This window comes from Scyliorhinus torazame, chromosome 7, assembly GCF_047496885.1.
Source record: "Scyliorhinus torazame isolate Kashiwa2021f chromosome 7, sScyTor2.1, whole genome shotgun sequence".
NCBI lineage: Eukaryota > Metazoa > Chordata > Chondrichthyes > Carcharhiniformes > Scyliorhinidae > Scyliorhinus > Scyliorhinus torazame.
Window position 1 is genome coordinate 34,182,281 of NC_092713.1, and position 60,948 is coordinate 34,243,228.

The 60,948-nt window shown below is 47.6% G+C and overlaps 1 protein-coding gene and 1 non-coding gene across 2 annotated transcripts; one reads left to right on the top strand and one right to left on the bottom strand.

Moving 5' to 3' along the window:
- The first annotated feature begins 17,873 nt into the window (after window positions 1–17,873).
- trnar-ucu (transfer RNA arginine (anticodon UCU)) lies at window positions 17,874–17,962 on the top strand. Its single transcript is given in 2 exon segments — window positions 17,874–17,910; window positions 17,927–17,962. It is a non-coding gene; the product is annotated as a tRNA-Arg (tRNA).
- A 10,908-nt stretch (window positions 17,963–28,870) lies between these two features.
- On the bottom strand, window positions 28,871–60,656 carry dnttip2 (deoxynucleotidyltransferase, terminal, interacting protein 2). Its single transcript, XM_072510528.1, has 7 exons — window positions 60,125–60,656; window positions 42,313–43,349; window positions 39,452–39,590; window positions 33,903–33,998; window positions 32,949–33,113; window positions 32,011–32,120; window positions 28,871–30,006 (listed from the first exon to the last, which is right to left on the bottom strand). Exons 1-7 carry the CDS (start codon window positions 60,269–60,271, stop codon window positions 29,913–29,915), a joined length of 1,788 nt encoding a protein of 595 aa, XP_072366629.1. The 5' UTR covers window positions 60,272–60,656; the 3' UTR covers window positions 28,871–29,912.
- Window positions 60,657–60,948: the final 292 nt, after the last annotated feature.

Consider the following 60,948-nt stretch of genomic DNA (forward strand, 5'->3'; position numbering starts at 1 on the left):
GTATGTACCAGGGGCAGCCTGTATGGACCAGGGGCAGCCTGTATGGACCAGGGGCAGCCTGTATGGACCAGGGGCAGCCTGTATGTACCAGGGGCAGCCTGTATGGACCAGGGGCAGCCTGTATGGACCAGGGGCAGCCTGTATGTACCAGGGGCAGCCTGTATGTACCAGGGACAGCCTGTATGTACCAGGGGCAGCCTGTATGTACCAGGGGCAGCCTGTATGGGCCAGGGGCAGCCTGTATGTACCAGGGGCAGCCTGTATGTACCAGGGGCAGCCTGTATGTACCAGGGACAGCCTGTATGTACCAGGGGCAGCCTGTATGTACCAGGGACAGCCTGTATGTACCAGGGGCAGCCTGTATGTACCAGGGGCAGCCTGTATGGACCAGGGGCAACCTGTATGTACCAGGGGCAGCCTGTATGTACCAGGGACAGCCTGTATGTACCAGGGGCAGCCTGTATGGACCAGGGGCAGCCTGTATGTACCAGGGGCAGCCTGTATGTACCAGGGGCAGCCTGTATGTACCAGAGGCAGCCTGTATGGACCAGGGACAGCCTGTATGTACCAGGGGCAGCCTGTATGTACCAGGGGCAGCCTGTATGTACCAGAGGCAGCCTGTATGGACCAGGGACAGCCTGTATGTACCAGGGGCAGCCTGTATGTACCAGGGGCAGCCTGTATGTACCAGGGACAGCCTGTATGTACCAGAGGCAGACTGTATGTACCAGGGGCAGCCTGTATGTACCAGGGGCAGCCTGTATGTACCAGGGACAGCCTGTATGTACCAGGGGCAGCCTGTATGTACCAGGGGCAGCCTGTATGTACCAGGGGCAGCCTGTATGGACCAGGGACAGCCTGTATGTACCAGGGGCAGCCTGTATGTACCAGGGGCAGCCTGTATGGACCAGGGGCAGCCTGTATGGACCAGGGGCAGCCTGTATGGACCAGGGGCAGCCTGTATGTACCAGGGGCAGCCTGTATGGACCAGGGACAGCCTGTATGTACCAGGGGCAGCCTGTATGTACCAGGGGCAGCCTGTATGGACCAGGGGCAGCCTGTATGTACCAGAGGCAGCCTGTATGTACCAGGGGCAGCCTGTATGGACCAGGGGCAGCCTGTATGGACCAGGGGCAGCCTGTATGTACCAGGGGCAGCCTGTATGGACCAGGGGCAGCCTGTATGTACCAGGGGCAGCCTGTATGTACCAGGGGCAGCCTGTATGGACCAGGGGCAACCTGTATGTACCAGGGACAGACTGTATGTACCAGGGGCAGCCTGTATGTACCAGGGGCAGCCTGTATGGACCAGGGGCAGCCTGTATGTACCAGGGGCAGCCTGTATGTACCAGGGGCAGCCTGTATGTACCAGGGGCAGACTGTATGGACCAGGGGCAGCCTCTATGTACCAGGGGCAGCCTGTATGTACCAGGGACAGCCTGTATGTACCAGGGACAGCCTGTATGTACCAGGGACAGCCTGTATGGACCAGGGGCAGCCTCTATGTACCAGGGGCAGCCTGTATGGACCAGGGGCAGCCTCTATGTACCAGGGACAGCCTGTATGTACCAGGGACAGCCTGTATGTACCAGGGGCAGCCTGTATGGACCAGGGGCAGCCTGTATGTACCAGGGGCAGCCTGTATGTACCAGGGGCAGCCTGTATGTACCAGGGGCAGCCTGTATGGACCAGGGGCAGCCTGTATGGACCAGGGGCAGCCTGTATGTACCAGGGGCAGCCTGTATGTACCAGGGGCAGCCTGTATGTACCAGGGGCAGCCTGTATGTACCAGGGGCAGCCTGTATGTACCAGGGGCAGCCTGTATGGACCAGGGGCAGCCTGTATGTATCAGGGACAGACTGTATGTACCAGGGGCAGCCTGTATGTACCAGGGGCAGCCTGTATGTACCAGGGGCAGCCTGTATGTACCAGGGGCAGCCTGTATGTACCAGGGACAGCCTGTATGTACCAGGGACAGCCTGTATGTACCAGGGACAGCCTGTATGTACCAGGGGCAGCCTGTATGGACCAGGGGCAGCCTGTATGGACCAGGGGCAGCCTGTATGGACCAGGGGCAGCCTGTATGTACCAGGGGCAGCCTGTATGGACCAGGGACAGCCTGTATGTACCAGGGGCAGCCTGTATGTACCAGGGGCAGCCTGTATGTACCGGGGGCAGCCTGTATGTACCAGGGGCAGCCTGTATGGACCAGGGGCAGCCTGTATGGACCAGGGACAGACTGTATGTACCAGGGGCAGCCTGTATGTACCAGGGGCAGCCTGTATGGACCAGGGGCAGCCTCTATGTACCAGGGGCAGCCTGTATGGACCAGGGGCAGCCTCTATGTACCAGGGGCAGCCTGTATGTACCAGGGGCAACCTGTATGTACCAGGGGCAGCCTGTATGTACCAGGGGCAGCCTGTATGTACCAGGGGCAGCCTGTATGGACCAGGGGCAGCCTGTATGTACCAGGGGCAGCCTGTATGGACCAGGGGCAGCCTGTATGGACCAGGGGCAGCCTGTATGTACCAGGGGCAGCCTGTATGTACCAGGGGCAGCCTGTATGTACCAGGGGCAGCCTGTATGGACCAGGGGCAGCCTGTATGTACCAGGGGCAGCCTGTATGGACCAGGGGCAGCCTGTATGGACCAGGGGCAGCCTGTATGTACCAGGGGCAGCCTGTATGTACCAGGGGCAGCCTGTATGGACCAGGGGCAGCCTGTATGTACCAGGGGCAGCCTGTATGTACCAGGGACAGCCTGTATGTACCAGGGGCAGCCTGTATGGACCAGGGGCAGCCTGTATGGACCAGGGGCAGCCTGTATGGACCAGGGGCAGCCTGTATGTACCAGGGACAGCCTGTATGTACCAGGGGCAGCCTGTATGGACCAGGGGCAGCCTGTATGGACCAGGGGCAGCCTCTATGTACCAGGGGCAGCACGGTGGCGCAGTGGTTAGGATTGCTGACAACGGCGCTGAGGACCCGGGTTCGAATCCTGGCCCTGGGTGACTGGCCGTGTGGAGTTTGCACATTCTCCCCGTGTCTAAGTGGGTTTCACCCCCACAACCCAAAGATATGCAGGTTAGGTGGATTGGCCACACTAAATTGCCCCTTTGTGGTGAATGTACTCACCAGAATAAGTTGTCTGTAGAGTACTGTAATATGATCCCTTTTCCATGTAGTGTACTGGAACCCTGGTGGGCTCCGCCCCCCCGGACGTTATATAGATGGTCGCCTGGGGGCGGCGATCAGTTGTTACAGCGATCTCAGGCAGGCAAGTTCTTGTGTAATAAAGCCTATGTTCTCTCGCGCTCATCGTCTAACAGTGGATTAATGGTACATCAATTTATTACATAAAGACATCACTATGGAAACCACTTTGAAGCCTGATAAATTGGAACTCGACGCACGAGCAGCAGAAGCTAAGGAAATCTTCTCCCACTAGCTCCGCTGTTTTGAGGCCTACCTCGACTCCTCTGCAACGCCTCCCTCCGACGCCCTCAAGCTGCGCCTCCTCCACGCCCGGGTGAGCCACCGAATCTCGGGTACGATTCAGGACGCAGCCACGTACGACGCGGCAGTTGCGATTCTAAAGAGACAGTTTGCGAAGCCCGTAAACAAAGTGTTCGCGCGGCACCTCCTCACTACCCACCGACAACGTGCCGGGGAATCGCTGGACGAGTATCTGGAGAGCCTGACCCTACTCGCCCGCAACTGCAACTGCAGGGATGTGAAGGCCGAGGAGCACATGAAGCTGGTGATCCGGGACACCTACGTGGCTGGGGTCCGGTCTAACTACGTCCGGCAGCGGCTGCTGGAAAACGGGGCCACTGATCTACAGGACACGGTAAAGCTAGCCTCCTCGTTAGAAGATGCCTACCAGAGCCTCAGCGCGTTCCCGGCAGACCGAGCGAACCCCTCGTGGGCATCACAGACACTGCCTTCACCAAACCCGACTACGTCCCAGGCCTGTGCCGCGCGGCTGCCCGTTCAGCCCAGGGGACCGCCTTGCTACTTCTGCAGTCAGGGCCAACACCCCCGGCAGCGTTGCCCAGCTCGCACCGCGACATGCAGCGACTGCGGCAAAAAGGGACATTTCGCCAGAGTCTGTCTGGCCCGATCCAAAGCCCCGAAGTTGAAAGCGTACCAGGCCCGATCCACGGACTCACAGGCCCGTGTGGCTGCGTGCCTGCCGGTACCTCCCCCCCTTCGTTATCCCATGTCCTAACATGACCTCGGCATTGTTATAAAGGCACTGCACAGCATCGTCACCCTGTTCGATTTCCCTGCATACGTCCACAGTGACCGGGGCACCTTGTTCATTAGCGATGAGCTGCGTCAGTACCTGCTCAGTCAGGGCATCGCCTCGAGCAGGACTACCAGCTACAACCCGCAGGGAAACGGGCAGGTGGAGAGGGAGAACGCGACGGTATGGAAGGCCGTCCTTCTTGCCCTTCGATCTAGAAGTCTCCCGATTCCCCGCTGGCAGGAGGTCCTCCCCAACGCGCTCCACTCCATTAGATCGCTCCTATGCAGAGCCACGAACGAGACCCCTCACGACCGTTTGTTTGTCTTCCCTAGGAAGTCCATCTCCGGGGCCTCGCTTCCATCCTGGCTGACAACTCCGGGACCTGTCCTTCTCCGGAGGCACATGAGGAGCCATAAGACCGCCCCCCTGTTCAAGAGGGTCCAGCTGCTGCACGCCAACCCCCATCACGCCTACGTCACACACCAAGACGGACGGCAAGATACGGTCTCCCTCCAGGACCTGGCCCCTGCTGGATCCCATGCCAACGCGCCACCCCCCCCCCCCCGCCTACCCCCCCAACCCTTTACCCCCCCCCCCCCCCAGGGCTCCTGTACTGTCCCGAGCCTACGCTGCCGCCATCCACCTCCCCCTTACCGCTACCCACCACCCCCCTGCCGCCATCCACCTCCCCCTGCCTACCCCCACTCCTCAACCATTGCTGACACGCCGGACCAAAGCTCCAGACGACACGCTCCCGGAATCAACGCCTACAGCGGCAGCATCCGCCGCACTGCCAGGGCTGAGGAGGTCCAATAGAACAGTCCGGCCTCCAGACAGACTGAACATTTGGTGACCCCACTTCACCCCCGCTGGACTTCATTTTTTTAACAGGGGGTGAATGTGGTGAATGCATTCACCAGAATAAGTTGTCTGTAGACTACTGTAATATGATCCCCTTTCCATGTAGTGTACTGGAACCCTGGTGGGCTCCGCCCCGACCGCCTGGGGGCGGCGCTCAGTTGTTACAGCGATCTCAGGCAGGCAAGTTCTTGTGCAATAAAGCCTATGTTCTCTCGCTCTCATCGTCTAGCAGTGGATTAATGGTACATCACCCTTAATTGGTAAAAATAATTGGGTACTCAAAATTTTTTTAAAAAACTGTTTGTACCAGACCTTCCCACTATAACTGCCTCCCACTGCAGAATCTGGCCCTCCTTGCCCACACCCTCCTAGACAGCCAGTCCACTCTCCGCTGCACACGTAGTGGCCACACTCTACCACCGTCTCCTGGTTCATATTACACACTACAGTCTCTCTTGGACCCCTGCAGATCCCAGTTTGAGCAGCGTTTGTTGAAATGCATTTGTGCTGTGTCACTGCACGCGTTATACTGTTTGTTCCATTCATTGATATTGTAAATACTGGAACAATGGCCGGAATTCTCCGGCCGTTGGGATTCTCTCTTCCTGCCGGCAGTGCACCCCGCGGGTTTCCCGGTGGCGTGGGGGAGCGGCGTGAGTATAGAATCCCACCGCCGGCAAACAGCACACCACCGAGAAACACATGGCTGGGGACCGTCATTTAGCGCGGCCAATCCACCTACCTGCACATCTTTGGGTTTGTGGGGGTGAGACCCACGCAGAGACAGGGAGAATGTGCAAACTCCACACGGACAGTGACCTGGGCCTGGGATTGAACCCGGGTCCCTGGCGAGGTGAGGCAGTAGTGCTAACCACTATGCCACCGTGCCGCCCCCTGCTGGTCAGCCTTCTCAGTAGCAAGGGAGCGGCTTATATGGTGTGAAGGGCAGAAGGAGCAACAACCACCAATGGGTGCAGCAGTAGCGCAACCACTCGCCACTCCACGGGACAGAGAGGATAGGCCCAATGCTCCAGGCCACACACGGTGATCCACCTGTCACAGGGTTTAGAGAGAATCAGCTTTCTGGGCATGACCCAGCAGCAATGCCTTAGGGTTGATGCTCAGACTTTCTTGGCAGCTCATTGGTGACATCTACAGGCTCAGGGAGTAAAATGCAGTAAGCGGAAGACAATTTACATAATACAAATTGATATTTCCCCAGCAAAATGAAAAGGATAGTTCTAATAATACAAGGTAAATTATGCACATAAACTCAAACCCAGCCACTTACAGCCGTAATTGACGGGGGATCTACATAGTCATTCTCATTCTGACCAGGAATATTGGTGTCACTATCATGAATTTCACCGATTTGACTGGCAAATCTAATTCTGTTAGCACCTCGAATCTGCACAGGCACCAACTGCCCTGCAGGTGTCACTAGATATCACTAGATGTAGGAACCCTGGCTGATTTTCTCCTTCGTAGAGCAGTGTCCAGAGCAGACTATCACATCCAACTAGGAACCCAAGCTGAGATTAGCCAATTCAGACCAGAAAGCATTCAATTACTCACAGACAATTGCTTAAATAACCAACGCAGAATAGAACATTCAGCCCAACTGGTCTGTGCGCCACATAAGCTTCCACTGCTTCGTCTGATTCTATCAGTCCCAAAGCACTTCACAAGAACATTATCAAACAAAACTGACCCTGAGCCAAATAGAGAGCTATTGGGCGGATGAGGAAAACCTCGATCAAAGAGGCAGGTTTTAAACAGCGTCTTAAAAAACGAGAAAGGGCCAGCGAGGTAGAGGGGTTTAGAGCGAGAATTCCAAAGCTTGGGTCCTATAACCCTTCGCCCCTGACTTACACTGGCTCCTCTCTGAATCCTCCAGAAAAGTCAGATTAGACTCGCAGTGTTAACTCGGTTTCTCTCTCCACAGATGCTGCCAGACCTGCTGGGTTTTCCTGCATTTTCTTTCCTTATTTCAGGCCTCCAGCATCAGCAGCGTTCTGATTTTCTTTAAAGCTCTTGTCTTTGTTTTCGAATCCCACCAGGGCCTCTCCCTCCCTATCTCTGTCACTTCCTCCAACCTTGAAACCCTCCGGGATATCCACCCTGATGCGGGGGGGTTTCACACCTATTCGACTATAGTGTCCCTCACTCCCCAACTGACCAGAATGTGGTGAGCCAGCGGGATTTGCTACCACAGACAGCAGTTAAGACCAAAACATTGTGGGCGGGATTTAATGGGGGGGGGGGGGGGGGGGGGGAAGGAGTCTCGTTATGGCGCATTTTGGGCAAGCAACACCCTGCTGCGCTACACATACCTCACATCCTGCACTACCGAGCTCAGCTCATCAGTGCAGGAAGAGATCGGGGTGACAATGTCAGGGTGCCCAGGTGGCAGCAGGAGTGCCAGGGTACAGCCCTGCCCAGAGCCCAATAAAGAACAAAGAAAAGTACAACACAGGAACAGGCTCTTTGGCCCTCCAAGCCTGCGCCGACCATGCTGCCCGTCTAAACTAAAATCTTCCACACTTCCGGGGTCCATATCCCGCTATTCCCATCCTATTCATGTATTTGTCAAGATGCCCCTTAAACGTCACTATTGTCCCTGCTTCCACCACCTCCTCCGGCAGCGAGTTCCAGGCACCCACTACCCTCTGTGTAAAAAACTTGCCTCGTACAGACAGTGAAGAGCCAAAGATTTCTGTCAAGGCCTCAGCAATTTCCTTTCTTGCCTCCTTCAGTATTCTGGGGTAGATCCCATCAGGCCCTGGGGACTTATCCACCTTAATATTTTTCAAGATGCCCAACACCTCGTCTTTTTGGATCTCAATGTGACCCAGGCTATCTACAACCCTTCTCCAGGCTCAACATCTACCAATTCCTTCTCTTTGGTGAATACTGATGCAAAGTATTAATTTAGTACCTCGCCCATTTCCTCTGGCTCCACACATAGATTCCCTCTGTCCTTCAGTGGGCCAACCCTTTCCCTGGCTACCCTCTTGCTTTTTATGTATGTGTAAAAAGCCTTGGGATTTTCCTTAACCCTATTTACCAATGACTTTTCGTGACCCCTTTTAGCCCTCCTGACTCCTTGCTTAAGTTCCTTCCTACTTTCCTTATATTCCACACAGGCTTCATCTGTTCCCAGCCTTCTAGCCCTGACAAATGCCTCCTTTTTCTTTTTGACGAGGCCTACAATATCTTTCTTTATCCAACGATCCCGAAATTTGCCATATTTATCTTTCTTCCTCACAGGAACATGCCTGTCCTGAATTCCTTTCAACTGACATTTGAAAGCCTCCCACATGTCAGATGTTGATTTGCCCTCAAACATCCGCCCCCAATCTAAGTTCTTCAGTTCCCGCCTAATATTGTTATAATTAGCCTTCCCCCAATTTAGCACATTCACACTAGGACCACTCTTATCCTTGTCCACCAGCACTTTAAAACTTACTGAATTGTGCTTTAAAAGCCAGAGATTTAGCCCAGTGAGCTAAACCAGCCCCTGGCTGGGCTCATTCCCCAATACCAGGTCCAGTACAGCCCCTTCCCTAGTTGGACCATCTACATACTGTTTTAAGAAGCCCTCCTGGATGCTCCTTACAAACTCTGCCCCATCCAAGCCCCTAACACTAAGTGAGTCCCAGTCAATATTGGGGAAGTTAAAGTCTCCCACCACAACAACCATGTTGCTTTTACTCCTTTCCAAAATCTATCTACCTATCTGCTCCTTTATCTCCCGCTGGCTGTTGGGAGGCCTGTAGTAAACCCCCAACATCGTGACTGCACCCTTCTTATTCCTGATCTCTACCCATATAGCCTCGCTGCCCTCTGAGGTGTCCTCCCGTCGTACAGCTGTGATATTCTCCCTAACCAGTAGCGCAACTCCGCCACCCCTTTTACATCCCTCTCTATCCCACCTGAAACATCTAAATCCGTGAACGTTTAGCTGCCAATCCTGTCCTTCCCTCAACCAGGGCTCTGTAATGGCAACAACATCATAGTTCCAAGTACTAATCTAAGCTCTAAGTTCATCCGCCTTACCTGTTATACTTCTTGCATTAAAACATATGCACTTCAGGCCACTAGTCCTGCTGTTTTCAGCAACATCTCCTTGTCTGCTCTTCCTCAGAGCCATAGTGGCGCTATTTCCTAGTTGTCGCTCAATATTTTCACCTTCTGACCTATTGCTCCAGTACCCACCCACCAGCCATACTAGTTTAAACCCTCCTGTGTGACACGAGCAAACCTTGTGGCCAGGATATTTATGCCTCTCCAGTTTAGATGCAACCCGTCCTTCTTACATAGGTCACACCGGCCCCGGAAGAGCTCCCAGTGGTCCAGATAACTGAAACCCACGCTCCTACACCAGCTGTTTAGCCACGTGTTTAGCTGCTCTACCTCTCTATTTCTAGCCTCACCGGCAGATGGCACAGGGAGTAATCCTGAGATTACAACCCTTGAGGTCCTGTCTTTTAACTTTCTGCCTAGCTCCCTGAACTCCTGCTGCAGGACCTCATCCCCCTTCCTGCCAATGCCGTTGGTACCAATATGTATCACGACCTCTGCCTATTTGCCCTCCCCCTTCAGGATGCCCGCTACCCGTTCTGAGACGTCTTGGACCCTGGCACCAGGGAGGCAACATAACATCCTGGAGTCTCTTTCACATCCACAGAAGCACCTATCTGTGCCCCTGACTATAGAGTCCCCTATGACTATTGCTCTTCTGCGCTTTGCCCCTCCCTGCTGAACATCAGAGCCAACCGTGGTGCCATTGCTCGGGCTGCTGCTGTTTTTCCCTGATAGGCTATTCCCCCTGACAGTATCCAAAGGGGTATACCTGTTCGAGAGGGGGACAACCACAGGTGATTCCTGCACTGACTGTCTGCCCTTTCTGGTGGTCACCCATCTCTCTGCCTGCACCTTGGGTGTGACCACATTTATATAACTGCTATCTATGAAGCTTTCCGCCACCTGCATGTTCCTAAGTGCATCCAACTGCTGCTCCAAACGAATCATGCGGTCTGTGAGGAGCCCCAGTTGGGTGCACTGTCTGCAGATGAAGCCATCCGGGACACTGGAAGCCTCCCGGACCTGCCACATCTCACAGTCAGAGCACTGCACCCCTCTAATTACAGTGCATTAATTAATTAGTAAATTAAATTAAAATAAAAATTAATAAAAGAAAGTTTCTGTTAACTATATGTTTCCTAGCACTAGATTTCTACTATAAATGTAAATGCTAAATACAGTACTCTCCGGTCGCTGGTTTCGATAGCCCTCTAAATTATGATTAAGTAATTAATTAATTATGTTTAATTAGTTGAACAATGTTTAATTTCTAAATTTAGTGCAGATTCCCTACCAGCCAATCAGGTCACAGCTTTCCTGTGACGGCACTTTTCAGGCCCCCCCCCCCCCCTGCCGGATCACTCAGAATAGCAGAATATCTATCACTTACCTGTCCCCAAGCTGTTCCCCGGCTCTCTCTCTCTCTCTCCCGAAAATGAAGGCCGCTGGAACCTGGGGGTAAGATTTTATATCAACTACCTTCCCAGGGTGCTGCCTGGTTTCTCTCTGCTTCCCTGAATGCACTCTGGATCTCTCCCTGCTGATTACCGGTTACAAAGCCAAACAAAGGAAACAGAACAAAAAGGGAACCAGCACCTCCTCCCACTCCGAATTACCACACTGCCCAAATTATCAAGTTCCAATTCCCACTCTGGCTGTGTCTCACTCACTCAAGCTGTGTCTCCTTCACCTGCGCAAAGCTTACCCAGGGTCACCGATGGCCTGGGAGACCCTCCCAAGTGCTGTTACACCTGGTCCATGATTGTGTGGACCAGTGCTAAACGGCAGCATGGCGGGGTTTCCCAGGCACGGGCGTTTGTTCCCAGGACTTAGGAGAACACGGCCTCATCGCGACACCGAATCGGGCGTGATTGGGCTATTCGCTTGCACCCTGTATATTTCAAGAAGGAGCTACATATAGCTCTTGAGGTTAAAGGCATCGTAGGATATGTGGGGAAAGCAGGAACAGGTTATTCAGTTGGATGATCAGCCATGATCATAATGAATGGCGGAGCAGGTTTAAAGGGTCGAATGACCTCCTCCGATTCCTATTTTTCATGTTTCTATGGTTATGGTATATGATATTGCATTCCAATTATTTTTGAGATTTAGTGTTACTTAATTCCATATTAGACAATAGTACCGTAAGGTCGCCATAACAACAAATAGCCACAATATTTATATAAGGTTTGAGGTATTCTTTTGCTTCAGTTATACAGGGTATTGGTGAGACTGCATCTTAAATACTGAGTGCAGTTTTGGTCTCTTTAGAACCATAGAAATGTTACAGTGCAGAAAGAGGCCATTCAGCCATCGTGTCTGCGCCCTATTTAAGGAAGGACGTAAATGTGTTGGAGACGGTTCAAAGGAGGTTTATTAAATTGCTGCCTGGAGTGAGCGTGGATGTGTTAGGCAGGCTGGGCTTGTTTCCACTGGACTTTAGAAGAGTGAGGGGGACTTGATTGAAGTCAACAAGATTCTGAATGGTCTCAACAAGGTGGATATGGAAAGGATATTTCCTCTTGGAGGTGAGTCCAGAACTAGGGGGCACTGTTTTAAAATTAGGGGTGCCCTTAAAAGTAAGCAGAGATGAGGAGAATTTTTTTTCTCTCAGAGGGTTTTGCGAATTTGGAACTCTCTGCCTGAGAAACATACATAGAAACTAGAGGCATGAGTAGGCCATTCGGCCCTTCGAACCTTCTCCGCCATTCATTATGATCATGGCTGATCATCAAGTTCAATACACTGATCCTGCCTTCTCCCCTTTTCCTTGATCCCTTTGGCCCCAAGAGCTATATCTAATTCCGTCTTGAAATTACACAACGTTCTGGCCTCAATTACGTTCTGTGGTAGTAAATTCCACAGATTCACCACTCTCTAGGTGAAGAAATTTCTCCTCACCTCAGTCCTAAAAGGTTTACCCCTTATCCTCAAACTATGACCCCTAGTTCTCGACACCCCCACAATCGGGAACATTCCATCTGAATCTACCCTGTCTAATCCTGTTAGAATTTTGTATGTTTCTATGAGATCCCCTCTCACTCTTCTAATCCTAACCGACTTAGTCTCTCCTCATATGACAGTCCTGCCATCCCAGGAATCAGCCTGGTAAACCTTTGCCACTCTCCCTCCGTAGCGAGAACATCCTTCCTCAGATAAGGACATCAAAACTGCAACAATACTCCAGGTGTGGCCTCACCAATGCCCTATACCAGTGCTCTTCAAAGTCGGGGTTGCGACCCGCGGGTGGGTCGTGAGCGGGTGTCGGGTGGAGCTGTTGTCCACGGCGCTCCCGATCGCGCAAATCCCCGCGCAGCAGCCGGCTTTTCATAATGCCGGATGCAAGCGGCCGTGAACATGTTAAAAAAAAAAATTCGGCCGCATTGCACATGTGCGCACGATGATCAGGCACGTATGCGCAGGGCGGCCGCTATTTTTTAAAACGGTTGCAGCTTTTTGTTTTACAAGTTCTGTTGTGGTTTTTATTCATTTATTTTATTCATTAAATTTTTATTTTTCTCATTTATTTTATTTTTAAAATTTTTTTTACAAGTTCAGGGGGGGTTTTATTCATTTTTTTCTCTTATTTTATTCTTTTTTTTTGCAAGTTCGGGGGGGTTTCATTAATTTTTTTCATTTAGTTTACTCATTTTTTAAAAACTAGTACGGGGAGGTTTTATTTGGTAAAATTTTACAGGAAAAAAATTCAGAACTTTGGACAGATGGAGACTCCATACTTTCCGACACCGGAAGGCTTCACCTTCCTCCAACAGGTCCCATTGGAGGAGCGTGTACGAGGGCCAAAGGGACCCACAACCATTTCCTCCATTTTTGTCAGCAGCAAACAAGGTAAGAGAAAATGGTGGGTTGTGAAGGTCGGCCGGCTGGGTCCCGAAGGTTGGCCGGTTGGTAAAAATGTGTCCCCGGAAAAAAAGTTTGAAGAACACTGCCCTATACAATTACAGTGAAACATCTCTATTCCTATATTCAAATCCTCTCGCTATGCAGGCCAAGATACCATTTGCCATTTTTACTGCCTGCTGTACCTGTGCACTTACTTCCAGCGACTGATGCTCGAGGACACCAATGTCTCGCTGAATGTCCACCTTGCTCAATTTACACCCATTCAAATAATAATCTGCCTTCCTATTTTTGCTCCCAAAGTGGATAACCTCACATCTATCCACATTATACTGCATATGCTCACTCACTCAGCCTGTCCAAATCCCGCTCAAGCATCTCTGCATCTGCCTCACAGCTCACCCTCCCACCCAACTTGGTATCATCTGCAAATCTGGAGATAATACAATTAGTTCCCTCGACCAAATCAGTAATATAAAAAGTGAACAGTTGGGGTCCTAGCACAGATCCCTGCCCACTAGTCACTGCCTGCCAATCAGAAAAAGACCCATTTATTCCAACTTTTTGCCTCCTGTTTGCTATCCAGCTTTCTATCCATAATAAGAAGGTGGTGAATGCAGGGTCACTGAATATTTTAAAGGCAGAAGTAGATAGATTCTCGTTGGGCAAGGGAATTAAAAGTTATCGGTGGTATTTGGGAATCTGGAACTCGACGCAAACAAATCGACCATTGAGTAGCAGAACCGGCTCAAGGGGCCGAATGGCCTACCTTTGCTCCTATTTTGTTTGTTCGTATAGTTAGTATTGTTGCTAGCTGCATAATGCTAAAACCATTGGTGTCAGTGTTGATGCAAACTCTGTGGTGCATCAGGCTGGTTGGTAGATATTTTCACAATCTATATTTATGGAATGCGCTGATGCACATATGTTTTGTTTTCTGCCTCTGCTCTGCGATGGCACATAGCCTGAAAAAACATGTTAAATGTCTCACCGCAAAATCTTCATGCGAGACCTGATGGAAGTGCAGAATAGAATGTCTCAAAGCTATTCAACACAAAATTGTTGGAATCCAAGATGCTGTTTATGTGTTTCCAGCAATGCCAGTTTCTGATCCTGCAATGTGACATGAAGCGCAAACTCTTATTTCACAAATAGATTTCAAAGTTTTAGTTATTATGCATATCTTACTCAGAATAAATGTTGTCAGCAAAACTGTGCAGTGCCTCTTTACTTCATCAATGATTAGTGTCAATGTTTACTTAACTGATTTTCATGCATATAGTTGTGAAAAGGCAATAACACGTAAAGAATTAAGCTGCAGAACTGGACGTAGAGTGCAAGAGAAAGGTGCAAGAAAAGGCAATTTGCGTACGACAGCGTTGACAAAGTTCTGAATGCAGGAAGCCTGTTTATCTGTTTAACGTGATAGTAGACACAGCCAAAGAATGTCTCTGTCAGAAAGATTTGAATAGTTACAAAACTTCAACTACTCATGGGGGTTTTTAAGTAACCTAAAAGATTTGCCAGGTAAATATGAACTGGCGGGTCCATGTCAAAGGTTGGAGCATAAAAGGCATCAAGAAAGCAATAATACTAATAGCTGTGACTTACTGGAGTAAAACAGAAATTGCAAATGCAATATTTCACGACGGTGTAAAGTCCCCAATGCACACAGTTAGGTTTAGCAACACTAACAGGTTTCAGGATGTTAATGCCAAATCTGCGGGTAGCATTAAGGATAATGTTTACAATGCCAATAACTGTGGTCATAGGTTAAGAAGCTCAAGCAAGCTGGGACTGATAAAAACATACTTAAGATCTTCTATGACACAAGAAAAACTACATTCTCTAGCAATTCTGTCAATAGGAAATGATCTGGTCAGGAATATAAAAACAAAAAGTGCTAATAAAAAAGTTACAGACCTAAAATTGAGGAAAATGTTTAATTAGGATAATGCAAAGGATTGATGTTGCGTTTGATTTAGCTTTGTTTTTTCTTTTCCTTTCTGGCTTTCTTTTACTTCTTTGTACAGGGCAATAACTTAAGTTCTCTTTTATTTTATAAATTTAGAGTACCCAATTCATTTTTTCCAATTAAGGGGCAATTTAGCGTGGCCAATCCACCTAGTTTGCACATTTTTGGGTTGTGGGGGCGAAACCCACACAAACACGGGGTCACACAGACAGTGACCCAGAGTCGGGATCGAACCTGGGACCTCGGCACCGTGAGGCTGAACTTAAGTTCTCTTTTTCCTTTCTATCTTATTATCGTGAAAACAATTCTTAAAGTTTCAGTTAGGCTAATGTATGTATTTGAATAGAATCATAGATACGGTGCTGAAGACCCAGGTTCGATCCCGGCCCCGGGTCACTGTCCTTGTGGAGTTTGCACATTCTCCCCGTGTCTGCGTGGGTTTCACCCCCACAACCCAAGGATGTGCAGGGTAGGTGGATTGGCCACGCTGAATTGCCCCTTAATTGAAAAAAAAAAATTAGGTACCCTAAATTTATACAAAAACGAATAGAATCATAGTGCAGAAGGAGCTCATTCGGCCAATCGAGTCTGCACTGACCCTTGGAAAGAGCACTCTAATTAAGCCCACCTAACCTTTTGGACATTAAGGGGCAATTTAGCATAGCCAATCCACCTAACCTGCACATCTTTGGACTGTGAGGGGAAACCGGAGCACCCAGAGGGAGCCCACGCACACACGAGTGGAAATTGCAAACTCCACACAATCACCCAAGGCAGGAATTGAAGCTGGGACCCTGGAACTGTGAGGAAGCAGTGCTAATCACTCTGCTCCTGTGCCACACATGTCTGTTGTGTTTGATTTTTTTCCCCATTTATCCCGTAATAAATTCTTTATTGCTATATATGATTTTTTTTTTGTCACTATGAAGTAACTATAGAATTGGCAAAAGGTCTTCAGGGTGCTGAAATTCAATTTGCCCGTGACATGATCAAACATTGAGCTGGCCCTGTGCTGCATGGCGGGGGTGCCACCTTTGGAGGAGATGTTAACCTGATGCCCTGTCTGCCCTCTCAAGTGAACCGAAGCAATCCCATGGCACTATTTGGAAGCATAGCAGTGGAGGTTTCCCAGGCGCTCAGGCTAATATTTATCCCTCACCCAACATTACTCCAAAACAGGTTATCTACTATTCTATGTATGTTTCTATTTGATATGGGCGGAAGGCGGGATTAGGGTATTGCACTTGATGATCAGCCATGATTATGATGAATGGCGGAGCAGGCTTGAAGGGCCGAATGGCCTCCTCCTGCTTCTATTGTCTGTGAATGTTTCTACCTTGCTATTACCTCATCACTATTTGTGGACGCCTTTTAAAAGCTCTGAAGAAGACTCATACAGACCCGAAACATTAACTCTGTTTCTCTCTCCACAGATTCTGTCAGACCTGCTGAGATTGTCCAGCATTTTCTGTTTTGGTCTCTTCAGATTTTGTTGGTTGTCACTGGATCAGAGACAGCAGGACTATTTATTGTTACAGTTGTGAAAAGGGACGTGAGAAGTTTGGGCCTTTTTCACTAGATCTAAGAACATAGAAGTGCAGAAGGAGGCCATTCGGCCCATTGAGTCTGCACCCACTCTCTGAAAGAGCACCCACTTTGGTCCACTCCCCCACCTAATCCCCGTAACCATGCGCATTGATCATAGCTAATCCACCTAACCTGCACAACTTTGGACTGGGAGGAAACTGGAGCACCCGGAGGAAACCCACGCAGACACAGGGAGAACGTGCAGACTCCGCCCAGACGGTGACCTGAGGCTGGAATCGAACCCGGGACCCTGGAGCTGTGAGACAGCAGTGCTAACCACTGTGCCACCAAAGATTAGATAATAATAATTGTTAATATTATTAATATGTATAATTATCTAATAATAACTGTTAATGTAATAACAATAAATTGTTAAATTAATACAAACAATAATAATAAAGATGAATTATTATCATCTCATTATTCCCGACAGAGAATTAAGAAGGATTATTTTGAGGTTAATTGAGGTGTTATTTTCACTGGCCAGGTGACCAGGGACAGCACAAAAAAGTTAGGACATCATAAAAGAATCAAAGAGGAGGTTAGAGAAAAACCTTTATGCTTTGGTCAGTTAGAATATAATTTGCTTTGCCACAAATCATTGCAGTCCATAAGATATTCTTAAAAGAGAGACAGCTGTGTATTAAAGTATGTGAGGGGGGAAAGTGGGGTCAGATTGCACCAGACAGATTTTCTTTAGTTTACGGGAGTCATTGGCTCAGAGTTTATTGCCCATTCCCAATTGCCCTTGAGAAAGGGGGTGGTACGGTGGGCACTACCGCCACATGGCACCGAGGACCCGGGTTCGATCCCGGCCCCGGGTCACTGTCCGTGTGGAGTTTGCGCATTCTCCCCGTGTCTGCGTGGGTTTCGCCCCCACAACCCAAAGATGTGCAGGATGGGTGGGTTAATTGCCACCCATCGCTAAATTGCCCCTTAATTGGAAAAATAAAATAAAAAGCAATGGAGACTTCACATGACATTGAGGAACATGTATTTTATTTCACTGAAAAAAGCAGTGATCCAAATGAATCTTCCAACCAGCGCTCACTCGCTCATAAACCTCCAGTTCGAGCCACAGATAGAAAGTAACTGCTAAAGCTGAACGAAACTACTCGGGGCGTCTGCTGGGGGCTGCAAAGCGGACAGGACGGTGACACCGCGAGAGGGTTACAGTGAATTGCAACATCACACCCGAGAGCAACTCTCCAGGAGTTCGGTGCCATGTACAGTTTCTGGGCAAATCCAACAGGTGGCTCCGTGGCGCAATGGATAGCGCATTGGACTTCTAGTTAGTGTTACAAGGCATTCAAAGGTTCCGGGTTCGAGTCCCGGCGGAGTCGATACTTTAATTTTACAACCGCAAGACCTAAATTCGAAACCTAAAAAACAACTTCGACTTTTGGACCATGGAGAGGAATGTGGTGGGTCCAACAAATTAAAATTCAAGCCAAAAACACAACAGTCCATTATCCAGCACCCCCGCGGTGATTTGCTATTGTTTCAGCTCGCAGAGCTGGTCCGGGACGGGGCGAGATCCCGGTTGCCCGGTGTAGACAGCTCGCCCCTTCCCTGCAACACACAGTGTGAGATGTTCTTTACCATCAGGCGCTACTGTGCACCGTGATATATTTTGTAATCCTTTGCCACGGTCCCATTTAAAAATTGAAGGTCGGGAAGGTCATGTAAAAAAAAGTGTGTTTAATCTGTATGCACCGCTGGTTAGAGATTCAATGCACCCTGGCTTTACTGCAACTGTAAATCAATCACCTAACTTTGCCCTTCGGGAGCAATAAATGATGAGCTGAGTCCGCGTTTTGATATGGAAACTGGATGAAACATTCCTTTTGAAGTTGAGACCCCAGAGTTAGTTATTAACTTAGAGCCGGTTCTAAATTAAGTTGCTGCAGTTGACCTGTAATGCTACATTAAAAACACACCAAAAGCCCTGGAGGCTGTCAGCATTTTGGTGTAACATCTCAAAGAGGACAAAGAAGAATACAGCACAGGAACAGGCCCTTCGGCCCTCCAAGCCTGTACCGGTCATGATACCACCCTTGGCCAAAACCCGCAGCACTTCCGAGTGCTGTATCCCTCCATACCCATCCTATGGGCAGCATGGTAGCATAGTGGTTAGCACAGTTGCTTCACAGCTCCAGGGTTCCAGGTTCGATTCCCGTCTTGGGTCACTGTCTGTGCGGAGTCTGCACGTTCTCGCGTGGGTTTCCTCCGGGGGCTCCGGTTTCCTCCCACAGTCCAAAGATGTACAGGTTAGGTGGATTGCCCATGTTAAATTGCCCTTAGTGTCCAAAACAAAGGTTGACTGGGGTTACGGGGATAAGTTGAGAAATGTGGGCTTAAGTGGGGTGCTCGTTCCAAGGGCTGGTGCAGACTCAAGGGGGCGAATGGCCTTCTTCTGCACTGTAAATTCTATGATTCTATCCATGTATTTGTCAAGATTCCTTTTGAACGCTTCCACAAGCTCCCAAGGCAACGCGTTCCAGGCACTCACCATCCTCTGTGTAAAAAAAACTGCCTCGCACATCTCCTCTAAACCTTGCCCACAGACCTTAAACCTATGCCCCTTGGTGACTGACCCCCTCCACCCTGGGAAAGAGTGCCTGCCCATCCACTCCATGCCCCTCATAATATTGTAGAGCTCTATCAGGTCACCCCTCAACCTCTGTCGTTCTAATGAAAACGGTCGGAGTCTATTCAGCCTCTCCACATAGCTAACACCCTCCATACCAGGCAACATCCTGGTAAATCTCTGCACCCTCTCCAAAGCCTCCACATCGATCTGGTAGGGTGGTGATCAGAATTATGCGCAATATTCCAAGTGTGGCCGTACCAAGGTTCTATACAACTGGAGCATTACTTTTTTTCCATAAATATTTTTATTCTCCTTTTTCACATTTTCAGCATATTTACAACAAATAATGAACAATATCAACAAATACAATGGCAATCCCCGAGCCAACAATCCCCTCACCCCACCCACCCTCAAACAGCTCCCAACATTTTGAATCAAAAACACCTCCCCCACAACCGCCCCCCCCCCCTCCCCCCCCCAACAATGTTGGATGTCATCCAATTCGTGAAAATGCATGATGAACAAGGCCCATGTGTTGTAGAACCCTTCCATCCTTTCCCTCAAGCCGAACTTTACTTTCTCGAATGTTAAGAACTCCAGCAGGTCCCCCCGCCATGCTCAGCTGAGCACAGGGCAGAGAAACTGACCTCCACCCCAACAGAATCCGCCTTTGGGCGATCAGCGAGGCGAAGGCTAAGACATCTGCCTCCGCACCCGCTTCCAACCCCAGCCGACCTGACATCCCGAATATGTCTTCTTGGGTACCTGATTCGAGTCTCACGTGCACCACCCTTGAGATTACCCTAAAGACCTCCCTCCAGATTCAGACAGGACCAAAACATATGAACGTGATTTGCGGGGGCCCCCCTCACCGTTCACAAACATCCTCTACCTCCCCAAAGAGTCGGCTCATCCTTGCTCTTACACCGCCTTCAACTGTATCAGCCCCAACCTCGCGCACAAAGGTGAAACATTCACCCTCCAGAGCACCTCACACCACAACCCCTCCTCCATGCCCTCCCCCAACTCTTCCCCCCACTGTGCCTTAATCCCATCCAGTGATATCTTACCTTCTCCCAGAATAACCCTATAAATGGCTGACACCACTTCTTTCTCCAATCCCCCTGCTGTCAATATCTCTTCCAACAGTGTGGGGGCCGGTGCAATCGGAAAGCTCCTCCTTCCTGGCAAAACTTTGGATCTGCATATATCTAAACATCTCCCCCTGCCCCAGCCCATATTTCTCCTCCAGCTCATCCAACTTTGCAAACCGGCCTCCCAGAAACAACTCCTTTAGAACATAGAACATACAGTGCGGAAGGAGGCCATTCGGCCCATCGGTCTGCACCAACCCACTTAAGCCCTTCCTTCCACTCTGTCCCCATGACCCAATAACCCCTCCTAACCTTTTTGGCCACTAAGGGCAATTTATCATGGCCAATCCACCTAACCTGCACTTCTTTGGACTGTGGGAGGAAACCGGAACACCCGGAGGAAACCCACGCACACACGGGGAGAACGTGCAGACTCCGCGCAGGCAGTGACCCAGTGGGGAAATCGAACCTGGGACCCTGGCGCTGTGAAGCCACAGTGCTATCCACTTGTGCTACGGTGCTGCCCGAACTCCCCTCTTCTCCCATCTCTGAAAATTCCCATCCCACCTTCAAATCTACGATTCCCTCGAATCGGCCTTTCCCTTGACCCCGCACACAACCTAAAGTGCTGGCGCAACTGCCTCCAGATCCTGAGCATTGCCACAACCACCCGACTCCCTGAGTATTTCTCTGGGGCTATTGGGAGCGGCGCTGTTGCCAACGCCCTCAACCCCAACCCCCTGCATAGACCTCCTCCATTCTAACCCACTGGGAGTACCTCCCTCTCACCCAGCCTTGCACCTTCTCACCATTCGCTGCCCAGAAATAATGCAGTAAATTCGGGAGACCCAACCCTCCTGACTGCCATTCTCTCTGCGATAGTACCTTCCTCATCTTGGCCACCTTCCCCCGCAAATAAACAAGTTAACCATCTTTTCTACTTCCTTATAAAACGCCTTTGATAAAACGATCGGCAGGCACTGAAAAATGAACAAAAACTGTGACAATACATTCATCCTAACTGCCTGTACCCGACCTGCCAGCGATAGAAGAAGACAATCCCATCTTACCAAATCCGCTCTCACCCTTCTCGCCAAACTAGTGATGTTGTACCCACGGAGCTCCCCCCAATCTGGTGCCACCTGCACCCCCAGGCATCTAAAGTGGGTTACTGCCCTGCTGAATGGTGCCATCCGCGAACTTACTAATCAGACCAGCTTCATTTTTGTCCAAATTATTTATGTAAATACAAACAACAGAGTCCCCATTCAGAAAAACACCTTTCTACTGCTAACCTTTGCCTTCTGTGACCGAGCCAGTTCTGTATCCATCTTGCCACCTCACCTCTGATCCCGTGAGACTTCACCTTTCGTACCAGTCTTCCATGAGGCACCTTGTCAAAGGCTTTACTGAAGTCCATGTAAACAACATCCACTGCCCTCCCCTCATCAATCATCTTGGTCACCTCCTCAAAAAACTCGATCATGTTAGTGAGGCACGACCTCTCCTTCAAAAAACCATGCTGACTATCACTAATGACCCCATTTATTTCCAAATGGGTATAAATCCTGTCCCTGGAATTCTCTCCAATAATTTACTTATAACCGACTTGAGGCTCACTGGCCTATACTTTCCTTGATTATCCTTGCTACCTTTCTTAAAGAGCGGTACCACATTAGTTATTCCCCAGTCCTCTGGGATCTCACCTGTAGCCAATGAGGGTACAAAGATGTCAGTTAAAGCCCAGCAATTTCCTCCCTTGCTTCCCTCAGTATTCTGGGGTAAATCCCATCCGGCCCAGGAGACTTAGCTACCTTAATGTATTTTAAAAGACCCACTATCTCCTCCTTTTCAATGTCAACATGACCCAGACTGCCCACATACCCTACCCAAGAATCATCTTCCATAAAGACATTTAAGTACTAGTTTATTTAGTTTAAAATAAATACTTAAATTGTTATTAGATTAAGTTACAATTAACTATATGGTCCCTGGCACTAGATTTTTACTGTAAAATTAAATGGGTGGGTCAGCACCATCGGGAGAGTGGGGAATTGTTACATACAATAAACGCCTTTGTGCACATCTAGTATGATGCCTCTGTCACTTTCTTCCGCAATGCAGGCGGACCTCTGTACCCTTGGCTCATCTTTCCAGGCATCTCCCCTCCCCATTATACTCACCCACCCTCCGGCCATGGACATGTCCTCGAGCTGTGTTCCATCCCCTTGGTGTTCGGATGTTGGCTGTTGCATGTGCAGTGTTGCCTCCCGCAGTGTTCAGGCAGTGTCCAGGCATCAAGGTGTGATAGGGATGCTGGGCAATGAGCTGCACATGCTACATAGCCCTCCCACCCACGGCAATCTGAAGTGCTCACTTTTAAAAAGTAAATTTAGAGTACCAAATTCTTTCTTGTCCAAGGGGCAATTAATCGTGACCAATTCACTCAGCCTACACATCTTTGGGTTGTGGGGGTGAGACCCAGGAAAACGTGGGGAGAATGTGCAAACTCCACATGGACAGTGACCTGGGGCCAAGATCGAAACCGGGTCCTCGGCGGTGTGAGGCAGCAGTGCTAACCACTGCACCACCTTGCTGTCCATTTGTGAAGTGCTCACTTAACTATGATTACTAATTCCTTATTAGCAATAGTCTTCAGCCGCATGGCTAGAGGCCTCGGCTGTTATGGAAGGTCGGTGGGGCAATAAGACCATAAGGCATAGGAGCGGAAGTAAGGCCATTCGGCCCATCAAGTCCACTCCACCATTCAATCATGGCTGATTTCAACTCCATTTACCCGCTCTCTCTCCATAGCCCTTAATTCCTCGAGAAATCAAGAATTTATCAACTTCTGTCTTAATGACACTCAACGTCCCGGCCTCCACCGCCCTCTGTGGCAATGAATTCCACAGACCCACCACTCTCTGGCTGAAGAAATTTCTCCTCATCTGTTCTAAAGTGACTCCCTTTTATTCTAAGGCTGTGCCCCCGGGTCCTAGTCTCCCCTGCTAATGGAAACAACTTCCCTACATCCACCCTATCTAAGCCATTCATTATCTTGTAAGTTTCTATTAGATCTCCCCTCAACCTCCTAAACTCCAATTAATACAATCCCAGGATCCTCAGACGTTCATCGTATGTTAGGCCTACCATTCCTGGGATCATCCGTGTGAATCTCTGCTGGACCCGCTCCAGTGCCAGTATGTCCTTCCTGAGGTGTGGGGCCCAAAATTGCTCACAGTGTTCTAAATGGGACCTAACTAATGCTTTATAAAGCTTCAGAAGTACATCCCTGCTTTTATATCCCAAGCCTCTTGAGATGAATGACAACATTGCATTTGCTCTCTTAATTACGGACTCAACCTGCAAGTTTACCTTTCGAGAATCCTGGACTAGGACTCCCAAGTCCCTTTGCACTTCCAGCATTATGAATTTTGTCACCGTTTAGAAAATAGTCCACGCCTCTATTCTTTTTTCCAAAGTGCAAGACCTCGCACTTGCCCACGTTGAATTTCATCAGCCATTTCTTGGACCACTCTCCTAAACTGTCTAAATCTTTCTGCAGCCTCCCCACCTCCTCCATACTACCTGCCCCACCACCTATCTTTGTATCATCGGCAAACTTAGCCAGAATGCCCTCAGTCCCGTCATCTAGATCGTTAATATATAAAGAGAACAGCTGTGGCCCCAACACTGAACCCTGCGGGACACCACTCGTCATTCCGAAAAAGAACCTTTTATCCCAACTCTCTGCCTTCTGTCTGACAGCCAATCGTCAATCCATGTTAGTACCTTGCCTCGAATACCATAGGCCCTTATTTTACTCAGCAGTCTCCCGTGAGGAACAAGGGTTGCCCCTGGAATGTGAACACACAATCCAGGTTAGCATGCTGGTTCCACATGCGGTTGCATCCCCCAGCGCTCCCACTCACATAGTGGCCCACCCCTGCGGAGGGTCCCCCACCCACCGAGCACAGAGGTCGCAAGCTCAGTGCCCCACGGGCTCTTTGCCTGTGAGCAAAGATGGCTACTCACCTCCTCGGCTCCGCACAGAAGCCCTTCAGCCAGGTTCATGTTTTTCCAAAGGAATAATAATCGGCGCCAGTGTGACCACTTGCTGGGAGGCCGCTGAATGACGGGGGGGCCGTTGGACAAGGGATGGCTCGCGTTAACTCTGAAAATAGAGCTTAAGTGGTGATAATTGGTTTCTCGCCATGTTACGGCTAGATCCCGATTTCGCCTACGGAAGCGGGCCGGTTGCATCACATACTGTTTGCCGCCAGGCGCAGTTCACATTTTCTGCCTCGCCTGCTATTCACCGGTCTCGTTTCGCTCAAGCAAGAGGGCAACGAGGCCAGAGAATCGTGTCCTATGATTCATCTGTTGCTCAGACCCTCATTCAGAGCCTTGTTTCCTGTAGGCCTGACACACTCCTGGCTGGTCTCTGTAGAAGGTGCCATCTCAGCTACTCCACTACTGGGCCGATATCTGGGGTTTGAGTATCTGTGTGTGTCTCTCTCCAGCTGGCACTGAAACTTCAGAGGCCAGGGGATGTCGCACTGGGACACTTCCACTGAAGAGAGCACTGATTCAAGCCTGCCGTTTATTCCTAACCGGCAGCCTGAGGCTTATATCACACAGATCTCCAGACCCCTACCAATACCCAGGTGATTCTCTCTCTTGCCGGTGGTGCAACACCCACCCGGTTCCTACTTCGCTAGAGTAGCTTTCCCAAGAGAGAGAATAGGACACTGCTGTTTATTTCCTAACCAGCAGTCTGTCCTGAGTGAATCGCTCAAGATGACCCTCGATTCTTGAACCCGGAATTAAGGTGAGGAGTATTTTAACAATGACTTGGTCAGAGATCGCTGGTGAAAGATTGAAGAATTTAAACGACTCCAATTATCATCAAATCAAGGTTTATTGCAAAACCCAGGTCAAAATCATCAACAGAAGAAAATACAATAAAATCTTATGCTCTAATACAAACTAAGTCTATTCAAAAGTAATATAACGGACACAACGAAATTTCTTATGATTACACAGTTTTTAGCAATAGCACAAGGCACAAAACAAGTTCCCTTCCCCAAAGCCTCAACCACTATTAAAGTCAAGGGAGTTTCGCAAGCTGCTGCAGGGTACTTACGGTCACAGGCTGCAGAGGTCAAGTCAGGGGTGCAGAGGTCGAGCCAAGAACGAAGAGCCCCCCAATCGAAAACACAGCCCCTTTTATATTGTTTTACCTGGCTTTGTCCTGTGGTCGGCCAGCCCCTTTTGCATTGAAAAAGGTAAGGTTTAAAGTTCCCGCTGGTCCCGCCCCCTTTGAGCCGGTCAGAGCTGTATGTTTCCGGGTATTCCTCGCAGGTCCGCTCCTTCCAGCTAGGCAGACCTGCGCGATTTGAATTTGGCGCTGGCTCCGCCCCCTCCTTCCAGTGAGTTTCTGCCGGTAGCTTCTGTCAAGATTGGAGTACCTCCCCCAGGTCCGCCTCCAACTTGGTTTTTTTCTACCGTCCGCGATTTGAATTTGGCGCTGGCTCCGCCCCCTCCTCCCAGTGAGTTTCTGCCGGTAGCTTCTGTCAAGATTGGAGTACCTCCCCCAGGTCCGCCTCCAACTTGGTTTTTCTCTACCGCTTATCTTCTAGGGGCTTTTCCAGCGCAATATACTGAACCCAGACAGTCTGTTTCCTAGGATAACGAGGTTAAGCTCTCTTGTGAAGAATTTCAGTGTCTTCCAGCTGCTCCGGAGATGGCTGCTATTCTCACCTCGCTATGTTGATGGGGTGTTAATTGGATTCTGCTCTGGTGGAGGCCAGGTCATTTACATTTGCATGGGGCTATGACCATCCCATTGTCCTGCTTGCAGGCAGGCCTCCTGTGTATTCCCGTGCCCCTTTGTCTGTGTTTTGATGTTATCTCGTTGTCTGGCTCCTTCTTCCTTGTAGCGCCTAGGGGGGGGGGGTTTGTAAATATTTATGTACTTATGTCCCTACTCAGCTCAGCGGACCAAGCCTGCTGGGAAAACTGGTTCCGTTCTCTTGGCTGAAAAGTCAGTTTACAGTCTCTGAGTTTTTATTCTTGGGCAGTTCCAAAAAGGCCGAATTGCCCGAAAACCTTACATCTCTCATATTTTACCCTGTGTAAACATCAGGAGCCGAGGCCCTAAACTCCAACACTTTCTGCCTCTCCACATGCCTTAGTCCTTTAAGGCACTAATTAAAACCAATTCCAAGCTTTTGACCATCTGACCTAATATTTCCATCGTCTCTTAACGCCATACTTTGTTTAATAATGCTCCTTGGGAAGTTTTATTTCCCCAGGATTATATAAAGGGCATTATATAAATGTAAGTTGTTATTGATGACACTTGGCAGCAGCATCCGTGTTGCTGAACATCCACCTGCGTGCACATTTTACATGGAACATTAGCTACATATTCCTCCAATTTAAAAACATTAGAGCATAAGAAATGGGAGTAGACTATTCGGCCCATCAAGCCTGTTCTTCCAGTCATAAGATCATGGCTCATTATGGTCTGACCTTAATCGTACTTTTCTTCCTGTCCCCCAAAACCCTAGAGTCCCTTGTCAATCAAAAATCTGTCTAACTCAGCCTTGACTTATATTCAATGAACCAACCACCACTCCCCGCTGGGGGGAGAGAATTCTGAACACTAACAATTCTCTGAGGATAGAAATCCCTCATCACCACCTTAAATGGAACACCCCTTATTTTGAAACTATGCCTCCTGGTTCTAAATTCCTCCACAAGTCTCTCAGCATCCACTCTTGTCAAGCCCCCTCAGTATCTTTTACGTTTCAATAAGATTACCTCTCCTTCCAATAAACTCTAATATAAGCTCAACCTGCCCTCATCCCAGGAGGCCCTATTAGATCTTCCCTGATCTGCCTTTGGTGCAATTACATCCCTCCGTAAATAAGTTGTTTATGGACAGAGATGTGAGAAAGCCGAAATGCCATCTCCTTTCCCTTGCTGTTTGTAATCAGCGTATTTCTGAAAAAGATGCAAGGTCAATTTAAATAGCTAGCAGCAAGCTTTGGTGAATTTAAATAAAAATGATTATTTATTCACATATTCACCCCAAATGCCAAACGCTATGGCACGCACTTGGAACTCACAAATTCAGTTAAAGAGAATAGTGCACTTTTACAAATCATAAACAAAAGGAGGTATCAAGGGGGTAGATGATACAAAGGCTGTGGGGTAACAGACGAGGAAACACTCTTACTAGGAGTGTTCAAAATTGAGATGGAGGAAGTGATGAATCGATTGTCAGTACTTAAAGTTAACTAGGTACTGGGACAAGATGATGTGCACCCAAGGATATAGAATGAAGTGAGAATGAAAAGTGCAGGGCGCTGGCCATAATTTACCAGTCTTTGTTAAACCCAAGGTGGTGCCAGAGAATTGAAAATGGTTCGCCCTTGTTCAAAGATTTTTGTAAGGTTAGCGCCTGCAATTAGACCAGTAAATGGCGGGAAAACTTCTAGAAAACAATTATTCAGCATAGAATTAATCGTCACATGGAAAAATGTGCATTGATTAAGAAATGCCAGCATGGATTTCTAAAGGAGAAATAGTGTTTAACTAACTTTCTGAAGTTTTTGTTTGAGGAGGTAACAGAAAGGGCCGATGGGGGTAATGCTGTTGATGTGCACATAGACTTTCCATTTGATACAGTGCCACACAACAGACTTGCCTCATGTTATACTCCATCTGCCAATTTGTGCTCACTCACTTCATCTATAAAGCAGAATAAAATGATCAACTTAAGCTAGTCATTTCTGCATTTTGTGAAGGACCAAATTACAAAATCCCACTATCGTGAACATCCTAATAACCGCAATTTTGCTGCTGGTCCCAGCAGACTTCATGAGATGGAATTATAATTTGAAATCTTTAATGGACATGCATTTTCTAAAAGACAGTAGTCTGTGACAAAAGAATGACTGCACGCTTAGGGATTCTTACTAAATTCCTTGATCTCGTACTGTCTAAGCATCTTTTACTGTATCTTTTTCAGCTTGCCTCAAAACTGGCTTTTCGTTGATAGAAGGTGGATACATCTGTCCAGAGAATGCTCTCTCCATTTCATAGATATATATCAGATTTGCAATTTCATATTCATAACAGTTTACAAAATGTCTTCAAACAATCTCTTTTTCTCCATAATCTGTACCAATTTACTCTGGTTGCTTTCAAAGTACTTTTCTCTCAAAAATGTATTTCTTCACCCTACTGGATAATTTTAATGTTAATAACTCAACTCAGGAGGTTAATTTTACCAGGTTTGGTTAAACAGCTGGTTTGTGATGCAGAGCAAGGTCAGCAGTGAGGTTTTAATTCCTGTACCGGCTGAGGTTATTCGGGAAGGCCCCGCCTTCTCAACCTTGCCCCTCGTCTGAGGTGTGGTGATCCTCTGATTAAATCACCACCAGTCAGCTCTCTGGGAACTTTATACCTTTTATTACAAATACACAACTTTGAATTAAGGGCAGACTGAAGACCACATGATGCTTTATTCCTCAAACAGTAGAGACTGCAGCTCGAGAAGTTTGACATTTTTATTTTGATTGTGTAACAACAGCACAAGTACAAGCATGAGAGGAAGAAAAAAATCTTTTAAAAAAATTAATGAGCAGAAAAATTAAGAGCATACTTGGTGAAATCTGCCAGGTACATTTTCTCTTCTAGTAGGCAAACTATCAATTAGTTAAACTAGACGTAATTCACATGGACAAATTCAAGTCTTTTCCATTATGACCTCAGAAACCATAAGTTCCATCTTTATATATTTCATAATATAATGAACAATTTCTCATTCAACCCAGGTTTAAAAAAATCATTCTTTCTCATCTCAAAAGCTGTAACTGCCTGTCACACAGAAAAAGTTATCAAGACTTCAGTATGTAAGTGTTATAAGAATGTTATTCTTGCAAATCTGCATTCAATACCTATTGAATACAGATGCATAGAGCATAGTCACTTTTACAACCTCATAAATAACTATACCATTCGGTTAAAAATAGAATTGTCTAAATAGACTGGTTCATTGAAGATGGAATATCTTCTATGGTACATATCTCAGCACAGCTGAACAGTACTTTTATCCTCTAAATTTTTCTAAGCCAAGTGAGCTCACTTGCATTTATGAATGGGAGGGAGGGGAGAGAGAGGGAGAGAGAGGGAGAGAGGGGGAGAGAGAGAGAGAGAGAGAGAGCGAGAGAGAGAGAGAAAGAAGTTGGTAGCACTTTCAGAATTTCTAAACACATCAGTTGTGAAAGATTTAAGGCTTTGGGTAAGGGATGATGTGAAGAACTACATTACACCACAAGTGGTAATGACCTGCAACTCGTTGCCGACAAGGGGGGGGTGGAAGCAGAGGTGATGAGTGATATCAATGGGACATTAAAAGAGCATTTGAGGGAAATAAATTTGCAGAGTTACGAGAATAGAACAGGGGATTGACTGGATTGCTCCACGGAGAGCAGGCATGGATTTGATGGGCCGAATGGTCTCTCGTGCCATGACGACTCTGCAACTTTAAGAGTATCCAGAATGAGGCGCTCAAGGGTTTTTCTGCAGAATTTACTTTGTAAATTTCCTCTTCTTGCGATTCTTTTTGCCGGCAGCAAAAGCTGCCCTTTCTGTCTCGATCTGCTGATATTTTCTCTTGTTATACCTGAATTTAAAAAAAACACAATTTGCAATCACCTTTACTTACAATACATTAGCTAAATTTATTACATTAGCTGTGTGTAAATCAGTCCCCCAGGTTACTTGAAGAGTTATTAAGACATTACTTCCAGCCTCCTCTTTAAAGTGATGCTTAAAACCTGATCAAAGTCAAACTCGCCCCGAATGCAGAATGGTTAGGGTGGGGAAAATACAAAATCACTCCTGCAAAACGGGGACACAACTGTGACTCGCTGGGAAACGTAGGCAGAATTTTTACTCTTGAGGAGAATGATCAGTATTGTGTTTTCCTTCAGAGGCTGACACAGCTGGCTAATACCCACGGGCTGCAAAAAAATGTTGTATTTTGTTAAGGCACCAGAGGGCTGCCTGAAACCGTGTCACACACCACAACCTGTAGATGTAGAAGAGGCAGAGTAAAGTTAAAAAAAAGGATAAACTGCTGCGTCTGAAAGTGGACGGACATCGGGTATTCTTCATTCCTCCTTCCAAAATTATTTTCAAAGTTTGATGATATTCCTCGCTAATCCAGTTGGACCTTTTGGATATCATGAACATGCTGAGTAAGGGATTGTCAATGGATTTTGCCAATATGAATTTCCAGAAGGCAGTTGATTAGGTTCCATGCCCAAAAGATCATTAGCAAAAATGACAGCGCACAGAACTTGAATTCACCTTGTGACGTGGGTTTGTACTTAGTTGGGAGGTAGGATACAGTGAGTAAAGGTAATGGAGAGTAAAGCTCTCCGATTGGTAGGTGCAACAAGTGTTGCCCCGCAGGGATCCGTACGGAGGCATCACATCTCACCCAGATATACTAAGGTGTGGATGACTGCAGCATTATATATCCAATCTCACTGATGACATTAACTTAGGGCGTATAGCAAATCCATGTGGGAGCAGGAATTTTCCTAATGAAAGATTAGGAGCTGTGGAGTAGCAGTTTGTGTCCCTGCGCACATATCGACAAAAGACTAGTCGAAACGTACAAAAGATATTTAAGAAGCATTCTCGAACGTTAGCCTTTATCTCATTGGGATTGGAATTTGAAAGTGAGTAAAATACTGCATTCTGATGAAAGGTCATCAGATGTCCAGTCTGTTTCTCTCCACAGATGGTGCCTGACCCATGAGTATCCCAGCATTTGCTGTTTTTATATCAGATTTCACAGGATACATGGCACAATAACAGGCCATTCAGTCCAATTGGCCATGCCAGTGTTTAAACTCCACTCATATAATATATATATATATATATATATATATATACATATAAAATCATATAATCCATATAACCACTATAGTGAAGGAGGCCATTCGGCCCATCAAATCTGTATTGACCCTCCGAAAGAGCACCGTACCTAGGCCCACTCCCCTGCCCTATCCCCATAACCCCACCTAACCTGCACATTCCTGGACACCAAGGGGCAATTTTGTATCATGGCCAATCCACCTAACCTGCACATTTCTGGACTGTGGGAGGAAACCCACACAGGCATCAGGAGAACGTGCAAACTCCAGAGTCACCCAAGGCCAGAATTGAACCCGGGCCCCTGGAGGCTCTGAGGCAGCAATGCTAACCACTAGGCCACCATGCTGCCCTCCACTGTGCCACCCTCAACTCCTCTCATCTTTCCTCATTTAAATCTATCATTGTAACCCTCTTCCCTTCTTCGTACGCTTGTCTAGTTTCCCTTTAGATGCTATTCGCTTCAACCATAGCCTGTGGTAGGGAGTCCCATATTCTTACCATTCTTTGGGTGAAAAAGTTTCTTCCGATTTCCCTACTGGAGTTCCCAGTGGCTATCTTATATTGATGTTTCCAGTTATACTCTAGTCCGCCAAAAGGAAACATTCGCTCTGTATCCACTCAATAAACTTCCAGAATTTTAAAGAACGTTATTAGGTCACGCCTCAGCCTTCTTTCTTTTATAAAAGCGGGGGCAGACTGAATGGCGTCTTCCTCCTCACACATAAACGAAAGGGCATACCTTCGGAAATCAGCATCTGCCAGAAGCTCCTCCACCATTGTCTGCTTTCTTTGTTTCTTCGGAATACGGGAGTGATAGAAGTCTGCTGCATTGTCCAGAATTTTACCAACCTACAAAGAAAGATGGAAAAGAATAACAACATACTGGGATAACCAGAAAAGATACATTTTAGAAGTTTCACTGCTGATGCAAATGTCTACCGAATGAATCAACAGCATCTAAGCACATTCGAGGCGCTCTATAATGTCATGTATCAATACACCAGATTTACTTTGTGGTATATATTACCTAAAATAGTTTCTTTTGATTTACCTAAATTTTATTCTCAGCCACAAAAGCAACGGGTTGAGGGATAATATGAGCGTTGCTCATATTGATGATTTAATGGAGGATTTGCTGGGTAAAACAGACTAATTTGCACACTGACGATCAAAACTAGGATTTGCTTGGTATCTACAGCTCAGTCTGTGGAGGTGCTTTTATCCCACACCAGCACAAAATACTTTAAACCACTATAATTTTCTACATTGTAGCTAATACTCTAAATAAAGCTTTCATTTCCTGCACAATCACTTGCTTCCTCAGTGTAATGCTTATACTGTTTGGGCTCTGCCGATATTCTTTGGCTCAATGCCCACCTTGCTCTTCCTCGCTTCATGCTTCCAGGTAGGCTCGGCATTGAATAAGAGATAATTTCTCTAAGACGACCTGTTTCTCTCCCTCTACTGAGTCCTCTCAAACTGCGAGCCTGCGTATCAATCAGTATTTAGTTAAGGGGTTTCCACCATGCCTGCCCAATATTTTATAAATCTGAGCAGTTTGATATACCTGCAAGACCAACTTTATTTATTGTCGCATATCACAACCTGGCTGCATAGGATAAAGCCAAAAGCACCAAACGAATCACATTGCATAGCAGTTTATCTGCTGATACATACCTGGAAATACTTAGGGAAGCCGACACGGTCATTCTTCTTATAGAAACGCTTGGGATCAATTGCAGCCCTCATTTTCAGAGCCTTCAGATCATTCTTTAACTCATCAGTTAGTTCAGGAGCCTTCATGTCGTACCACCCATCCCCTGTTGTCTTTGCACGTTCTTCCTAAATATACAAGAATTCAAAATAAAAGCAGGATATTAAAGGCATGAAGATCTACAGAGATTGTTTTAATTAGAGGTCTATTCCAGTTTGGAAACAGAATAATAATAATCTTTATTGTCACAAGTAGGCTTACATTAACACTGCAATGAAGTGACGGTGAAAAGCCCCTAGTCGCCACATTCCAGCGCCTGTTCGGGTACACAGAGGGAGAATTCAGAATGTCCAATTCACCTAACAGCACGTCTTTCGGGACTTGTGGGAGGAAACCGGAGCACCCGGAGGAAACCCACACAGACACAGGGAGAACGTGCTGACTCCGCACAGATGGTGACCGAAGTGGGAATCGAACCTGGGACCCTGGCGCTGTGGTGCAACAGTGCTAACCACTGTGCTATTGTGCTGCCCTAATAGAATAGAATCCCAATAGTGCAGAAGGAGGCCATTTGCCCATCGAGTCTACACCGACCCTCTGAGAGAGCTCCCCACCTAGGCCCACTCCCTTGCAACCCTGTAACCCCACCTACCCATTGGACACTAAGGGGCAATTTAGCATGGCCAATCTACCTAACCTGAACATCTTTGGACTGTGGGAGGAAACCGGAGCACCCGGAGGAAACCCACGCAGACACAGGGAGAAAGTGCAAATTCCACCCGAGGTCAGAATTGAACCCGGGTCCCTCGGCGCTGTGCGGTAGCAGTGCAAAATAGATTAACAGACTGATACAGAACGCACAAGCTACGGCTAAATGGAAATCACTGTAATGCTATGCTGATGGTCATCATACTTACCCTGCGCTTTTTCTTCAGTTGACGAATAGATTCTTTTAAAGGTGGAGCACTTTCCTGTTTTTCAAATTCTGGTGTCAGGACAGTATTTGCCAACAGCTAAGGAACAGAAACATCAAATTACAAAATTGTTCGTCCAGAAACTCCTATTATTTATTACATACCAAACACTAAAGGTATATCATTACCAGGCGTCAAATTACCGCTCCAACCAATTCCTGTTCGTGATCCCTACCACATATCTCAATGTCCAGTTCAGTCAGGTACAGAGCATTAAACAGAAAAGTAAACTCTCCTCCTATAGGGCAGGGAGATTCTTCAGTAATGTCCCACATTTTCTAGTACTTTATCCAAATGATCATTCATGACCCCAGGTAGAGAGTGTTGGTAAGGTCCCCGAGGCCACAGCCTCATACTGAAAGGATGATTCTTTAAAACTGAGATGAGGAGGAATTTCTTCAGCCAGAGGGTGGTGAATCTGTGGAACCCTTTACTGCAGAAGGCTGTGGAGGCTAAATAATTGAGTGTCTTTAAGACAGAGATGGATAGGTTCTTGGTTAATATGGGAATCAGGGGTTATGGGGAGAAGGCAGGAGAAAATATCAGCCATGATTGAATGGCGGAGCAGACTCGATGGGCCGCGTACCCTAATTCTGCTTCTATGTCTCATGGTCTTATGGTGGAGGGGAGTTGAGGGATGCAGTCAGCAAATGGGACTAATCCTGACTGCACCTTTCTAACTGAATGTGGAGATGCAGGTGTTGGACTGGGATGGGCACAGTAAGAAGTCTTACAACACCAGGTTATGGTCCAACAGGTCTATTTGGAATCTGTAGACATCACATGGTGATCGGGGCAAGTACTCAAGCTGATATGTATTAATGATACAAACCAATCTGTTGCAGTCCCAACGTGTCTCCAAGTTCATTTATTGTTAGAATGCCCGCCTTCCCCTCTATTATGTATAAAATGGCTGTGATGCTACCGCGGAAATTAATTCATTTCATTTAGCTGGTAACAAAACATCAAAGTAGGTCTAATTTTTGTCCTTGCTTTAAATGATGGTTTGGATTGGAAAAAAAAAATTCTTCTATTAAAAGGGTAAACTTAACTAATATATACTAAAGGCCACATTCTACTGTAAAGGTGCCAGTCAGGCGTCTTCACTGAGCATTTTTAAAAAATCGTTCATGGGACGTGGGCATTGTTGGCAAGGTCGGAATTGTCAGGAAGTTGGAATGAAATGAAAAGTAAAGAGCTGCAAAGGTAGCCATGTAGCTGCACTGAGGGCCTGAGAGATATAGATTAGACGAGTAGCAGGGTGGAACCCATACTTTGTTCAGCAAAGTGGAGTCTAGTGGCCTAGATCATAGCCACGCCCACTGCAAATAGAACTTTTTCCTGAGAGTCAAGCTGTTGTACTGAAAGTAGAAGAAGCTGTCTGTATTAGGCCCCAGAAATTCTACTCTAAACTAGAAGAAAGATTCCCAAAAAGATATTGGCTGGTCCTGTGTGGTACTTATTTGCTGGATTTGGCTCATGGTGTTAAAACCTATGGGACGTTGTTTTGGGGACAGTGTATTCTCAGAGTTTAGGAAAGTAATTCAAGTATACGGTCCATGTTACCATTATTGTAGTTGTCTTTACTGTTGACTTTCTTGTGTGTTTTAAAGTTTAGTAAATGTTTTGTTATTTGGATAATTTACAACAAAACTGAGCCGTCCTTTCCAGATTTCATCTCTTTTCTCACATTTTTTGCCAAATCGCAAAAATAAACTGTTAATAACTGACGTTTCAAGTTTGACTTCTGGGAGTTGGAATTCCCTCGCATCGAACATATCGGGGTCCATAATAGATTTCATTTCATAGAATTTACAGTGCTGAAGGAGGCCATTCGGCCCATCGAGTCTGCACCGGCTCTTGGAAAGAGCACCCTACCCAAGCCCACATCTCCACCCTATCCCCATAACCCAGTAACCCCACCCAACACTGAGGGCTATTTTGAACACTAGGGGCAATTTAGCATAGCCAATCTACCTAACCTGCACATCTTTGGACTGTGGGAGGAAACCGGAGTACCCGGAGGAAACCCACACACACACGGGGAGAATGTGCAGACTCCGCACAGACAGTGAACCAAGCCAGGAATCGAACCTGGGACCCTGGAGCTGTGAAGCAATTGTGCTAACCACCATGCTGCCGTGCTATAGTACTTATTGCCCATCAGTAATTGACCGTAGAAGATGGTGGAGAACTGCCTTCCTGACAACTGAATGGCTTGCTAGGCTATTTCAGAGGGCAGTTATGAGCAAACTATGTTGATGTGGGTCTCGTGCTAGATATAGCTTGGGTGAGGAGGGCAGATTTTCTTCCCTAAAGCACACAAGATTCACATTTATGGAACAGGAGTCAGCTACTTGGCTCATCAGGTCCATGCCAGCTGACCATGGAGCAATCCAGTCAGTATCATTTCCCCACTCTATCCACATATATCCAGGTATATCTTCCAGTGGCCATCCACTTTCTCTGAGATCACTGACCAATTCTGCTTCTATCACCCTCCCTGCAGTGAGTTGCACTTGCTGTGTAAAAATAAACTTTTCACATTCGTCCTGCATCTCTTGCCCAAAACCTTAACCCGGTGTCTCTTACTCTTTTACTAGCGGCAAGAGAGAATCAATATTTCTCCAAACCTGCCATAATCTTGCACACCTCATCAAATCTTCTCTCAAACTTATTTGTTTCAAAAACAACCCAGTTTCTCCAATCTAACCTTGGAGCTAAAATCACCCAAACCCTGGAACCATTCTGGTAAGTCACCTCTGCAACCACTCGAGGATCCTCACATTCTTCCTGAAGTGTGGTGACCAGAACTGGTTGTAATACTCCAGTTGTGGCCTAACCAGTGTTTTGTAAAGATTCGGCGTAACTTCCCTGCTTTTTAGAGCAATACGTCTATTTATTAAGCTGAAAATTTCACATGTCACACTCCCACAATACGTCCTGCTCCCTTCAAAAGATCTATACATATGCATGACTAGGTCTCTCTGTTCCTGCACACACTAAGTCTATATTGCCTCCTTTCTGCCAAAGTATATCACCTTAGCCCATGACATTAGTGAGCCTTTTGGGTTTTCACAGGAATCCAGTAGTTACACGGTAACTATTAGCAATACTAGTTTTTAATTCCAGATTTATTTGATTCACTGAATTTAAATTATCCGGCTGTTGTAGTGGAATTTAAACACTTCTTTTTGGATAATTAGTCCAGTAACATATCCATAATAAACTCAAATCACCCCTGAGCTGTGATAATTGAGCCTTCTTTATAGGAGGCAATTGTCACTAATACCCAAGACTACAACAAGGTCTAGGGGGATTTTCAGGTTTTGGGTAAGTAGTACATGGGCACCTGAGAGAAATAGACTTGCAGGACTGTGGGGGAATGCTATAGAGAACGGACATGGACTCGATGGGCCAAATGGCCTCTTTCTCTGCTGTTATGACACAGACGTCATACAACAATAAAAATGGCTGAAGGCAACATTCTCTCAAAGATGTGTGAGTGCATGGCTGCGCAATGGTCCAGAGTTTACTGCATCGGGAATAAATATGTTGCGCACAGCAGAGGTCCCTTTAAGGTGTGCTCGTGAGTGGCAATCTTAAAGAGACTGCAGAGTGCGACAAACAGGCCACGCACACAGTGAAGGAAAATTACAGGCAACACTGGCTTCAATCTTTCATTCCCACCTATAACTGACTTAAGCACATTACCAACCAGCCTCAGAGACAGTCTCAGAAAATGTTCCCTACCCACATGAAACCCACCATCCTTAAAATGCCCAACCTTGACTGATCGATCCCCTGTAACTACAGATCTATTCTGCTTCCACGAGGAACCATAAATAAGATAGTTATCAATAAACAGACAAGGAAATTCAGGGGAACTGAAAGCGGTTAGAATGTAGACCTCTACCACAAGGTAGAGAACCGTGCTGATGTTAAATGAGAGGGTATCCCAAAGCCCAGAAGGGTAACTTGGAACACCGGTTCTTAGTGGTGTATATTTTCAATTTGGTATACTGTGAGAAAAGGTATATAAACTAGTTGTTTTGTGATCAATTAATAAAGAATACTTACTAACTTAAAAGAAAACACAGGACAAGGAGGACTATAATACACTATAACAGTACAATTAACTACACTGATGGCTGTACACACACAGTATCTCATGCGTTACCCATGTTCCCGACTACTTATGTTTCCTGAACTCTGAGATGCCCCTTTTAAACATCCAATATTTTATAACTCTTATGAGCTAAATCCAGCAGGTAGTTACCACGCACAAGTTATTTCTTCACATTTGGGAAAACCGTCTTCAGTTTCAGCGAAGAAATAATCTTCTCTGTTCGAGTTTTGGATTTTAAATAATAGTCTTTTAGCAATAACTACAGGAGAGACAGTTTTCTGCAGCTGGGCGTGGCTGTGATGGTAGCGGCTTCTACTGTGTCCCTTTCTCCAGTTGTCATATAGATATATAATTCTTTCCCTTTGATGTTACCCACCCTGTGGACCTGGCTTTTAGCGTGTAAGTGCCAATTCACTTATCTCTCCACTCTGAAGTCACCGTGCAAGTGTGGTGCTATGTGTCTCCAACACCATTGTCGTCCCCGTGCACCCCCCTCCCCGAGTCACATCGGTAAACACTTATTTTTCCCCCACTGGTATGCTAATTCACATATCAAAACATTCCTTCGGACAGCTGCACTTATCAATCTGCTTTTATCCCCTTTGTTTATTTTATTCCAATTTCATTTTTCATCTTAATTTTCCTCAATTGTTAACAAGAGAGGGGCCATTTGGCCCTTTGAGTCCATGTCAGCTCTTTGTACAGCAATCTAATCAGTAGCATTCCCCTGCGGTCCTGCAAGTTTATTGCTCTCAAGCGCCCATGTACCTCTTCCCCCATACCTGAAAATCCTCTAGACCTTGCACTATAGCATAGGCACATTTATGGGGAAGCTATTTAAATGCACAAGGGGGAAATAAATAGATTAAGCTGATACGGTGACATGAAGCAGGGTGTGACGAGACTCATGTGGTGCATAAACATGGACTAGTTAAGCAAAACGGCCTATTTCTGTGCTGGACACATCTCCAGGTTCTAGATGTCTTGTTGCCCCAGACTCTGCACCCACCTTTCCCTGCTTAAGTGCCTTTACCCTGACATCCATACATGTAAAAAAAAAAGCATTTCAACCAATACATTTATACCCAACAAATAAGCTTCCTGAGCAATAATCTTAAATCATCACTTCAGTAACAGAGCTGTAACCATCAGTACTTCATAATTGTGTTGCACAGCCCAAAACGTTGACTGCAGACACAAACCTGGGTCGGAAAAAGTATCCAAAACTGCACTGGTCGTTCAGTTTGGCACACGAAAATAAAATAAAAACCAAATGCCTGGCCTGGTAGTACTGCACAGACAACAATGGGTCGGCAGTAAAGCAAGAATGGGAAACAGGTCAGAATGTACCCAAGAGTCTTACCTCATCATTTTCCTTTTTCTCTTTCAACTTTTTAAAGGCTTTTGAATTGGGACCCTGTTTGTTAGGGTCAAAGCTTATGTACAGACCACCTAGTTCCTTCAGATTTAGCCCTGAATCAATACTGCTTGACAATTTGATTCTGGAACACAAAAAAAAAAATCCATTAATCTGCTAAATAATCCACGATAAATTGAATTGTGATCTTTAAAACAGTGTCAGGTTTCAGACATTAGTGTTATATAGCGTGGGTCAATATTGAAGAATAGACCATGCTTTCAGAATTCCAGTTGCACTTTCCTCTTACATTGAAAAGGTAGTAACACTGAAAAGTAGTTAACAATTATTCTCCTCTCTCCTCAGCAATTTTCTACCTGCTCCAAGTCAACTTGATGATTCTTCCCACTGAGTCAAGCCCACTGCACATCTCTGAAAAAAGCTAGTGGCCTATGGTATTTATAGAATCATAGAATTTACAGTGCAGAGGAGGACATTTGGCCATCGAGTCTGAACCGGCCCTTGGAAAGAGCACCCTACTTAAGCACACACCTCCACCCTATCCCCGTAACCCCACATTGTTTGGAGGGGTAGGTGGATGATATCACAGCCAACCTTTATTCTGGCAGCACAGTAGTTAGCACTGCTGCCTCAGGGCGCCGAGGACCGGATTCAATCCTGGCCCTGGGCCACCGGTCGTGTGGAGTTTGCACATTCGCCCAGTGTAGGTTTCACCCCCACAACGTGCAGGGTAGGTGAATTGGCCGCAGTAAAACTGCCCCTCAATTGAAAAAAAAAAAAAAAATGAATTGGGCACTCTATATTTTTTTTAATTTAAATAAAAACTTTTATTTTATCCTCAGCCTATGTCCATTCAAGTGCTGAATAGGGAAGGGAAGCAGGAACTCCGCCTGACTTCTACATACTACCTGGCTACTTGTAGCATTCTTGCTGCCATTCTGAAAGATGCCAGCTAGACGTCATCCTCCCCGTGTGCGCGTGGGTTTCCTCCGGGTGCTCCGGTTTCCGCCCATGGTCCAAAGATGTGCAGGTTAGGTGGATTGGCCATGCTAAATTGCCCTTAGTGTCCAAAATTGCCCTTAGTGTTGGCTGGGGTTACTGGGTTATGGGGATAGGGTGGAGGTGTTGACCTTGGGTAGAGTGCTCTTTCCAAGGGCCGGTGTAGACTCGATGGGCCAAATGGCCTCCTCCTGCACTGTAAATTCTATGATGTCAGGATGCTTTCTTTTAAAAAACAAAACAAATTTTGTTTAGTTTCAACAAATCGATCCATTGAGGCCTTTATGTTCAGGCTTAGGCCATGTTGAACACAAAGGTGGCATTCAGTGTTTAAATGCAATTTTACATTCAGTACACTTCTTGACACCAAGTAACTTCTAGATTTCTCCCAATGTTATTCCCTCTGGTTGTTTTAAGGTAGATGTAAATGAAACACTTATTACACAACAGTGCCATGGAATTAACAGGAAAAGGGTTATGTAGGCACCATAGCAAGAGGATGGGCAAGTGGTACAAACCTCTGTGGCATGGAGGGGTGTCACTTGCACACTCACTTTGCCTTTATTCTTTCATTGGATGTGGGCATCTTTGGCAAAGCCAGCAATTGTTGCCCATCCCTAATTGCGCTTGAGAAGGTGGCGGTGAGCATGCAGCCCATGTGGTGTAGATACAGCCACAAAGTGCTGCTGGGAAGGGAACAGCAATATAGTTCCAAATTAGGATGGTGTGTGGCTTAGAGGAAACATGCAGGTGTGGGGTTCCCATGTGTCTGCTGCCCTTGTCCTTCTAGAGGTACCAATCAAACAAGCTGCTTTGTCCTGGATGGTGTCAAGCTTCTCGAGTATTGCTGGAGCTGCACTCATCCAGGCAAGTGGAGAGTATTCCATTACACTCCTAACTTGTGCCTTGTAGATGGTGGACAAGCTTTGGGGAGTCGGGAGGTGAGTTAGTCGCCTCAGAATCATCAGCTTCTGACCTGTTCCTATAGCCACAGTAGTCCAGATCAGTTTCTGGCCAATGATGACCCCCACCCAGGATGCTGATGGCGGGGGATTCAGTAATGGTAATGCCATTGAATGCCATGGGGAGGTGAATAGATGCTCTGTTGTTGGAGATGGCCATTGCCTGGCTTGAATGTTACCTCTATCAGTCCAAGCCTGAAACGTTGTCCAGGTCTTGCTGCATATAGGCACGGACTGTTTCAGAGTCTGAACGTTTGTCGATGGCACTGAACATTGGGCAGTCCTTAGTCCCACTTCTAACCTTATGATGGAAGGAAGGTCACTGATTAAGCAACTGAAGATGGCTGGGCCTAGGACACCATCATGAGCAACTCCTGTAGTGATGTCCTGCCCCTTGAGATGATTGACCTCAAACAACCACAACCATATTCCTTTGTGTCAGGTATGACTCCAACAAGCGGAGTCTTTTCCCCTTATTCCCACTGACTCCAGTTTTCCTGAGGTCCCTTGATACCAAACTCAGTCAAATTCTGCCTTCATTTCAAGGGCCGTGACTCTTGCCTCACCTCTGGAGTTCAGCTGTTTTGTTCTTGTTTAGACAAAGTGTGGAGATGCTGGCGTTGGACTGGGGTGGGCACAGTAAGAAGTCTTACAACACCAGGTTAAAGTCCAACAGGTTTGTTTGGAATCACTAGCTTTCGTGACTCACCTGATGAAGGAGCTGCGCTCTGAAAGCTAGTGATTCCAAACATAGCCTCACAGATCTTTGCTTTTGTTCTTTTTCCCTGTCTCTGTATTTGCTTAAAAACTGCTACATCTATTAGCACTTGTCACTTTGAAAAAGACGTAATATACAAATGACAGAAAAGCTATTGCTTGACTTACAAACTAGACTTGGTTTTCAAAATATCATCGTCATCGTCTTCATCGATAAAATCATCATCGCCCTCTTTCTCCGACTCCTCGTCTTGGTCACCACTTTCTTCTCCACTTTCGCCGTCCTCCTCCTGTTCCTCCCCACTTTCCTCCTTTTCACTCAAGTCTAAGTAATACTTTCTATCGTGATCTACTCCGGGTTGCTTGTCAATCACGAATAGCTCGCTACCCTTTGCTGTGGCAGGAGGAATGGCAGACGGTTCAGGTGAAACACTAGGTCCAGATATAACATCAACGTTGGATTCTTCCGACAACACCTCACTGTCTTCAGCCCCTACAGCGCCTCTGTCTTCATCGCTGCTAAGCTGCAAGGTGATAGTGGTTAGAGTCACACTTTGGGTTTCATGATCTGTGTCGCTCCCTTCTTCTGTTTCAATCAGATGAGCTTCATGAGTTTCTGTTTCGTTTGGCTTTTCCGTTTCTGTATTGATTTCGACAATGTTGCTTTCCAAATATTGGTCACTTCTTCCCAATCTATCATTCGGTTCTATTAGCTGTTCTGGGCAGGGCTGTACTTCGATTTCATGATCCAAATCGCTCCCTTCATCTACTTCAACTATTTCAATCAGATTAGCTTCATGAGTTTCTGTTTCGTTTGGCTTTTCCATTTCTGCATTGCTTTCTACAACTTCGCTCTCCGAACATTGGTCATTTCTTTGTAATCGATTCCTCAGTTCTGTTGCCTGTTCTGGACAGGGCTGCGATTCAGTTTCAAGAGTTTCTGTTTCGTTTGGCTTTTCCTTTTCTGTTTCTGCATTGCTTTCTATGACGTCGCTCTCCGAACATTGGTCATTTCTTTCTAACCGATCGCTCAGTTCTGCTGCCTGTTTTGGACAGGGCTGCGATTCAGCCCGAATCAACTGTTGCTCTTCAACAATTTGTTGTTCCTCAGGTTGAGATTCAGTAATGCTTTCTGACTGGCTCTCAACTCTGCTGCTCCTAGTCTTTTTTTGACTAACTGGTGTCTGTAACCTGGATTTTGCCTCCTAAATAAAAAAAAAAGACAATGTGTTTTTGATTTTTTTTTATATAGTGAAGCCATAAAAAAGCACCATTAAAAAAAGAATAAAGGTGGGGAGATATTGAAACACGAACAGGAATCTCAGGGGGACTGTCATCTTCACCGTCTGCACCATCCCATCTAATGACAACGGGGACGTGTCCCATCTCAGAAAATCGTCCGAAAACACCACGCTCACTCACGGAGAATTGTTTGGGTTGAAGACTGAGATAATTGCTCCTGACCTGAAACTGTTTTGAGATTGTAAGGGCCAGATTATTTATCCGGAAACTGACAGAGCTTTACTTATGAGAAGCTGAGAGCAGAAACTAACTAAAGGGTCATTCCTCTCTGAATGAAATGAACAAGGAATAATTTGCAGGACTGATAGAATATCAGGTCGTGCAGATCAGGAATTAATGTCTTCACACATTGAACCAACAGGGGTAGGGCAAACAATAATAAGGGGAAAACACAAAAAAATGGGAGGATAATGAAAAGTGTAGATCAAGAGGGAGGTGGGGTAATGTCCACATATCCCCCAATGCCGCAGGACAGGTAGACAAGATGATTAAAAAGCCATAAGCGATACTTGTTTTTATTAGCCAAGACATGGACAATAAGAGCAGGAAAGATTATGCTGGAACTGTATGAGACATTAGGTTTTAAGCAAGAAGGATGGGATTGGACTACAAGATTATGAGGGGCATGGATAGGGTGGCGCTCTTTCCCAGGGTGGAGGGGTCAGTCACCAGAGAGTATAGGTTTCAGGTCCGTGGGGCAACGTTTAGAGGAGATGTGCGAGGCAGGGTTTTTAAAAATATATACATTTTATTGAGATAGTCTTTTGGTATTATAACAACAACACAATAAACAATGTACATGAAACTATAAACATAGTGCAAAAGCCATCTCCCTCCCTTACAGATCTCACCTTTCTTAAACCCCTACTCTAAGCTAAACTAACCCCCCCCCCCCCTTCTGCTGACGATTAATTTCCCGCAAAGAAGTCGACGAATGGTTGCCACCTCCGGGTGAACCCTAACAGTGACCCTCTCAAGGCAAACTTGATTTTCTCCAAACAGAGAAAGCTAGCCATGTCCGATAGCCAGGTCTCCGACTTCGGGGGCTTTGAGTCCCTCCAAGCTAATAGTATCCGTCTCTGGGCTACCAGGGAAGCAGGTCTGCCTCTTTCTCCTCCTGGATTCCCGGGTCTTCCGACACCCCAAAAATCGCCACCTCTGGACTCAGTGCCACCCTTGTTTTTAACACTGTGGACATGACATCTGCAAACCCCTAAGCTTCGGACATGCCCAGAACATGTAGACATGGTTCGCTGGTCCTCCCGCACATTTTGCACACCTGTCTTCCACCCCAAAGAATCTGCTCATCCGGGCCACTGTCACGTGAGCCCGGTGAACGACCTTGAATTGTATCAGGCTGAGCCTGGCACATGTTGCGGACCTGTTGATTCTACTCAACGCATCCGCCCACAGACCATCCTCTACTACTCTGTCCTGAATCCCCCTTAGCGGTAGGAGCGGGAAGGTTGACACCGGTTTACGTAGGAAGTCCCGCATCTGCAGATACCTGAATTTGTTTCCCCTCGCCAACCCAAACTTCTCCTCCAGCGGCCTCATAGTCGGAAAGCTCCCCTCTATAAACATATCCCCCATGCTCTCAATCCCTGCTCTCCGCCATATGCGAAACCCCCCATCCATACTTCCCGGGGCAAACCGGTGATTATTACAGATTGGGGACCAGACCGATGCTCCCTCTGCTCCCACATGTCTCCTCCATTGCCCCCAGACTTTCAGGGCCGCCACCATCGTGGGGCTGGTGGAGTACTGTGCTGGCGGGAATGTCAGAGGCGCAGTTACCAATGCCCCCAAACTGGTGCCCTTGCATGAAGCCGCCTCCATACGCTCCCATGCCGCCCCCTCCCCCACCACCTACTTCCTGATCATGGCTATATTCGCCACCCAGTAATAGTTACTAAAGTTTGGCAGCGCCAGCCGTCCTCTCCCCGACTCCGCTCAAGCATTACTTTCCTTACCCGCGGGGTCTTGCCCGCCCAAACAAAGCCAGAGATCATTTTGTTGACCCATTAAAAAAAGAATAAAGGTGGGGAGATATTGAAACACGAACAGGAATCTCGGGGGTCTGTCATCTTCACCGTCTGCACCCTCCCATCTAATGACAACGGGGACGTGTCCCATCTCCGAAAATCGTCCTTCATTTGGTCTACTAGCCGGGCCAGATTTAATTTATGTGGCTGGTCCCATTCCCGCGCCACTTGAATGCCTAGGTACTCAAAGCTTCCCCCTACTAATATAAACGGCAGCTCCCCCAATCGCCTCTCCTGTCCCCTCGCTTGGACCGCAAAAATCTCACTTTTCCCCCATATTTAGCTTATACCCTGAAAACCGGCCAAATTCCCCAAGAATCCTCATGATTTCTTCCATCCTCTCTAATGGGTCCGATACATACAGAAGCAAATCACTGAAAGCCTTATTCACCCCTGCTGAATCTCCAACCAGGTTCCCACTCCGTCATTTACTTTCCATATCTCCCTGGCTGTCTCCCTCTTTCTAAGCTGCTGTGCAAGCATTCTGCTGGCCTTCTCTCCACACTCATAGATCACCCCCCGCGCCTTTCTCAGCTGCTCCACCACCCTCAAAGAACAAAGAAATGTACAGCACAGGAACAGGCCCTTCGGCCCTCCAAGCCTGTGCCGACCATGCTGCCCGACTAAACTACAATCTTCTACACTTCCTGGGTCCGTATCCCTCTATTCCCATCCTATTCATGTATTTGTCAAGATGCCCCTTAAATGTCACTATCGTCCCTGCTTCCACCACCTCCTCCGGTAGCGAGTTCCAGGCACCCACTGCCCTCTGCGTAAAAAACTTGCCTCGTACATCTACTCTAAATCTTGCCCATCTCACCTTAAACCTATGCCCCCTAGTAATTGACCCCTCTACCCCGGGGAAAAGCCTCTGACTATCCACTCTGTCTATGCCCCTCATAATTTTGTAGACCACTATCAGGTCGCCCCTCAACCTCCTTCGTTCCAGTGAGAACAAACCAAGTTTATTCAACCGCTCCTAATAGCTAATGCCCTCCAGACCAGGCAACATTCTGGTAAATCTCTTCTGCACCCTCTCTAAAGCCTCCACATCCTTCTGGTAGTGTGGCGACCAGAATTGAACACTATACTCCAAGTGTGGCCTAACTAAGGTTCTATACAGCTGCAACATGACTTGCCAATTCTTATACTCAATGCCCCGGTCAATGAAGGCAAGCATGCCATATGCCTTCTTGACTACCTTCTCCACCTGTGTTGCCCCTTTCAGTGACCTGTGGACCTGTACTCCTAGATCTCTTTGACTTTCAATACTCTTGAGGGTTCTACCATTCACTGTATATTCCCTACCTGCATTAGACCTTCCAAAATGCATGACCTCACATTTGTCCGGATTAAACTCCATCTGCCATCTCTCCGCCCAAGTCTCCAAACAATCTAAATCCTGCTGTATCCTCTTGACAGTCCTCATCGCTATCCGCAATTCCACCAACCTTTGTGTCGTCTGCAAACTTACTAATCAGACCAGTTACATTTTCCTCCAAATCATTTATATATACTACACCACTGGTCACAGCCCTCCAATTAGAAAAGCATCCTTCCATTGCTACTCTCTGCCTTCCATGACCTAGCCAGTTCTGTATCCACCTTGCCAGCTCACCCCTGATCCCGTGTGACTTCACCTTTTGTACTAGTCTACCATGAGGGACCTTGTCAAAGGCCTTACTGAAGTCCATATAGACAACATCCACTGCCCTACCTGCATCAATCATCTTAGTGACCTCCTCGAAAAACTCTATCAAGTTAGTGAGACACGACCTCCCCTTCACAAAACCATGCTGCCTCTCACTAATACGTCCATTTGCTTCCAAATGGAAGTAGATCCTGTCTCGAAGAATTCTCTCCAGTAATTTCCCTACCACTGAAGTAAGGCTCACCGGCCTGTAGTTCCCTGGATTATCCTTGCTACCCTTCTTAAACAGAGGAACAACATTGGCTATTCTCCAGTCCTCCGGGACATCACCTGAAGACAGTGAGGATCCAAAGATTTCTGTCAAGGCCTCAGCAATTTCCTCTCCAGCCTCCTTCAGTATTCTGGGGTAGATCCCATCAGGCCCTGGGGACTTATCTACCGTAATATTTTTTAAGACACCCAACACCTCGTCTTTTTGGATCTCAATGTGACCCAGGCTATCTACACACCCTTCTCCAGACTCAACATCTACCAATTCCTTCTCCTTGGTGAATACTGCACTGTAAATTCTATGAATACTGATGCAAAGTATTCATTTAGTACCTCGTCCATTTCCTCTGGCTCCACACATAGATTCCCTCCCCTGTCCTTCAGTGGGCCAACCCTTTCCCTGGCTTCCCTCTTGCTTTTTATGTACATGTAAAAAGCCTTGGGATTTTCCTTAACCCTATTTGCCAATGACTTTTCGTGACCCCTTCTAGCCCTCCTGACTCCTTGCTTAAGTTCCTTCCTACTTTCCTTATATTCCACGCAGGCTTCGTCTGTTCCCAGCCTTTTAGCACTGACAAATGCCTCCTTTTTCTTTTTGACGAGGCTTACAATATCTCTCGTTATCCAAGGTTCCCGAAAATTGCCGTATTTATCCTTCTTCCTCACAGGAACATGCCGGTCCTGAATTCCTTTCAACTGCCACTTGAAAGCCTCCCACATGTCAGATGTTGATTTGCCCTCAAACATCCGCCCCCAATCTATGTTCTTCAGTTCCCGCCTAATATTGTTATAATTAGCCTTCCCCCAATTTAGCACATTCATCCTAGGACCACTCTTATCCTTGTCCACCAGCACTTTAAAACTTACTGAATTGTGGTCACTGTTCCCGAAATGCTCCCCTACTGAAACATCTACCACTTGGCCGCGCTCATTCCCCAATAACAGGTCCAGTACCGCCCCTTCCCTAGTTGGACTGTCCACATATTGTTTTAAGAAGCCCTCCTGGATGCTCCTTACAAACTCTGCCCCGTCTAAGCCCCTGGCACTAAGTGAGTCCCAGTCAATATTGGGGAAGTTGAAGTCTCCCATCACCACAACCCTGTTGTTTTTACTCTTTTCCAAAATCTGTCTACCTCCCTGTGGTTAACAAGCTGAACTCGCCTGTAGCCTCCACCGTTCCCTTAAAAGCTCTGCCTCTGGGGTCTCCACATATCTCCTATCATTCTGTAGTAGCTCCTTAACCAGTCGGTCCGTCTCTGCCCTGTCCACCTTCTCCCTATAGGCCCGTATCGAGATCAGCTCCCTTCTGACCACCGCCTTCAATGCTTCCCGTGGGTCGTGCCTCACAAACCTTATTGAGTTCTTTGAGAAGATGACCAAACAGGTGGATGAGGGTAAAGCAGTTGATGTGGTGTATATGGATTTCAGTAAAGCGTTTGATAAGGTTCCCCACGGTAGGCTACTGCAGAAAATACGAAAGCATGGGATTCAGGGAGATTTAGCAGTTTGGATCAGAAATTGGCTAGCTGGAAGAAGACAAAGGGTGGTGGTTGATGGGAAGTGTTCAGACTGGAGTTCAGTTACTAGTGGTGTACCACAAGGATCTGTTTTGGGGCCACTGCTGTTTGTCATTTTTATAAATGACCTGGAAGAGGGTAGACCTGGTAGAAGGATGGGTGAGTAAATTTGCAGATGACACTAAAGTCGGTGGAGTTGTGGACAGTGCGGAAGGATGTTACAAGTTACAGAAGGACACAGATAAGCTGCAGCGCTGGGCTGAGAGGTGGCAAATGGAGTTTAATGCAGAAAAGTGTGAGGTGATTCATTTTCGAAGGAATAACAGGAAGACAGAGTACTGGGCTAATGGTAAGATTCTTGGCAGTGTGGAATAGCAGAGAGATCTCGGTGTCCATGTACATAGATCCCTGAAAGTTGCCACTCGGGTTGAGAGGCTTGTTAAGAAGGCGTACGGTGTGTTAGCTTTTATTGGTAGAGGGATTGAGTTTCGGAGCCATGAGGTCATGTTGCAGCTGTACAAAACTCTGGTGCGGCCGCATTTGGAGTATTGCGTGCAATTCTGGTCACCGCATTATAGGAGGATGTGGAAGCATTGGAAAGGGTGCAGAGGAGATTTACCAGAATGTTGCCTGGTATGGAGGGAAGATCTTATGAGAAAAGGCTGAGGGACTTGAGGCTGTTTTCGTTAGAGAGAAGAAGGTTAAGAGGTGACTTAATTGAGGCATACAAGATGATCAGAGGATTGGATAGGGTGGACAGTGAGAGCCTTTTTCCTCGGATGGTGCTGTCTAGCACGAGGGGACATACCTTTAAATTGAGGGGAGATAGATATAAGACAGACGGCAGAGGTAGGTTCTTTACTCAGAGTAGTAAGGGTGTGGAATGCCCTGCCTGCAACAGTAGTGGACTCACCAACACTAAGGGTATTCAAACGGTCATTGGATAGACATATGGATGATAAGGGAATAGTGTAAATGGGCTTTAGAGTGGTTTCACAGGTCGGCGCAACATCGAGGGCTGAAGGGCCTGTACTGCGCTGTAATGTTCTATGTTCCCAGACCACCGCTGCTGAAATCTCCCCCGTGTCGTTGACCTGCAGGTACTTCTGAATACATTTCCTCAGCCGCTCGCACACCCCTTCGTCAGCCCAAAGTCCCACATCTAGCCTCCAGTGCGGGCGCTGGTTACTGTCTTTACTAACCTGCAGGTCAACCCAGTGCGGGGCATGGTCTGAGATTGTGATCGCCGAATACCCAGTGTCCACCACCCCTGCCCAAAATGAAGAAACGATCCGGGAATACACTTTATGCACGTGTGAGTAGAAGGAGAACTCCTTCATCCTCGGCTGCCCAAATCTCCATGGATCCCCCCCACCCCGCCTCAAACACCACCCGCTTATTGATCAGGATCGCGACCCCTCTAGTCTTTGAATCCAGTCCCGAGTGAAAGACCTGACTGACCCAGCCTTTCCTCAATCTAATCTGGTCAGTTACTCTAAGGTGCGTCTCCTGCACCATTACCACATCCGCCTTCAGTCCCCTAAGATACGCGAACACACGTGCCCTCTTGACCGGCCCATATAACCCTCGAACATTCCAGGTGATCAGCTTAGTTGGGGGGCTCATTGGCCCCCCCCCCCCCCCCACTTTTCCGATCAACCATCCCATTTTTTGGCCCGCCTCCAGCCCATGCCCTGCGCCTCCATTGGCCCACCCCCAGGCAGCCTCCACCCCCAACCTCCTCTCTGTCCCTTGGCCCAAGTCCCTCCCTCGTCAGCAGAACATTTCCCCCCCCCTAATAACAACACTCTGTAATCCAACCCCTTTACTAAACCAAACATATGCCCCCCCCCCCCCCCCGCGCTTCTGTGAGCTAGCTCACCCAGCTAGCTTGGTGGCCCCCATCCCTGGTGCCGGATAGTCTCCCACCTATTGTTCCCTCCCCACCCTCCGCCCCGCTCATACAAACATACTCCAACATAAAACAAACCCCACACAATTGCCCAACAGAAAAACACCAAAATCTAAACAAGCACACCTCCACCCCCCAACAGTGCAAATGAAAACCGTAACTCACTCAACTCTGCCACTGGTCCCAACTCAAACAGCTTCCCCAAAACAAAAAACGAGAAACTTTTTTTTAAAGAACAGAGAAACAAAAAGAAAAACACAAATGTTGCAGCAAAGTTCAAAAGTTCTCAGTCCACCACCAGTCCTTTCCTTTTCACGAAGTCCAGCGCGTCCTCAGGTGACTCGAAATAAAAGTGCTGTTCCTCGTGCGTGACCCAGAGACGGGCCGGATACAACAGTCCGAACTTCACCTTTTTCTTAAAAAGGATCGACCTAATCTGATTGAAGCCTGCTCTTCTCCTGGCCACCTCCACATTCAGGTCTTGGTAGAACCACAGGATACTATTCTCCCACTTACAGCTCCATGTCTGCTTGGTCCACTGTAGAATGCACTCCTTATCCAAGTATCTGTGGAATCTCACCACCATTGCCCTCAGGGGGTCTCCCGTTCGCGGCTTCCTCGCGAGTGCTCTGTGAGCCCTGTCCAACTCCAAGGGTCGGGAGAATGCCCCATCCCCCAGCAGCTTCTCAAACATATCTGCGATGTATGCCCCAGCGTCCGCTCCTTCGGACCCCTCCGGGAGCCCAACGATTCTCAAGTTCTGCCGGCAGGACCTATTCTCTAGGTCCTCCACCTTCTCCAGGAGCTTCTTCTGCTGGTCTCTCAGCATCCCCACCTCCAACTCCACCGCAGTTTGATGTTCCTCCTGCTCAGCCAGCACCTTCTCCACCTTCTGGATCACCCGATTTTGGGCGTCCAATCTAAGCTCCAGCCGCTCAATCGGCTCTTTTATCGGGTCCAAGCAGTCCCGTTTCTGCTTAGCAAAGCCTTCCTGAATAACTTGCATCAGCTGCTCCATTGACCGCTGGGTCGACAAACCAGAGGTCCGTTCCTCCGCCATGCTGTCTCCCGCTGCAGCTTCAGCCCAAGGCTTCTCTGTCTTTCTGTTTCTGCCTTTACGAGCACTTCTAGTCCTTCTCTCCATGCACCGATGTGGGAATTCAGTACACAATTGCCTCTGTCTTCAGTTTTAGAGGCAGGTTTTTTTTTTTTTTTTACAGAGGGTGGTGAGTGCCTGGAACGCTCTGCCTGGGGAGGTTGTGGAAGCAGTTACATTAACGGTGTTCAAAAGGCATCTTGACAAACACATGGATAGGATGGGTATAGAGGGATACGGCACAAGGAATTGCTGAAGGTTTTGGCCACGGTTGGTATCATGACCAGTACAACTGAGCGGGTACTGTGAATTGTGCCTTGGTACAGTGAATAATACAAGGTTCGTGCCCTGAAGATTTTATTTATGCGGAAAAAGATTGGATGGGCTGGGATTGTTTTCTCTGGAATACAGGAGGTTATGGGGAAGTTTAATTGGTGGTCTAGATAGGGTGGATGGGAAGGACCCGTTTACATAGCAGACAGGTCAAGAACCAGAGGGCAGATTTGCAGAAGGAAGGATGGGCGGATGGGGTAGGGGGTTAATTTTCACTCAGAGGGTGGTGAGAGTCGGAAACACATGACCTGAAAGCGTGGCAGAGGTGGAAACGCTCATTGCACTGAAAAATACTTGGATATGCACTTGAAGTGTCATAATGTATAAGATTACAGACCATGAGTTGCAATGTGAAATTAGCCTGGATAACTAGTGACTAGCGGATATCAAGTGTTTAATGGTCACCTTAGAAGGCGTACGGTGTGTTAGCTTTTACTGGTAGAGGGATTGAGTTTCGGAGCCATGAGGTCATGTTGCAGCTGTACAAAACTCTGGAGCCGCCGCATTTGGAGTGTTGCGTGCAATTCTGGTCGCCGCATTATAGGAAGGACGTGGAAGCATTGGAAAGGGTGCAGAGGAGATTTACCAGAATGTTGCCTGGTATGGAAGGAAGATCTTATGAGGAAAGGCTGAGGGACTTGAGGCTGTTTTCGTTAGAGAGAAGAAGGTTAAGAGGTGACTTAATTGAGGCATACAAGATGATCAGAGGATTGGATAGGGTGGTCAGTGAGAGCCTTTTTCCTCGGATGGTGATGTCTAGCACGAGGGGACATACCTTTAAATTGAGGGGAGATAGATAGAAGACAGACGTCAGGGGTAGGTTCTTTACTCAGAGAGTAGTAAGGGCGTGGAATGCCCTGTGCAACAGTAGTGGACTCGCCAACACTAAGGGCATTCAAATAGTCATTGGATAGACATATGGACGATAAGGGAATAGTGTAGATGGGCTTTAGAGTGGTTTCACAGGTCGGCGTAACATCGAGGGCCGAAGGGCCTGTACTTCGCTGTAATGTTCTATGTGTTGTAAATTTTCTAGGTTTCAAATCAGTAAAGACCAGGTAACTCATTTTTTATGGCTACTGAAAACTCCGAAGAGACAATGGATCAGTGTCTTCACTCATTAAAGAAGGAAACTCATTAATAAAAGTGTAGTTCATGTTCAATTTAGAATATTGGCTCTGTGGAGCAGTTTTGTGTATGGTGCGATTGTTAACCTTGTAATGTTTTGCACCTGTGGGTTGACAGTTGGATATTCAGATTCTGCAACAATTATTGCAGCATTAGGTGCTGAGTGTAACATTTTTTGATCTGCCCAATACCAGACACCTGGAGTATCAGGGAGGGAGGGAGGCAGTGAGGGTTCACAGCAAGCACCTGTTACCTTAACAAAAAAAAAAAGATGAGGGCTAACAAACCCAGAGCTCCCTGAACGTCAAAAGGGCTTAAGGGGAGGCAGTGCACAGTGGAATTGTCGCTGGACTAGTAATCTGGGGACCTGGGTTCAAATTTAAACTCAATTTTAAAAAAGCAAGTCTAATGATGACGATGAAAAACCATTAGCAATTGTCGTAAAAACCCATCTGGTTCACTAATGTCCTTTAGGGAAGGAAACCTGTCACCCTAGCCTGGTCTGGTGTGCATGTTACTCCAGAGCTGCAGCAATGTGGTTGACTCGTAAATGCCCTCTGAAATGGCCTAGCAAGCCACTCAGTTTTATTCAACCACTACGAAGAAAACACAGAAATGAAACCGTACGGACCACCCGACATCGACCTAGGTACCGGAAACGACAATGGCAAACCCAGCCCTGCCGACCCTGCAAGGTTCTCCTTATTAACATCTGGGGAATTGTGCCAGAAGTTGGAAGAACTGTCTCTCAGACTAGTCAAGCAACAGTCATACTCACGGAACCATACATTTCAGACAATGTCCCCGACATCACTATCACCATCCTGGGTACGTCCTGTCTCACCGACAGGGCACTCAGCAGAGATGACGCAGTGGTTTACAGTTGGGAAGGAGTTGCCCTGGGAGTCTTCAACATCGACTCCTGACCCCATGAAGTCTCATGGCACCAGGTCAAAACGCAGGCAAGGAAACCCCTTGTTGATTACCACCATACTCTCCCCCTTCGGCTGATGAGTAGGTACTCTTCCATATTGAACACCACTTGGAGGAAGCACTGAGGGTAGCAAGGGTACAGAATGTACTCTGGCTGTTTTTTTATGGCTACTGAAAACCCAATATCAATCTCCAAGAGAGCACGAGTATGGTTCTTAATGCATATTTTGTATGCTTTTTTTCACAAAAGGGATGATACAGATCTTGGAAACCAGGTTGATTAAATGAAGTAATAAGAGGTTTAATATCTTTGAAACTGATCAAACCCCCCCGGACAAAATGAATTAAAGCCTGTTGAGGGAAGCGATAAAAGAAATAGAAGTAGTTCTGACCTTCATTTTCCAAACCTTCCTGGCTACAGGTGTGGTGCCATTGGGTATTTAAAAAAGGGATAACGGGTAGACCAAATAACCACAGTGGGAAATTTTTGGGAAAAGTTCTGAGGGACAGGATAAATCTCCATTTGGGACGACACAGATTAATCAACAACAGTCAACATGGATTTAAAGGAAAGTAAAGTCTGGCTAACATGTTTGAATTTTGTGAGGGGCTAACAAGCATGGATGATTCAGGTAGCGCATTTGATGTCTATATGGAATTTAGCAAGACTTTTGATAAGGTTCAACTTGGCAGGCTGGTCGTGAAAGTAAAAGCCCAAGGCAAAGTAGCCCAAGTTGGATCCAAAGTTAGTTCAGAAGTAAAGGGTAACAGTCAATAGGTGTTTTTGTGACTAGAAGACCATTTCCACTGAGGTTCAGAACTAGGTCCCTTGCTTCTTGTGATATATATCAATGATGTGGGATTGAATGTCGGGATATAATGAAGAAGTTCAGAGATTACACAAAAATTGCCCCCGTGGTTGAAAATGAAAAATAAAACTGTGGGCAGCAGGAAGATATCAAAGAACCATCAGGTGGACATTACAGTGGAAAATGGAGTATAAACCAGATAGGTGGGCGACACTGCTATCTCAGTTTCAGGGACTGGGTTCAAATAAGGCCTTAGCTGACTGTGTGGAGTTTGCACTTTCTCCTCCCGCCTGCGTGGGTTTCCTCCGGGTGCTCCGGTTTCCTCCCACAGCCCAAAGATGTACAAGTTAGGTGGATTGGCCATGCTAAATTGTCCCTTAGTGTCCAAAAGGTTAGGTGGGATGACTGGGATAGGGTGGAGACGTGGGCTTAATTAGGGAGCTCTTTCCAAGGGCCGGTGCAGACTCAATGGGCCGAATGGCCACCTTCTGCACTGTAAGGATTCGAAGTGTGAGATTGGGGAAGACGAACAAGACAAAGGAATACTCCTTGAATTGTAATGGGCGGCACGATAGCACAGTGGTTGGTAATGTTGCTTCACAGCGCCAGGGTCCCAGGTTTGATTCCCGGCTTGGGTCACTGTCCGTGTGGACTCTGCATTATCGCCCTGTGTCTGCGTGGGTTTCCTCCGGGTGCTCCGGTTTCCTCCCACAAGTCCCGAAAGACATGGCTGTTAGCTAATTTGGACATTTTGAATTCTCCCTCTGTGAACCCGAACAGGCGCCGGAATGTGGCGACTAGGGACTTTTCACAGTAACTTCATTGTAGTGTTAATGTAAGCCTACTTGTAACAATATAGATTATTATTAATAGTTTGATATGGAGAACATAGAACATACAGTGCAGGAGGCCATTTGGCCCATCGAGTCTGTACCGACCCCATAAGCCCTCACTTCCATCCTATCCCCCTAACCCAATAGCTCCTCCTAACCTTTTTGGACACTAAGAGCAATTTAGCATGGCCAATCCCCTAACCTGCATGTCTTTGGACTGTGGAAGGAAACCGGAGCACCCGGAGAAAACCCACGCAGACACGGGGAGAATCTGCAGACTCTGCACAGACAGTGACCCAGTAGGGAATCGACCCTGGGACCCTGGCGCTGTGTAGCCAGTGCTAACCACTATGCTACCCACGGTAGAAGTCCAGAGGAACGGGGGATCTTGCACTTGCATGCCGACTGGTCCCTGAAAGTGTTTTTACAGATATATAAGTTGGCACACAGGATATTTGTCTTCGTTAGCCAAGGCAGAGAGTAGGAGAATTGAGGTAATGCTAGACCATATGAAACACTGGTTAGGCCACAGCTGGAGAAGTGTGTGTGGTTTTGGTCGCTACAAAATAGGTAAAGTGTGGCTGCATTACAGGTGTTTCAGAGGAGATTGGTGAGAATGTTGGCCGGACTGGAGAATTTCAATGAAGAAGAAAAATTGGATTGGCTAGATTTGTTTTCTTAGCCACAGAGGAAGCTGAAGGGAAACCTAACTAAAGTGCGTAAAAGTTTGTGGGGTGTAGACGGAGTGGAAAGGATGGTAAAATCCCCCTTGGTTGAGGGGTGTAGACGGAGTGGAAAGGATGGTAAAATCCCCCTTGGTTGAGGGGTTATTGATTTAGGGAACGAGATAGGAGGTTTAAAGAATATTCAAGGGGAGCCTATTTTCACCAGAGGGTAGGTGAGGAATGGAGCAAAAGAGCAAGGTACGAGAAAGGGGATAAGTAGCTATAAGTAGTTAGGCAACGTTAGGAGTAGATACTAATACAGGTGATTAGAGGATTAGGGTAGCGGGCTTTTAAACATCTCTAGCTTAGGCTGGAGAAAATGGGTAGCAGTCGAATTGCCTGTAACTGGGATTTTGCAAAGCATGAAGAGGGGGATGGGCAGCCATTAGGACCGGTTCTTTGTGCTGAGGATGCTGGGTGAAAGGGGGCCCCAGGGTCAGCTTATATGGCCAGGTCAAGGAATGTGAGAGTTGTGTGAGAAAGACCTATAAGAATGCATTTGCCATCTTGCCTTATTTGGTCGTGTGTAAAACTTGATTCTATGTTCATGTGTATAAGATGTTATGTGCTTTGTTTTCACTCACTTCCTCTGGGGAGCTCAGGAACAGTGTTGGTCCTGGGTTATCAGAGTGAGAAATAAAACAAAGGAATGTTTATAAATCCGACTTAGCCTTTGACTGAGACCAGGAAGAACTCAATATCGTCATAGGGGGAATGTAGAACTCACTGTTTGAAAGGGTGGTGGAGGCAGAAACTCTCATAACATTAAGTACCTGAATATGCGCTTGAAATGCTATGGACCAAGAGCTGAAATGTGACTGAATGGCTACCTGCAGCTGGATGGACACAATGGGCCAAGTGGCCTCCTTCCATGCTGTACATTTCCATGATTCTAGGACTCTACTAATTTACGTCTGCATTTTAGCTGCCACTCTGGATCCAGGTCCATTATTTCTATGTTTGTTGTCCCCTCAGAACCTTCTGTCCTGTGTCATTCATTTTAATTTACCCCTCTCCTCCTCCACCAACGTCCATGGGCATTCTGCCTTTACCACCCTTGAATGAGTCCACAGTAGCACTTGTATGGGTTATCTGAAGAGCACACGGAGGAACCTCTGGAGCAGCAGAAAATGTAACCATTTCATCTGCCTCATTTTCCAGCCAGCGTTCAAGTTGGAGGAAGGGAGCGCCAATCTTTGCAACCTCCTTAACCATCCTTGGATCAACCATTGCACCATTTCCCTCGAAAACGTCCGTTAACTTGCAAACAAGACTATACTTCCACCCAGGTCTATACTGTGAACGATTACACCAACATCTTCCTGTCTTAGATTGCAACATGGCTCTGGGGTGTCAACACCGTGGTCTCTATCAAATTCCTCTCGGCTGACTACCACTTGCCCAGCCCAAACTGCTGTGGCCATGGTGCCATGGCTCCCATCACCACCACACCATACTTTTCTCCTCTCTTTCTTACACATCTGGAATGTTCTCCTCTTTGGAGTGCCTCAGCTTGGTTCCAGTACCATTCCTTTAGATGGAATATCCTCCACTCTGTTACTAGGCCCCAGAATGACCCTCTTATGGACTGAACTGATCCAATGGTTATCCAAACCATTTGATGAGCAGTCTGCAGGCAAGCAGCAGACCAGTGCAATGATGTAGCCTCGTTGGTAAGCCCAGCCTTTTAAACCAAACTTGGGTAATTCATGGCCATAGGCAGCACACAATATGTTGCATCTTCTCTACTGTTGTTAGCACGATACTCTATATTCCTTATCTGATGTCTATGTATTTACATTGTTTATCTATCATATTTCCTATGTTTTTTCATGTATGGAACAATCTGCCTGGATTTTACGCAGAACAATACTTTTCACTGTACCTCGGTACACACGACAATAAATCTAAATCTGTAGGGCACATAGGGAGGCACAGTGGTTAGCACTGCTGCCTAATAGCATCAGGGACCCAGGTTTGATTTTGACCTTGGATGAATGTCTATGTTGAGTTTGCACTTTCGCCCCGAGTTTACATGTGTTTCCTCTGGGTGCTCTGGTTTCCTCCGAAAAGATGTGGTTAGGTGGATTGGCTTCCAGGTCCCCTTCCAAAGACGTCCCCTCTCCTTCCCTCAGAGATTTGGACCCCTCTCCCTCAGAACCTCAAGTCCTTCTCCCCTCCCTCCCGGAGAGCCTTGGGCCCTTCTCCCCATCCTCCCTGAGAGCCTGGGGCCTCCATTCCCCCTCCCTACTTCAGAGCCTGGGGGGCTCACTCTTCCCCAGAGCCCGGTGGGAACCCCCTCCCCCATAGAGCCTGGTGGGAGCCCCCTCTCCCCCATAGAGCCTGAAGGGAGTCCCCTCTCCCCCATAGAGCCTGGTGGGAAACCCCCCCTCTCCTCCATAGAGCCTGGTGGGAGACCCCCCCCACCCTCCCCCATAGAGCCTGGTGGGAGCCACCCACCCCCATGGAGCCTGGTGGGAGCTCTCTCTCCCCCATAGAGCCTGGTGCGAGTCATCCTCCCCCATAGAGCCTGGTGGGAGCCCCCTCTCCCCCATAGAGCCGAGTGGGAGCTCCCTCTCCCCCATAGAGCCGAGTGGGAGCCCCCCTCCCCTTGGAGCCAGGTGGGAGCCCCCCCGCCCCCATAGAGCCGAGTGGGAGCCCCCCTCCCCATAGAGCCGGGTGGGAGCCCCCCCTCCCCCATAGAGCCGAGTGGGAGCCCCCCTCCCCATAGAGCCGGGTGGGAGCCCCCCCTCCCCCATAGAGCCTGAAGGGAGTCCCCTCTCCCCCATAGAGCCTGGTGGGAAACCCCCCCTCTCCTCCATAGAGCCTGGTGGGAGACCCCCCCCCCACCCTCCCCCATAGAGCCTGGTGGGAGCCACCCACCCCCATGGAGCCTGGTGGGAGCTCTCTCTCCCCCATAGAGCCTGGTGCGAGTCATCCTCCCCCATAGAGCCTGGTGGGAGCCCCCTCTCCCCCATAGAGCCGAGTGGGAGCTCCCTCTCCCCCATAGAGCCGAGTGGGAGCCCCCCTCCCCATAGAGCCAGGTGGGAGCCCCCCCGCCCCCATAGAGCCGAGTGGGAGCCCCCCTCCCCATAGAGCCGGGTGGGAGCCCCCCTCCCTCATAGAGCCGAGTGGGAGCCCCCCTCCCCATAGAGCCGGGTGGGAGCCCCCCCTCCCCCATAGAGCCAAGTGGGGGCCCCCCTCCCCATAGAGTCGGATGGGAGCCCCCCTCCCCCATAGAGCCGAGTGGGAGCCCCCCTCTCCTCCAGAGCCTAGTGGGAGGACCCTCTCCCCAGGGTCTCAGACATCCTCCAACCCCCCCGGCACAGCCAAGCTCCAAACTCCCAGCGCCTGTTTCACCGGCCTCTTGGCCATCACCGGGTCCGGGAGCGCCCACCCGACAGCCCTCCGCACCCCGGCTTTTACCTTGCGGGCCTGGGTCTGCCGGCCGCTCCGCGTTTGCACCATGATGCCGGCCCTCAGCGCACCCCTTCTGCTTGGTGCCACAGCGAATCCTCCCCCCGGGTACTTCCGCCCGGCGTTGCCTCGAACAGAGCACCAGCGCCTCGGCATCCCGTCCGATTGGTTCCGAGCTCAAACAGTCCGCAGTGTTCAGCAACTCAGCCCAGAGAGGATGACCAGCAGTCAGATATATATAAATAAAATATGTATTATATAAATGTCGGGCACTGTTGTGGATCTTCAGCTGCGTTAGGTTATTTCAAACCTTTCTGTTTAATATTGTTTGGCTCGGTGGGGTACACTTTCGCTCCATCCTTCAGTCTGATGGCTCTGGAGCTAAAGCACTGCCAGGCTCCCCTCTGCCTGAATGCGGATTGGACTGACGCAGTCTCTCCTTTTACGTTTGCAATAATTTTCGTTTTCTTCCTCAATCTTTAATGGTGCAAAACGTGTGCCAGTGCAGTGAGTAACAAGATACATCAGTCATGGAGCCAAGGCTCTGTACAGGGAACTGACTGGAAGGTCAATCTGGTGTTTAAACCCATCGACTCCAAACATTCAATAGGTGGGGTTAAGATGAATAATTAAGAGACGAACAAAACGCATTTTGACAACTGCAACAGCGCACATTTATTTTGCAGATGCAGGGGAGAACTTCCAATCAGCTATGCGAATAGCAGGGGAGATAAGATCACACCACCATCAAAGGGGCAGATTTTGAGGCTGCTTTTTGGTAAAGTGAGAAAAATTAGATAGATATTTAGGGATGTCATTTAAAATAAAACTCG

Excerpts from the sequence above, each read along its gene's own strand:
- dnttip2 (XM_072510528.1), bottom strand. The coding sequence starts at position 60,271 with ATGCCGAGGCGCTGGTGCTCTGTTCGAGGCAACGCCGGGCGGAAGTAC. Across the intron at positions 43,350-60,124 it reads GGCAGACCCAGGCCCGCAAG|GAGGCAAAATCCAGGTTACA; the intron begins GTAAAAGCCGGG and ends TTTTTTATTTAG. Across the intron at positions 33,114-33,902 it reads AACTGAAGAAAAAGCGCAGG|GAAGAACGTGCAAAGACAAC; the intron begins GTAAGTATGATG and ends TTGTATATTTAG.